We start from the raw sequence: 72,089 nt of genomic DNA, 5'->3' as shown, positions 1-72,089 counted from the left end.
CCACTACTCTCACTACCACTACTCTCACGACCACTACTCTCACAACCACTATTCTCACTACTACTACTCTCACTACGACTACTTTCACTACCACTACAACTACTCTCACTATCAATAATCTCACTACCACTACTCTCACTACCACTACTCTCACTACCACTACTCTCACTACCACTACTCTCACTACCACTGATCTCACTACCACTACTCTCACTACCACTACTGTCACTACCACTAATCTCACCAGCACTACTCTCCCTACAACTACTCTCACAACCACTACTCTCACTACCACTACTCTCACTACCACTACTCTCCCTACCACTACTCTCACTACCACTACTCTCACTACTACTACTCTCACTACCACCACTCTCACTACCACTACTCTCACTACCAATACTCTCACTACCAAAACTCTCACTACCACTACTCTCAGAACTACTACTCTCACTACCACTACACTCACTACCACTACTTTCACTATCACTGCTCTCACTACCACTACTCTCACTACCACTACTCTCACTACCACTACTTTCACTATCACTGCTCTCACTACCACTACTCTCACTACCACTACTCTCACTACTTCTACTCTCACTACCACTACTCTCACTACCACTACTCTCACGACCACTACTCTCACAACCACTACTCTCACTACTACTACTCTCACTACGACTACTTTCACTACCACTACAACTACTCTCCCTACCACTACTCTCACAACCACTACTCCCCCTACCACTACTCGCACTACTCTTACTACTACTACTCGCACTACCACTACTCTCCCTACCACTACTCTCACTACCACTAATCTCACTACCATTACTCTCACTACCACTACTCTCACTACTACTACTCTCACTATCACTACTCTCACTACCACTACTCTCACTACCACTACTCTCACTATCACTACTCTCACAACCACTACTCTCACTACCACTACTCTCACTACCATTTCTCTCACTACCACTACAACTACTCTCACTATCAATAATCTCACTACCACTACTCTCACTACCACTACTGTCACTACTACAACTCTCACTACCACTGCTCTCACAACAACTACTCTCACTACTACTACTCTCACTACCACTACTTTCACTACCACTGCTCTCAATACCACTACTCTCACTACCACTACTCTCACTACTTCTACTCTCACTACCACTACTCTGACTACCACTACTCTCACTACCACTACTCTCACAACCACTACTCTCACTACTACTACTCTCACTATCACTACTCTCACTATCACTACTCTCACTACCACTACTCTCACTACCATTTCTCTCACTACCACTACAACTACTCTCACTATCAATAATCTCACTACCACTACTACTACTCTCACGATCACTACTCTCACTACTACTACTCTCACTACCACTACTCTCACTACTACTACACTCACTACCACTACTCTCACAACCACTACTCTCACTACTACTACTCTCACTATCACTACTCTCACTACCACTACTCTCACTACCACTACTCTCACAACCACTACTCTCACTACTACTACTACTCTCACTATAACTACTCTCACTACCACTACTCTCACTACCACTACTCTCACTATCACTACTCTCACAACCACTACTCTCACTATCACTACTCTCACAACCACTACTCTCACTACCACTACTCTCACTATCACTACTCTCACTACCATTTCTCTCACTACCACTACAACTACTCTCACTATCAATAATCTCACTACCACTACTCTCACTACTACTACTCCTACTTTCACTACCACTACTCTCACTACCACTACTCTCACTACCACTACTCTCACTACCACTACTCTCACTACCACTAATCTCACCAGCACTACTCTCCCTACCACTACTCTCACTACCACTACTCTCACTACTACTACTCTCACTACCACTACTCTCCCTACCACCACTCTCACTACCATTACTCTCACTACCAATACTCTCACTACCATTACTCTCACAACCACTACTCTCACTACTACTACTACTCTCACTATAACTACTCTCACTACCACTACTCTCACTACCACTACTCTCACTATCACTACTCTCACAACCACTACTCTCACTATCACTACTCTCACAACCACTACTCTCACTACCACTACTCTCACTATCACTACTCTCACTACCATTTCTCTCACTACCACTACAACTACTCTCACTATCAATAATCTCACTACCACTACTCTCACTACTACTACCACTACTCTCACTACCACTACTCTCACTACCACTACTCTCACTACCACTACTCCCACTACCACTAATCTCACCAGCACTACTCTCCCTACAACTACTCTCACAACCACTACTCTCACTAACACTACTCTCACTACCACTACTCTCCCTACCACTACTCTCACTACCGTTACTCTCACTACCAATACTCTCACTACCATTACTCTCACTACCACTACTCTCACTACTACTACTCTCACTACCACTACTCTCACTACCACTACTTTCACTATCACTGCTCTCACTACCACTACTCTCACTAACTTCTACTCTCACTACCACTACTCTCACTACCACTACTCTCACGACCACTACTCTCACAACCACTATTCTCACTACTACTACTCTCACTACGACTACTTTCACTACCACTACAACTACTCTCACTATCAATAATCTCACTACCACTACTCTCACTACCACTACTCTCACTACCACTACTCTCACTACCACTACTCTCACTACCACTGATCTCACTACCACTACTCTCACTACCACTACTGTCACTACCACTAATCTCACCAGCACTACTCTCCCTACAACTACTCTCACAACCACTACTCTCACTACCACTACTCTCACTACCACTACTCTCCCTACCACTACTCTCACTACCACTACTCTCACTACTACTACTCTCACTACCACCACTCTCACTACCACTACTCTCACTACCAATACTCTCACTACCAAAACTCTCACTACCACTACTCTCAGAACTACTACTCTCACTACCACTACACTCACTACCACTACTTTCACTATCACTGCTCTCACTACCACTACTCTCACTACCACTACTCTCACTACCACTACTTTCACTATCACTGCTCTCACTACCACTACTCTCACTACCACTACTCTCACTACTTCTACTCTCACTACCACTACTCTCACTACCACTACTCTCACGACCACTACTCTCACAACCACTACTCTCACTACTACTACTCTCACTACGACTACTTTCACTACCACTACAACTACTCTCCCTACCACTACTCTCACAACCACTACTCCCCCTACCACTACTCGCACTACTCTTACTACTACTACTCGCACTACCACTACTCTCCCTACCACTACTCTCACTACCACTAATCTCACTACCATTACTCTCACTACCACTACTCTCACTACTACTACTCTCACTATCACTACTCTCACTACCACTACTCTCACTACCACTACTCTCACTATCACTACTCTCACAACCACTACTCTCACTACCACTACTCTCACTACCATTTCTCTCACTACCACTACAACTACTCTCACTATCAATAATCTCACTACGACTACTCTCACTACCACTACTGTCACTACTACAACTCTCACTACCACTGCTCTCACAACAACTACTCTCACTACTACTACTCTCACTACCACTACTTTCACTACCACTGCTCTCAATACCACTACTCTCACTACCACTACTCTCACTACTTCTACTCTCACTACCACTACTCTGACTACCACTACTCTCACTACCACTACTCTCACAACCACTACTCTCACTACTACTACTCTCACTATCACTACTCTCACTATCACTACTCTCACTACCACTACTCTCACTACCATTTCTCTCACTACCACTACAACTACTCTCACTATCAATAATCTCACTACCACTACTACTACTCTCACGATCACTACTCTCACTACTACTACTCTCACTACCACTACTCTCACTACTACTACACTCACTACCACTACTCTCACAACCACTACTCTCACTACTACTACTCTCACTATCACTACTCTCACTACCACTACTCTCACTACCACTACTCTCACAACCACTACTCTCACTACTACTACTACTCTCACTATAACTACTCTCACTACCACTACTCTCACTACCACTACTCTCACTATCACTACTCTCACAACCACTACTCTCACTATCACTACTCTCACAACCACTACTCTCACTACCACTACTCTCACTATCACTACTCTCACTACCATTTCTCTCACTACCACTACAACTACTCTCACTATCAATAATCTCACTACCACTACTCTCACTACTACTACTCCTACTTTCACTACCACTACTCTCACTACCACTACTCTCACTACCACTACTCTCACTACCACTACTCTCACTACCACTAATCTCACCAGCACTACTCTCCCTACCACTACTCTCACTACCACTACTCTCACTACTACTACTCTCACTACCACTACTCTCCCTACCACCACTCTCACTACCATTACTCTCACTACCAATACTCTCACTACCATTACTCTCACAACCACTACTCTCACTACTACTACTACTCTCACTATAACTACTCTCACTACCACTACTCTCACTACCACTACTCTCACTATCACTACTCTCACAACCACTACTCTCACTATCACTACTCTCACAACCACTACTCTCACTACCACTACTCTCACTATCACTACTCTCACTACCATTTCTCTCACTACCACTACAACTACTCTCACTATCAATAATCTCACTACCACTACTCTCACTACTACTACCACTACTCTCACTACCACTACTCTCACTACCACTACTCTCACTACCACTACTCCCACTACCACTAATCTCACCAGCACTACTCTCCCTACAACTACTCTCACAACCACTACTCTCACTAACACTACTCTCACTACCACTACTCTCCCTACCACTACTCTCACTACCATTACTCTCACTACTACTACTCTCACTACCACTACTCTCCCTACCACCACTCTCACTACCATTACTCTCACTACCATTACTCTCACTACCACTACTCTCACTACTACATCTCTCACTACCACTACTCTCACTACCACTACTTTCACTATCACTGCTCTCACTACCACTACTCTCACTACCACTACTCTCACTACTTCTACTCTCACTACCACTACTCTCACTACCACTACTCTCACGACCACTACTCTCACAACCACTACTCTCACTACTACTACTCTCACTACGACTACTTTCACTACCACTACAACTACTCTCACTATCAATAATCTCACTACCACTACTCTCACTACCACTACTCTCACTACCACTACTCTCACTACCACTACTCTCACTACTACTACTCTCCCTACCACCACTCTCACTACCACTACTCTCTCTACCACTACTCTCACTACCAATACTCTCACTACCATTACTCTCACTACCACTACTCTCAGAACTACTACTCTCACTACCACTACACTCACTACCACTACTTTCACTATCACTGCTCTCACTACCACTACTCTCACTACCACTACTCTCACTACCACTACTTTCACTATCACTGCTCTCACTACCACTACTCTCACTACCACTACTCTCACTACTTCTACTCTCACTACCACTACTCTCACTACCACTACTCTCACGACCACTACTCTCACAGCCACTACTCTCACTACTACTACTCTCACTACCACTACTCTCACTACTTCTACTCTCACTATCAATAATCTCACTTCCACTACTCTCACTACCACTACTCTCACTACCAATATTCTCACTATCACTACTCTCACTACTACTACTCTCACTAACACTACAATCACTACCACTACTCCCACTACCAATACTCTCACTACCACTACTCTCACTACCACTGATCTCACTACCATTATTCTCCCTACCACTGCTCTCACTACCACTACTCTCACTACCACTACTCTCACTAACACTACTCTCACTACCACTGCTTTCTCTACTACAACTCCTACTCTCACTACCACTACTCTCTCTACCACAGTTCTCACTACCACTACTCTCACTATCACTACTCTCACTACTACTACTCTCACTACCAATACTCTCACTACCACTACTGTCACTACTACTACTCTCACTACTACAATTCTCACTACCACTACTCTCACTATCGCTACTCTCACTACTACTTCTCTCACTACCACTACTCTCACTACCACTACTCTCACTACCACTACTCTCACTATCACTACTCTCACTACTACTACTCTCACTACCAATACTCTCACTACCACTACTGTCACTACTACTACTCTCACTACTACAATTCTCACTACCACTACTCTCACTCCCACTATTCTCACTATCACTAGTCTCACTACCCCTACTCTCACTACCACTACTCTCACTACCACTACTCTCACTACCACTACTCTCACTACCACTACTCTCACTATCACTACTCTCACTACTACTACTCTCACCACCACAACTCTCACTACCACTAAAATCACTACCACTACCCTCACTACCAATACTCTCACTACCACTACTCTCACTACCACTACTCTCACTACCAATATTCTCACTATCACTACTCTCACTACTACTACTCTCACTAACACTACAATCACTACCACTACTCTCACTACCAATACTCTCACTACTACAATTCTCACTACCACTACTCTCACTATCGCTACTCTCACTACTACTTCTCTCACTACCACTACTCTTACTACCACTGCTCTCACCACTCGTACTAACACTACTCTCACTACCACTACTATCACTATGACTACTCTCACTACTTCTACTCTCACCACCACTACTCTCACTACCACTACAATCACTACCACTACTCTCACTACCAATACTCTCACTACCACTACTCTCACTACCACTACTCTCACTACCACTACTCTCACTATCACTACTTTCACTACTACTACTCTCACCACCACTACTCTCACTACCACTACAATCACTACCACTACTCTCACTACCAAAACTCTCACTACCACTACTCTCACTTCCACTACTCTCACTACCACTACTCTCACTTCCACTACTCTCACTACTACTACTCCTAATCTCACTACCACTACTCTCACTACCACTACTCTCACTACCACTGATCTCACTACCATTACTCTCCCTACCACTGCTCTAACTAACACTACTCTCACTACCACTACTCTCACTACCACTACTCTCACTACCAATATTCTCACTATCACTACTCTCACTACTACTACTCTCACTAACACTACAATCACTACCACTACTCTCACTACCAATACTCTCACTACTACAATTCTCACTACCACTACTCTCACTATCGCTACTCTCACTACTACTTCTCTCACTACCACTACTCTTACTACCACTGCTCTCACCACTCGTACTAACACTACTCTCACTACCACTACTATCACTATGACTACTCTCACTACTTCTACTCTCACCACCACTACTCTCACTACCACTACAATCACTACCACTACTCTCACTACCAATACTCTCACTACCACTACTCTCACTACCACTACTCTCACTACCACTACTCTCACTATCACTACTTTCACTACTACTACTCTCACCACCACTACTCTCACTACCACTACAATCACTACCACTACTCTCACTACCAAAACTCTCACTACCACTACTCTCACTTCCACTACTCTCACTACCACTACTCTCACTTCCACTACTCTCACTACTACTACTCCTAATCTCACTACCACTACTCTCACTACCACTACTCTCACTACCACTGATCTCACTACCATTACTCTCCCTACCACTGCTCTAACTAACACTACTCTCACTACCACTACTCTCACTACCACTACTCTCACTACCACTACTCTCACTATCACTACTCTCACTACTACTACTCTCACTACCACTACTCTCACTACCACTACTGTCACTACTACTACTCTCACTACTACAATTCTCACTACCACTACTCTCACTACCACTACTCTCACTACTACTTCTCTCACTACCACTACTCTTACTACCACTGCTCTCACTACTACTACTCCTACTCTCACTACCACTACTCTAACTACCACCACTCTCACTAACACTACTCTCACTACCACTACTCTCACTAACACTACTCTCACTACCACTACTCTCACCACTCTCACTAACACTACTCTCACTATCACTACTCTCACTACCACTACTCTCACTACCACTACTCTCACTACCACTACTCTCACTACCACTACTCTCACTACCACTACTCTCACTACCACTACTCTCACGATCACTACTCTCACTACCACTGCTGCCAGGTCAGGGGTCACACCAGAGTCTTTTGGCATGTTAGATATGTCTATATTGACCCTGGATCATATTATATATGTGTTGATCCTGGATCATGCCCCATGAAATCAGGATGTGCCAACTCAGAGAGGCCAGGCAAAACAAATATAATTTTAGATGTTTACTTGTGTAAATGTCTTGTTACTACAGAGAGGGTGTAGAGGGTGTAGGAGAGGGTGTACGATTGAGAGAGGGTGTAGGATTGAGACTTGAGTGAGGTTTAGTCTGAAAACCTACCTCTTCATGAGTATCTTTATCAATGCCACAACCCCTCCCCCCCCCCCCATGTGTTAAATGACTAAAATGTTAAATGTGTAGCAGAGGTGAGTCAGACTCATGGTCTCCTGATGAGACCTGTTTGGGGTTGAGGGTTGTATTGAGGCTGAGGCCTAATGGAAGTTGTGCTCATGTAACCGGTGTTGGTTTTCCACTCAGGATACCACAGAGTCTCAATTCAGAGGTGGAGTTCTTGACCTGTGCATGGAAGACTAGTTTAGGGGTGAGGGTTGTACTGAGTCTGAGGCCTAATGGATGTTGTACTCACACAAACGACAATAGAGCTTTACTTAGGTTCACTTTGAATGTTTATGCTGTATTGGGGCCTTATTAGGGCCCTGGAGGAAAGCATTTGTGTGTCTCCAACACCTTTAATTGGTGGAATTCCTTAGAGTTTTGGACGTCACTCACAGAATAAAGATTGAGTTATGCTGATGTAATATGAAATCACAGTGTACTAGATGAATGTGTGTGTATGTGTGTGTGTGTGTAGTGCTAACAGGTCCCTCTGGAATCTGAGACAATAACAAACTATACAAACAATATGATTGGGTCAGAATACTGTGCAAGGTGATGTCCGGCAAACATTATGTATCCCAATGATGTAACTGTCTCCCTCAACTTGAATAATTATTTCATAATCCAGTTCAGATAGACATTTGTACAAGTCTATGGAATGTTCCTATGGTATGCCGTGAGCGCATACTGCATAAAGATATGCATCTTATCAACTGTCCGACAGTCAATTTTCTTATGCACTGGCAAAATGACATATGCTGTGATGTTTCCTGTAGTTTTACGAGGTCATCCTTCCGAATCTTATTTCATTGTCTTGGCTATTAGAAGTCTAAAGAAATTCAGTATGAGAGTTTGTGTTTGAGTGGCATCTAACAATCACCAATAGTTTCCTTTCTTATGATAGCTAGCTTGTTGTTGAACATTTTTCAGAAACAAAACCTCAGTTTGGAGCTCCATCGATGCAAAATAGTTGATTGGTTTGATAAGTGGCAACCTGTCACCAGTTCCCAGAAAATGTATAAAACCTTATGAAAGGGTTCTATATGGCACCATGAATGTTTCAATTAGAACCTTACGATCATGGTTCTTTATACCTTTAACTGTCTCTTCTTGAAAAACATGTTGAAAAAATTATTTAATCTTAAATTCCTATTACTAACAACTCAAATGGGAATTTCCAATAGTTTATTTTCAACTTTATGTTCATTTTGGAAATAACTGAACTCTACCAGGCAGTTCATTAATATCAAGATAGTCATACCAGCTGTGCCATATTACAATGTTCAGACTAGATTTGGAGTTAATATATGTGACAAGTTTCAGTAAACTAGGCATATGTCGCGGGTCACTATGTCGCGGGTCACAGGAGAGCCGTTTAAACGTAAACTTTTTCATGTGCCTACTTGGTTTAGCCACAGAAAAAGTCCACAACCTTCCTGCTCGCCATGATTGGCTGAGATAATGAGTGGGCTGGACATGCCGAGAGATGAGTTTGGATTGGTCTGCCATATAGCACACTACTGTCTATTTGAGCTGGTCTGTATGTCTAGTTAATATCCCTAAGGCAGCTTTTATTTTTTGTTATCGCGTAGTAAAACTGCATAAGCCAATTGTCAAGTTAAAGTGTACTGTTATCTAGCTAATGTTAGCTAATGTTAGCTGGTTGGCTGGCTCGCTAACGTTATGTGTAAGCTCTCCACTTTCTGGGGTCAGTGGAATTTGAGTATGATAGCTATTGAGATGGAGAAAACACCTGTCTCTGGATTACATCTTCAAACTAAGGGCAACAATGGCATCCGACAGGAGATGTGTCCATCAATGACGTATACGGGTCAGATAGTCCGGTTGCCATGGAAGCCAAGAAGGGGAGTGAAGTGTGTATGTGTGTGCGTGTGTGTGCGTGTGTGTGCGTGTGTGTGTGTGTGTGTGTGTGTGTGTGTGTGTGTGTGTGCGTGTGTGTGTGTGTGTGTGTGCTCAAACACACATGCATGTGGTGTTCTGGTTGAGGAAGTGTGTGCATGTGCCTGATCTCAATTGTATACACTAATTGTAGTCTCACCCACACACAGGTGTACAAAAGTTAAAGAAAACACCCAAAAATGTAACGAAATTCATCAACATATATTTTCTGTGTTCAGATGCCCTGTGTGGACAAAGTCATGGAGCCTTATGACAATCAGATTAAGTTAGCTAGCTAACATTATGTGGTAACGAACACTGACACGGAAGACAAACACCCAGAACTCAAAAGTGAAACCAGGCTACCTAAGTACGATTGCTGCCTCTGATTGAGAACCATACTAAGCCGAATACAGAAATCCCAAATTCTAGAAAAACGAACATAGACAACCCACTCAACTCACGCCCTGACCATACTAAAACAAAGATATAATAACAGAACTAAGGTCAGAACGTGACAGACAGGCCTTACTTGAATTTTGATTCATTAATCCGATGGGTCATGAAATGTGGTTGTCAACAATTCAAACATATTTTTCACCTACAATAATTATATTTAAATCAAATTAAATGCAATCTATTCTTAGTCCACCATATTTTGTACTGACATATCAACCACCTGGTTTTGACAAAATTCTTGTTTTTACATTTTACATTTTAACTATTTATTTTCATATTCCTCTGAGACATGATTGTGTCGAGGCACAGATCTGGGGAAAGGTACCAAAACATTTCTGCAGCATTGAAGGTCCCCAAGAACACATTGGCCTCTATCATTCTTAAAAGGAAGCACTTTGTAACCACCAAGACTCTTCCTACAGCTGGCCGCCCGGCCAAACTGATCAATCTGTGGAGAAGGGCCATGGCCAGGGATGGGAGAACCTTTCAGAAGGACAAACATCTCTGCAGCACTCCACCAATTAGGCCTTTATGGTAGAGTGGCCCGGCGGAAGCCACTACACAGTAAAAGGCACATGACAGCCCGCATGGAGTTTGCCAAAAAGCACCTAAATGACTCTCAGACCATGAGAATCAAGAATCTGCGGCCTGAAGAAACCAAGATTGAACTCTTTGGCCTGAATGTCAAGAGTCACATCTGGAGGAAACCTGGCACCATCCCTACGATGAAGCATGGTTGTGGCAGAATTGTGCTGTGGGGATGATTTTCAGCGGCAGGGACTGGGACAGGATCGAGGGGAAGATCATTTGGTCTTGATATCTGTTGACCGCTATGTTGCTGTGTGTGATCCCTTATTGTACCACTCTAAAATAACAATAACAAGAATGGTGTGTTGTATATCCATAACCTGATGTTGTTGTATAATATACCATGCTGCTATTATAAAAAACGTTGTTATTATATATTAAGGAAGTAGTTGTTTGAAATAGTTGTTTGAAATAAGGATTAACCTGGGGTAAAATAATTGACGTTGTAAGAACAATGGTTGTCCCGTGCTCTATTATTATAACACTTTATATGAAAATCTTTGTGGTGGCCAGATCACAGGCTAGAAAGGTGTTTTCAAAAGAGGCTGCCAATGTGTATGGTGTTAAAACTTGAAATGCAAATAAGTCTGAGAAAAAAGCAGCAAAAACTATATCTATTGTTGTTTTCAACTCTCTCATTTGTTGTATTCTATTTTCTACTCTTGTTCTTTTGTAGTTTTTAAGTGACAATTTCTCATTGGTTTTCTGCCACTAACTAATTATTTTATAAATTCGAACATTTATGTTTTCTTTTATGTATGGTTCAAAGTGACAGCTAAACATGTCTTAACTCTGATCTTAAGGCGTTCATTGTTCCTATGTTTATATTTCCCAGTTTGAGAAACAGATTTAATATAGTTTTGTAATACAATTGTTGTAATTGCTTCTTTCATGTAACAATACACTGACATGACTTATCTCAGTGTTTTTATCATAGGTAAAGATGGTGTTGATACGGAATGATTTGACTGGATTGGATTGGAATGATTTGGAGTAGGCAACAAAAGGAGTAAGTGTCACGTTCTGACCTTTAGTTCCTTTGTTTTGTATTTATTTAGTATGGTCAGGGCGTGAGTTGGGTGGGCAGTCTATGTTTGATTTTCTATGATTTGGGGTTTTCTATGTTTCGGCCTAGTATGGTTCTCAATCAGAGGCAGGTGTCATTAGTTGTCTCTGATTGAGAATCATACTTAGGTAGCCTGGGTGTCACTGTGTGTTTGTGGGTGATTGTCTATGTTGTAGCTTCACGGTTGTCATTTGTTTATTGTTTTGTATACAGTGTCAGTACTTGCTTTATTAAAGATTTACCATGGACACTTACGACGCTGCATTTTGGTCCGATCCTTCTCGCCTCTCCTCTTCAGATGAAGAGGAGGACGGCCGTGACAGTAAGCTTGTTTTTGTATATTCCAAATACAAAAGACTGTGGTTGTTCCATGTTATTTCATGATAAATAGTATGTAATTATTATAAAAGTACATTTTGAGGAAGTCATGTATCATTCTGTATGTTAAACATCACCCTCTAGTGGCTTAATTAGGACACAATGCCTTTAACAAGTGCAGTGAAGTTGAAATGCATGATATCAGATAACGTCCAGTTCTCACTAAATGGTGTATTGTAGTAGTTGAGGGTAAAATGTAAGAATATGCAATTAGGGGTAAAGCAGAGTAATAGCATTCAGTAATAAATAATTTGTAAGGCATTTACAGTTAACAATTTATTAATCATTACCCCCACAATTGTTAAATGTTATTCAGCTAGTTATTCTCACATTTAAAAATAACTACTCTATGCAATAATGATTAAAAAGAGCAGTGCAAGAGACCACAGCAGACAGTTCAACCTCAACATTCTGGTTATGAACACTAACACTGCTCTCACTACCACTACTCTCACTACCACTACTCTCACTACCACTACTCTCACTACCACTACTCTCACTACCACTACTCTCACTATCACTACTCTCACTACCACTACACTCACTACCACTACTCTCACTACCACTACTCTCACTACCACTACTCTCACTACCACTACTCTCACTACCACTACACTCACTACCACTACACTCACTACCACTGCTCTCACTACCATTACTCTCACTACCACTACTCTCACTATCACTACTCTCACTACCACTACTCTCACCAACACTACTCTCACTACCACTACTCTCACCAACACTACTCTCACTGCTACTACTCTCACTACCACTACTCTCACTACCACTACTCTCACTATCACTACACTCACTACCACTACTCTCACTACATCACTGCTGCTAGGTCAGGGGTCACACCAGAGCAGCTCTGTCAGATGCTGTTGAGTCTGAATGGATATAGAGATTAGTAAGACTTTATAATAAACCATTTATAATGGATTAGTAAATATTTTATTCATCGTTCATTTTACATTACTCCCAGATTTGTTTTAGTAAGCGACTTATTCAAACATTTATAAACAACTTTTATGGTATGTATTAATGTTTTCTAAGATCATTCATAAGATGTTTAATAAATGTCCTTATAAACCATGTACAAATCATTTGTAAAATATTTTTGCAGTCTTAAATCTAAAGTGAGGACTATTTATACTGTATAAGTGTTTTGAGTGACCAGTGTAATTTATCACAAAAAGATGGACATGTTGTGGTAGTGTGCTGAAGAAGTAACATGTTTTGTCTGAATATGCTAACATTCGTGTTTGCTGGCTTTGACTACCACAACCAAAACGTGGATAGTTGTCACTCATTAGAGCAGTTCACAGACTGCTTACAGGGTAATGGAACAACTATCTAAATACATAATTTAACTGAACATTACGTTTAAAGGGTTACTACCTTGAGAAATGACGTTCTAGTCCTGCCAGCCCATGTCCTTGAAGTCGATGTAGAGGCGGCGGGGCTTACACGCGTTTCTGGACAGTAGTGGAGAAGGTGGAAAGTTTTAAGTTCCTCGGCGTACACGTTAATCGATGGACTTTGTCATTGACCGTCCCCCCCCTCCAAGGGGAACACCACCGTTCTCATCATTGTGGACCAGTGTCCCAAAGCTTGTCGCCTCCTTCCTCTTCCTGAGCTCCTGTCGGCCATGCAAACCGCGGAGGCTCTTTTAACTCACGATCTTCTGGCACTACGGGATCCCAGAGGACATTGTGTCAGACCGTGCCCTCAGTTCACCTCATGCGTATGGAAGGGGTTCATGGAACGCCTGGGGGTCACGGTCAGTCTCACCTCCGGGTACCGTCCTCAAGCAAATGGGCAAAAGGTGGAGAGGGTCAATAAGGAAGAGGGCATGTTCCTGAGGTGTACTGTCAGGACCGGCTGGGGGAGTGGGCAGATTTTCTACCCTGGGCTGAGTACAAGCAGAATTCTTCTTCAGGTGCTTCTACACCTGCATTGCTTGCTGTTTGGGGTTTTAGGCTGGGTTTCTGTACAGCACTTTGAGATATCAGCTATATAAAGGGCTATATAAATAAATTTGATTTGATTTGAATTCCCTTCGCCACTCCTTCACTAAACTCACTCCTTTCAAGTGTGTGTTTGGATATCAGCCAGCCCAGGCACCTTGGCATCCGAGCCAGACCGAGGACCCAGCGTGGAAGAGTGGTTTTGGCATGCTGAGGAAATCTGGAACGCTGTGCACACTGGTCTCCAGCAGGCCGTGCGTCAGCACAAGGAACAGGCCAACCGCCACTGCAGTGAGGCGCCTGGTTTCTCTCCAGGACACCCGGTCTGGCTCTCCTGGTACTGCTGCTCATTCCATTCACCCGTTCAGGAGGTCTACATTCTCAAATGGATTATTACCACCAACCACAGATTGTTTTGTCTCATTACACACACCTGGTTCCCATTCCCCCTGATATGAATGTATAGATATGTGCCCTCTGTTCCCCATTGCCCTTGTTGATTATTGTTCCATGTCCGTTGGTCTTGTGAGAACCTGTGCTCTGTTGTATTGGCTTGCTTGTTACCGTGTTAGTTTGCACTTGTTATTACGGGTCTCGTCCCGTGTAGTTATTAGAGGTGTACACCTCACTCTTTGTTTGGGTTACAGCCCTGTGTTATAATTATATATGTATATGTTTGTTTTGGGCTTCATCCCCATCAAGTCCATGACGTACACTATTTTGGGTAGAGAAATAAAAACCCACCTATTTCGTATTCCTGCGCCTGTCTCCTATCATTATGCAACGTTACAACATTAGCTAAATATTTACAATATAACACTTCCTCACGTCTTTACAAATAGTTGACAAATAATAGTATTTGTGAATTAAATGTTAGATATATTTCCTTAATTATTGTGTAATTATTCTTTTAACACTGTCACGCCTACTCCCGCTAACCAACAGTCCTGGCAACCCACATTGCACACACCTGGCATAGTGGTAGTGAGAGTAGTGATAGTACCACCCGGGGCGTACCACCAGAGTCCAAGTGTATACGTTACAACCATTGATATGTTCTAGTCCATTATCACACCTTAAATCTCTTCTTATTGTGAGAAATTACACAGGTCACTCAAAACATTGATTAATTGTTTCAAAGTACAAATAGCTCTCACTTTAGATTAGGGACTGCAAACATATTTAATAAAGTAAATGGTTAGTAAATGGTTTACATATAAAACACTGTAAATGCCCTACAACTGGTTTATTACTGAACATTAAAATAATGTGTTAACAAATTAGGTCATAAATATTAATGCCCCACAAATGACATTCACACAATCAGAGGATTTTGTGCAAGGTATGTTTAGTGTTACAATACAGTAGTTCGACTTTATTATAGATAGTCCTTGTGCCCAGGGTCTGGGGGCTACCGGTGAAGCTGTCGATATCAGGTACGAAGGTAAGACCCAGATGCAGACGATGTCGAATTAACAATGGTTTAATAATCCAACAGGGGCAGACAATATACAGGTCAAGGCAGGCAGGGGTCAGTAAACCAGAGGTGGGCAAAGGCACAGGTCGGCAGGCAGGCAGAGAGGCAGGACAGGCAAAGGTCAAAACCAGGAGGGCGAGAAAAAGAGAGACTGGGAAAAGCAAGAGCTGAAGCAAAATATCTGGTTGACAAACAAGACGAACTGGCAACAGACAAACAGAGAACACAGGTATAAATACACAGGGGATATTGTAGAAGATGGGCGACACCTAAAGGGGGGTGGAGACAATCACAAAGACAGGTGAAACAGATCAGGGTCTGACAGTTGAGAAGATCTAACTTGATTAAATGGCTAATCGTGAATTATTCCTAAAGAGTTGTTATTTTTTGTGTGAAATGTTCTTTTAGAAGTGCGTTGGAGATAATTGATACAACCAAATGAAATGGAAATTACATTTAGTCTTTTGCTGTTTAAATCAGAGAAAACAACACACCAGAAAAGGAACACAACATTACTGGGTGATTGGGTCAGAATACAGTGTTGTTGTACTGATGTCTGATGTTCCAATGATCTAACTGAGACAAAGTTTCCCTCAACTTAAATAAGTATAGTTCATAATTCAGTTCAGATGGACATTTCTAAACGTCTATGGAATGTTCATATGTAATGCCACTATTCATTTGAATGCATGTGCTAAAGTGCATACCCCATAAGGCCCTACAAAGGCAAAAAGCAGTGACTACGTAATTTATTTTACCGCAAAATCTGACTTGTTTTCTGTCTATACAGTACTTTCTGATTCACCATTATATATTCGGATCAAATGGCTTGTTCCTGTGTCAGGAAACGAGTACCACATTAATCAGAATATATACCTGGCAGTTGAAACAGATCAAATTCATAGCGTTTTGCCTTTTAGGGCAGCATCAACTTCATAATTCAGTTCAGATCAACATTTTTATAGTCTATGGAACGTTCCTATGGAATGCCACTATTTTGATTTGCTATTAGCATGTACACCATAAACTTATGCTATCTCATCAACTTCCCTACTGTGAACTTTCCTACACACTGACCAGCTGACATGTGGTGGGCCATCATCTCTCCTGAGGTTGTGGAATATGGTCCAATCTGAGCACTGACATCACCTAAACCAGTTAGTCTGCACATGTATCATATTTCCATTGAAAAATAGCCTTTGAGTGACCAAAACATCACTCATAACATGTTTCCCCATTAAAATGCTAGGTTGAGTAAATGTTCCCTTTCTTTCATCTCTAACCATCAGTAAGGTTGAAGGACAGGCTAGGTGGGCACAGAAACATCCAATCCTGTCATACATTACATCATGCTTTCACAACTGATTTGTTTATCCAACCGTTTGTTCAATTCTGTGCTCACATGCGCACGCGCGCGTGTGTGTGTTTGTGTTTGCAGAGATAAGCTGGGGAGGGGAGTGTCTGTCAGTAAATCAGGGATAAATAGAGAGGCAGAGCTCAGAGTTTGTCAGAAGGTGGACCTGACAGGGTCACACACAGGACCAAGCAGGAGCAGGACCTCAGCATTTTTACTTTTTATTACAAATGGAGAAACATGAAGATGTTCAATACTGTTTTCAGGACAGAAACTCTTCTTGCAGAAAGGCTTTTCTATCGACATCTATCTACATAACACTGTACATCTTCTTCTCATTGATTTCAGCAGTTACAGTATTTTTGAACGTACTGGTGATCATCTCCATCTCTCACTTCAAGCAGCTCCACACTCCAACCAACCTGCTCATCCTCTCTCTGGCTGTGTCAGATCTCCTGGTGGGACTGATTGTGATACCAGTAGCAACTTTAACAATAATGGAACCATGCTGGGGTTTTGGGGAATATTTCTGTGTGTTTCAATTCTACATTACTTTTTTATGTACTACTTTATCGCTTGGCAATTTGGTCTTGATATCTATTGACCGCTATGTTGCTGTGTGTGATCCCTTATTGTACCACTCTAAAATAACAATAACAGGAACTATCTGTTGTATATCCGTTACCTGGTGTTGTTGTATCCTATACGATGCTGTTATTATACAAAACTTTGTAAATGTACAGACACCCAGTAGGTGTTTAACAGAATGTGTTATTGTTGAAGGAATAACATGGGTTAATATAATTTACATTGTTTTTATAATGGTTGTCCCGTGCTCTATTATTATAACACTTTATATGAAAATCTTTGTGGTGGCCAGATCACAGGCCAGAAAGGTATTTTCAAAAGAGGCTGCCAGTGAGTCTGGTGTTCAAACTGTACATGCAAATAAGTCTGAGAGAAAAGCAGCAAAAACTCTAGGTATTGTTGTTTTCACCTATCTCCTTTCTTGGATTCCATCTCTATTTATTTACTTTGTTTTTTCTGTTATAGGTGATCATTTAATATCATATTTCACCAGTTATCTGGCATTTGTTAATTCCTTAATTAATCCAATCATTTATGCTTTCTTTTATCCATGGTTCAAAGTGACAGCTAAACTTATATTAACTTTGAAGATAAGACATTTATAGTTCCTATAATATGATTCACTAGTTCGGCAAACATAGGTTTGATATAGTTTTGTTCAACATTTGTTGTAATTATTTCATGTTACAATACACCGACATGACTTATCTCAGTGTTGTCATGATTGATACATGTGGTGTTGATACTGAATGTTTTGTCTGGATTGGAATGGAATGCCTTGGAGAAGGCATATGAAGGAATAAGCTTGTTTTATAAAATACATTGTAGTCATTGTGGATTGTGTTCTCCAAATACCTAAGGCTGTGGTTGTTCCATGTTAATGATAAATAGTATGTAAGTGTTCTAATAGTACATTCTGAGGACGTCATGAGTCATTCTATATGTTGTTTAGTATCTCCCTCTAGTGGCTCAATTGTGACACAACGTCTTCATCAAGTAAAGTAAAGTTCAAATGAACAAGGAATTTCCAGTTTGCTCACCATTTAATATTAAGGCCACATTTACAAAATGTTATTCAGCTAGGTATTCTGACATTTATAAATAACTACTACAGTATATACATGAATTATTCAACACAACAGTGCAGGAGACCACAGCAGACACTTCAAACTCAACATACTGGGTATTGTCACAGACCGGCTCATAGCCTGTGGCACAAATGAGGGGACACGAACAGGTATAAGCCAATCAAAGAGGTTCTTTATTGTAAACAAAACGATTAACTTTAAACAAAGAAAAGGGAATGAGGTGTGGAAGTATCATAATGTGAGGTGTATGTAAAGTATCATAATGTAAGGTGTATGTAAAGTATCATAATGTAAGGTGTAGGTAAAGTGCAGGGATGCGTGAATCTGTGTGTGAATATGAGGGAGGGGGGGGGGGGCGCTTGGGAGTTCAATTCATTTTATCTCATTGTGCTTCTCTTGCAGTATACTCAGAATTATGTAGGACTCAGTCCAATGTTAAGTCCCTCAGTACTGACGCCCATAAGTCTTTTTCCGTTGAGGCGTCGGTTTGGTAGAGCTGTTTATACCACTCCTCCTCAGGTTTCACATAGGTTGGTTCTTGTTTTAATTCCAGTTCTTTCAGAGGCTGTTCGTTTGGCTCCCCCTGCTGGTCACTTTCCGTTGTGGCAGTTTCTTCCTGCACTCCCCAGTCAATAGTTAGTCCTAGAGCCCATAGATGTGGCTCTGGATCTGGGCCGGTTACTGGGGGAGGGGTCCGATCTCTTTTGGTTTTTGCCAGAGACTCCAATCACTAAGGACCCTCTGCCTGCAGGAGGAACCGCCCCTGCACTGCAGAGGAGGAGCCGTGACAGTATGAACAATACCTCTACTCTCACTACATCACTGCTGCCAAGTCAGGGCTCACACCAGAGCAGCTCTCTCAGATGCGGTTTACTCTGAATGAATATAAAGAGTGGGTGTCACAAAAAATAATGTATAATGGATCAGTAAATTGTTTATTCATAATTTATGTAATTAATCTGATATTTAAGTAAACTGGTAATTCACATAATTATAAACAACGTTTATAGTACACAATGATTCATAAGATCATTCCAAAGATGTGAAATAAATATTTTAACCATTTAATACTCAGTAAAGTAGTTTTTCCCTAAAGTGAAGACTATTCTTTATAAATGTTTTGAACAGTGACCAGTGTAATTTATCACAAAAAGATGAACATGCTATTGGTAGATATTCTAGCAGTTCCTGATGCTCCTTAAAGTTTCAAAATGACCTAGAACATATCAATGGTTAAACAATAAGCACACAACACAGAGGATGATAAAGGAAATATATTGAACATTTTATTCCAAAAACACACTGTCCTAATAGTGTGCTGAAGGAAGTAACGTGTTTGTCTGAAATTATAACATTCTTGTTTCTTGGCAGTGACTGATTGCAGTCACTCAGTAGAAATAAAAATGTTACTTGTCAAAAACTTTTGTTTATTCGATGTTATTGCAGATGTAGTGAGAGGTTTATGCACCTAAGTTCTGACAGTGAAGTAATATCTAACAATTTAACAAATACCTAATACACACAAATCTAAGTAAAGGACTGGAATTAAGAATATAAGGATGAGCAATGTCAGAGTGACACAGACTAAGAGCAGTTCAGAGACTGTTTACAGGGTAATGGAACCAATATCTAAATACATCATTTAACTGAACATTACATTTAAAGGGTTACTACCTTTAATACACTACCAAATCAAAATCATATTTTATTGGCCACATAAACATATTCAGCTGATGTTATTGCGGGTGTAGTGCAGCTGATGTTAGTGAAATCCTTTTGTTCCAACAGTTCAGTAGTATCTAACAATTCACAATACACACACATAAAAGTAAATTAATTTAATTAAAAAATATATTTTGATAAGCAATGACTGAGTGGTATTGACAAAATACATATGAGATGAGTAAAGCAGTATGTAAACATGAAATTGACTAGTGGTCCATTATTAAAGTGACCAGTGATTCCTTGTCTATGTACATAGGGCAGCATACTCTAAGGGTTGAATAACTGGGTGGTAGTCTGCTTGTGCTGGCTATTTAACAGTCTGAGGGCCTTGAGTGCCAGCTTTGATGCACCTGTCCTGACCTTGCCTTCTGGATGACAGCGGGGTGAACAGCGGGGTGAACAGGGCGTGGCTCGGGTGGTTGATGTCCTTGATGATCATTGGGCAGACCACACAACTCTCTGGAGAGTCATAAGAATTCAGATCCTTTACTCAGTACCTTGTTGAAGCACATTTGCCAGTGATTCCAGGGTATGACGCTACAAGCTTGGCACACCTATATTTGGGGAGTTTGGCCCATTCTTCTCTGCAGATCCTCTCAAGCTCTGTCAGGTTGGCTGGGGAGCGTCGCTGCACAGCTATTTTCAGGTCTCTCCAGAAATCTTCGATCGGGTTTAAATCCGAGCCACAAAAACATTGAGACTTGTCCCGAAGCCAATCCTGCGTTGTCTTGGCTGTGTGTTAGGGTCGTTGTTCTGTTGGAAGGTGAAATTTAGACCCAGTCTGAGAACCTGCGCCAGAGGTATCAGGACTAATTAAGGGGTAATAAGGCTGGTGGAACTGTACATAGAGGGTTCTAGGATGAACCCTCCAAAGATTATAAGCTGAGACACGGAATTGTTTTAAGATGGTCAGACTATGGATCATTTAGCCATTTAAAAAAAATCCATTTTAGAATAAAGCTGTAATGTAACAAAATGTGAAAAGCTAAAGGGGTCTGAATAGTTTCCCAACGCACTGTATACATGGTAAAAACAGATACTTCCCTTTGATTTATTTTTGGACTCTATTTGTTGGCACTAAATTATTTCCATACTTCCCTTCATTTTAAAAAACTGGTACGAGGTTACCTTGAGTGTTGAGGGCATCATACAAAACAACCAACATATAGGAGTTTGTGAGAGTCGACGGTGTGGTCATATTAGTTTGTAGTCCAAACCGTTCGGATGCTACAGACAGAAGTTCCCATCGGAGGTACCAACTTCAGACAAGGCCCGTGAAGCTTGTGGGCATAGAAGAGACGCTACAGACATTGTCGTGAAAATACAGATTTTCGGAATGTCTCTTGGTCTGACTCAAACCGCTGTAGCTCTGCCACCTTCCACTGCAGATGCAACATCAGTGGATTGAAATGCAGCCAAAAAACATACATCTCCGGCTTAACGATGGATTTTGACAAAACCCACTGAGTCGATGATGACTCCGAAATACTTTTGGAGTTGGTCTGGGGATTTTTCCATGTGAACATTAAAGTCACCAAAAATTAGAATATTATCTGCCATGACTACAAGGTCCGATAGGAATTCAGGGAACTCAGCGAGGAACGCTATATATGTAAACAGTAGCTATAAAAAGTGATTGAGTAGGCTGCATAGAGTTCATGACTAGAAGATCAAAAGACGAAAACGTATTTTTTTTTTGTAAATTGAAATTTACCATCATAAATGTTAGCAACACCTCCACTCTTGCGGGATGCGCGGGGGATATAGTCACTAGTGTAACCAGGAGGTGAGGCCTCATTTAACACAGTAAATTCGTCAGGCTTAAGCCATGTTTCAGTCAGGCCAATCACATCAATATTATGATCAGTGATTCATTGACTATATCTGCCTTGGAAGTGAGGGATCTAACATTACACTATTTTGAGATGTGAGGTATCACAATCTCTTTCAATAATGGCAGGAATGGAGGAGGTCTTTATTCCAGAGAGATTGTTAAGGCGAACACCGCCATGTTTAGTTTTGCCCAACCTATGTCGAGGCACAGACACGGTCTCAATGGGGATAGCTGAGCTGACTACACTGACTGTGCTAGTGGCAGACTCCACTAAGCTGGCAGGCTGGCTAACAGCCTGCTGCCTGGCCTGCACCCTATCTCATTGTGGAGCTACGGGAGTAAGAGCCCAGTCTCTGTTCGTAGATAAGATGAGAGCACCCCTCCAGCTAGGATGGAGTCCATCACTCCTCAACAGGCCAGGCTTGTTCCTGTTTGTGGATGAGTCCCAGAAAGAGGGCCAATTATCTTCAAATTCTATCTTTTGGGAGGGGCAGAAAACTGTTTTCAACCAGCGATTGAGTTGTGAGAGTCTGCTGTAGATGTTACGATCTTCTTCATCTGAGGAACAGGAATATGAAAGATCGAACCAAAGTGCAGTGCGGTACGTGTCCATGTTAAATTTATTACAACTGAACACTGAATCCAAAAAAACAAAAGTGAAACAACGTAAATCGAAACAGTCTTTTCAGTTGACATAACACAAAACAGGAAACAACTACCCACAAACACAGTTGGGAACAGGCTACCTAAGTATGGTTCTCAATCAGAGACAACGATAGACAGCTGCCTCTGATTGGGAACCATACCAGGCCAAACACAGGAATACAAAACACAGAACAAAACACAGAACAAAACATAGAATGCCCACCCCAACTCACGCCCTGACCAAATCAAAATAGAGGACTAAAAAAGGAACTAAGGTCAGGACGTGACAGTAGAGTTCACTCCCCCTAACTGGGAGGGGGCCAGAGACAATTACACGATGCCGACATATCTTTCTAGCTGATTTACACGCTGAAGCTATGTTGCGCTTGGTGACCTCTGACTGTTTCATCCTAACATCGTTGGTGCCGATAACAATATCCCTATACTCTCTACACTCGCCAGATTTAGCTTTAGCCAGCACCATCTTCAGATTAGCCTTAACGTCGTTAGCTCTGCCCCCTGGTAAACAGTGTATGATTGCTGGATGATTCGTTTTAAGTATAATACTACGGGTAATGGAGTTGCCAATGACTAGGGTTTTCAATTTGTCAGAGCTAATGGTCGGAGGCTTCGGCGTCTCAGACCCTGTAACAGGAGGAGGAGAGCCCAGAGAAAGCTCGGCCTCTGACTCCGACTCGCTGCTTAATGTGGAGAACTGGTTGAAAGAATCTGTCGGCTGAATGAGCGACACCGGTTGAACATTCCTACAGCATTTCCCTCCAGAAGACATGAGAAAGTTGTCTGGCTGCGGGGACTGTGTGAGGGATTTATACTACTATCTGTACTTACTGGTGTTTCATCCTTTCCTACACTGACATTACCCTTGACCAATCACCATCCTATGGCAACAGCACATACTGAAAGCAATCCCTGCCCACTGGGCACAGACATGTATTCAATGTCAACAATATGTTGGGAAAAAAAACAACAATGTTGATTCAAGCAGTGTTGGCCCAGTGGGTGTAAAACTCTGCAGTAAAACTGTTTTTCAACTGGCCTCTTCACTCCAGCTTTTTGTAAATTAATTGTATATGAAACCTTCACTTGTAGTGTATTAAAAGTTGTAACCCTTTAAACGTAATGTTCAGTTAACTTATGTATTTAGATATTGGTTCTATTACCCTGTAAACAGTCTATGAACTGCTCTTAGTCTGTGTCACTCTGACATTGCTCATCCATATATTCATATATTCTTAATTCCAGTCCTTTACTTAGATTTGTGTGTATTAGTTATTTGTTGGAATAAAATGTTCAATATATTTCCTTTAACATCCTCTGTGTTGTGTGCTTATTATTCAACCATTGATATGTTCCAGGTCATTTTGAGAACTTAAGGAGCATCAGGAACTGCTGGAATATCTACCAATAGCATGGCCAACTTTATGTGATAAATTACACTGGTCACTATTCAGAACATTTCTAAAGTATTATAAGGTATGAATAGTCTTCACTTTAGATTAGGGACTGAAATCTACTTTACTAATGATCAGTAAATGGTTTATAAGTTCATTTATTAAACATCTGATGAGAGATCATATAAATCATTATTACATACTATAAAAGTTGTTTATCAATGTGTGAATAACCAGCTTATTAAAACTAATGTGGGAGTAATGAGACATTAATGATGTGGAGTCATTATACATTCATTATTACAAAGTGTTACCAATCTCTATATTCATTCTGACTCCACAGCATCTGAGAGAGCTGTTCTGGTGTGACCCCCAACCTGTCAGCAGAGATGTAGTGAGAGTTGTGGTAGTGAGTGTAGTGGTACTGTTCATACCCAGTATGTTGATGTTGAAGTGTCTGCTGTGGTCTCCTGTACTGTTGTGCGTAATCATTAATGCATATACTAATGATTAGTAAATAGTTTATAAGTTCATTAAACGATAAGCACACAACACAGAGGATGTTATCTCATTAAACATCTTATGAATGATCTTATGTATCATTATTATAGACTATAAAAGTTGTTAATAAATGTGTGAATAACCAGCTAACTAAAACAAATGTGGGAGTAATGATACATGAATGATTAATAAACTATTTACTAATCCATTATGCATTCTTTATTACAAAGTGTTATTGTAAAGTGTTACCAATCTCTACATTAATTCTGACTCCACAGCATCTGAAAGAGCTGCTCTGGTGTGACCCCTGACCTGGCAGCAGTGATGGAGTGGGTGTGAGATTAGTGGTAGTGTTCATACCCATTATGTTGATGTTCAAGTGTCTGCTGTGGTCTCCTGCACTGTTGTGCTTAATCATTAATGCATATACTAGTAATTTACACCTGTGAGAATAACTTCCTGACTAACATTTAACACATTTGGGAGTAATGATTGATAAATGGTGAACAAACTATACATTCCTTACTCATGATTATTAAATGGTTGATAAGGATATTCATTAATAAACATCTCATGAATGATCTTCTCAATCATTATTACAGACTATAAAAGTTGTTAATAAATGTGTGAATAACCAGCTAACTAAAACAAATATGGGAGTAATGATACATGAATGATGAATAAACTATTTACTAATGCATTAGAAACTATTTAGTGTGTTTCCCAATCTCTATATTCATTCAGAGTAAACAGCTTCTGAGAGAGCTGTTCTGGTGTGACCCCTGACCTGACAGTAGTGATGTAGTGAGAGTGGTGGTACAGTTCATACCCAGTGTGCTGAGGTTCAAGTGTCTGCTGTGGTCTTCTGCACTGTTATGTTGAATAATTAATGTATATACTGTAGTAGTTATTTATAAATATGTGAAAACCTAGCTGAGTAACATTTCACAAATGTGGCCTTAATATCAAATGGTGAGCAAACTGGAAATGCCTTACAAATGGTTTAATACTGAATGTTATTATAAAGTGTTACCCATAATTGCATATTCTTATATTTTACCATCAACTACTTACACAATACAGAAGTTATTTAGACCTGGACGCTATCTGATATCATGCAGTATTGTACATTTCAACTTTACTACACTTGATGAAGACGTTGTGTCCCAATTGAGCCACTAGAGGGAGATGCTAAACAACATCTAGAATGACTCATGGATGTACTAATAGAATACTTACATACTATTCATCATTAACATGAAACAGCCACAGCCTTAGGTATTTGGAGAACACAATCCACAATGACTACAATATATTTTATAAAACAAGCTTATTCCTTCTTATGCCTTCTCCAAGTCATTCCATTCCAATCCAGACAAATCATTCACTATCAACACCACTTGTATCTATGACGACAACACTGAGATAAGTAATGTCAGTGCATTGCTATCTGAAAAAAATAAATACAACAATTGTAGATCAAAACTATATCAAACCTATGTTTGCCAACCTAGGGAATGCAATTATAGGAGCTATGAAAGTCATATCTTCAAATGTAATAACAGTTTAGCTGTCACTTTGAACCATGGATAAAAGAAAGCATAAATTATTGGATTAATTAAGGAATTAACAAGTGGCAGAAAAATAAGGAAATATGATAAGAACATTAATTAAAAAAGAGGGAAAAAAGTAAATAAATAGAGATGGAATCCAACAAATGAGATAGTTGAAAACAACAATAGACAGAGTTTTTGCTGCTTTTCTCTCAGACTTATTTGCCTGTACAGTTTTAACACCAGACACACTGGCAGCCTCTTTTGAAAATACCTTTCTGGCCTGTGATCTGGCCACCACAAAGATTTTCATGTAAAGTGTTATAATAATAGAGCACGGGACAACCATTGTAATTACAATGTAAATTATATTAACCGAGATTATTCCTTCAACAATAAAACATTCTTTCAAACACCTACTTGGTACCTGTACATTTACAAAATATTGTATATTAGCAGCACGGTATATGAAACAACAACACCAGGTAATGGATATACAGCACTGTCACGCCTTGGTCTTAGTATTTTGTGTTTTCTTTAATTATTTGTTCAGGCCAGGGTGTGACATGGGTTTATTGTGTTGTCGTTTTGGGTTTTTTGTAGGCATTGGGATTGTGGCTGAGTAGGGGTGTCTAGCATAGTCAATGGCTGCCTGAGGTTCTCAATCAGAGTCAGGTGATTCTCGTTGTCTCTGATTGGGAACCATATTTAGGTAGCCTGGGTTTCACTGTGTGTTTGTGGGTGATTGTTCCTGTCTCTGTGTTAGTTAACACCAGACAGGCTGTATAGGTTTTCACGTTTCGTTTGTTGTTTTGTAATTTAAGTTATTTCATGTATCATATGTATTTTCATTAAAGATCATGAGTAACCACCACGCCGCATTTTGGTCCGCTCCTCCTTCGACAGACGAATGCAGTTACAGAATCACCCACCACACACGGACCAAGCAGCGTGGTAACAGGCAGCGACAGCAGGAAAAGCGAAAGGAGGAATGGACATGGGAAGACGTGTTGGATGGCAAAGGTTGTTACACTTGGGAGGAGATACTGGCCGGAAGAGATCGCCTCCCATGGGAACAGGTGGAGGCACTTAGGAGAGCAGAGGCAGCCGGAGATAAGAGCCGACGATACGAGGGAACACGGTTGGCAAGGAAGCCCGAAAAGCAGCCCCAAAAATGTATTGGGGGGCGGCTCAGGGAGAGAGTGGCAGAGTCAGGAGTCAGACCTGAGCCAACTCTCCCTGTTAATCCCTGTTAAACGCTGGCTGCGCCTGTTCAGCGCAGCCAGCGTTTTCCTCCTCTCCTGCGCTGTCAGAGTCTCCCGCCTGTTCAGCGCTTCCAGAGCCTTCCTCCTCTACAGCGCTGCCGGAGCCTCCTGCCTGTTCAACGCAGCCAGAGCTGCCAGTCTGCATGGAGCAGCCTGAGCTGTCAATCTGCATAGAGCTGCCAGACTGCATGGAGCAGCCTGAGCTGTCAGTCTGCATGGAGCAGCCTGAGCTGTCAATCTGCATAGAGCTGCCAGACTGCATGGAGCAGCCTGAGCTGTCAGTCTGCATGGAGCAGCCTGAGCTGTCAGTCTGCATGGAGCAGCCTGAGCTGTCAATCTGCATAGAGCTGCCAGTCTGCATGGAGCAGCCAAAGCTGCCAGTCTGCATGGAGCAACCAGAGCTGCCAGTTTGCATGGAGCAGCCTGAGCTCTCAGTCTGCATAGAGCTGCCAGTCTGCATGGAGCAACCAGAGCAGCTAGATCCGCCAGTCAGCCATGATCTTCCAGATCTGCCAGTCAACCAGATTCTTCCAGATCTGCCAGTCAACCAGACTCTTCCAGATCTGCCAGTCAACCATGATCTTCCAGATCTGCCAGTCAGCCATGATCTTCCAGATCTGCCAGTCAACCAGATTCTTCCAGATCTGCCAGTCAACCAGACTCTTCCAGATCCGCCAGCCAGGATCTGCAGGAGCCAACTACCTGCCTGAGCTTCATCTCAGTACTGGGCTTCCTCTCAGTACTGGGCTTCCCCTCAGTCCCGGGCTTCCCCTCAGTCCCGGGCTTCCCCTCAGTCCCGGGCTTCCCCTCAGTCCCGGGCTTCCCCTCAGTCCCGGGCTTCCCCTCAGTCCCGAGCTGCCCCTCAGTCCCGAGCTGCCCCTCAGTCACGAGCTGCCCCTCAGTCCAGTGGGGTTCTGGGTGAGGACTATTAGGCCATGGTCGGCGGCGAGGGTGGATTATCCCAGGACGCGAAGGGGAGGAACTATGACATTAATGGAGTGGGGTCCACGTCCCGAGCCGGAGCCGCCACCATGGACAGACGCCCACCCGGACCCTCCCTATGGTTTTGTGGTGCGTCCGGGAGTCCGCACCTTAGGGGGGGGGGTTCTGTCACGCCTTGGTCATAGTATTTTGTGTTTTCGTTATATATTTGGTCAGGCCAGGGTGTGACATGGGTTTATTTTGTTGTGTTTCGTATTGGGGTTTTGTAGGCATTGGGATTGCGGCTGAGTAGGGGTGTAGCATAGGTTTGGCTGCCTGAGGCGGTTCTCAATCAGAGTCAGGTGATTCTTGTTGTCTCTGATTGGGAACCATATTTAGGTAGCCGGGGTTTCACTGTGTGTTTGTGGGTGATTGTTCCTGTCTCTGTGTTAGTTAGCACCAGACAGGCTGTATAGGTTTTCGCGTTTTGTTTGTTGTTTTGTAATTTAAGTTATTTCATGTATCATACGTATTTTCATTAAAGATCATGAGTAACCACCACGCCGCATTTTGGTCCGCTCCTCCTTCGACAGACGAACGCCGTTACAAAACGCTTGTATTGCTTTGGCTGTAAAGCATAATTTCAAAATCTGAGACGACAGAGTTATTATTAACAAAAGACTAAACTGTGTTTCGCTATATTTCACGTGTCAGAGTGTCTTCTTTCCAAAGCTGTCAATTATATGCATAGTCGAGCATCTTTTCGTGACAAAATATCTTGTTTAAAACGTTTTTCATCCAAAAATTAAAATAGCGCCCCCTAAATCCAATTGGTTAAAGGAGCAGATTTCTGGTCGCGGAAGAATAGATTCAAGGTATAATGTACAGACAAGGGTATGGTAGGATGTGAATAGAGTGTAGGTAAACCTAGGCATTGAGTGACGATGAGAGAGGTTTTGTCTCTTACTATCATTAAATTGAAGACTTAGTTTTTATCAAAGATTCTCTGTAAATAGTATTACGCAATCAAACTGATTAATCATGTAACTGTAATTAACTAGGATGTCGGGGCACCAAGGAAAATATTCAGATTACAAAGTTAGAATTTCCCAATATAACCTTTTATATATTTTTATATCTGATCAATAGTCTTCTGAATAATTAATTATTTACTTTACCTCCCGTTAGTCTCATTCCAAACATTGTAAATTGTTGGTTATCTGCACAAACCCAGTCTTCACTATGAGTCATCCATACATCAATTGTCTTAAATAATTTATTTATAACTAACTAAGCAATTCACAGAAATGCATAAACAAAGTAAATATGGTTACAAGAAATGATAAACCGGCATGGCAGCTTGTTAGACAAAAGGAAAGTTGGGTCGACTAAGTCACTACAGAGTTAATAATTATAACAATTGAAATGCTAATCCTTTACACATGAACGCTCACTCATTCGGGAACAATTGCAATCAATATATATATTTACGCTCAGTGTGTCGTCTTGATCACTGTTGAAAACTTTGTTTCTTTTGTAGAATTGTCCGTCTCTCTCTCTCTCTGTCGTGGTTATAGTGGATAGTTCAGAGTGACATTCATTCATGTTGTTGTAGAATGGGTGTTACGGCGGTTGTCATTCTTCGCGTTCAATGATACCGAATTCCTAGCTGCAGACGAGTAATTCATATCAAAGACTTGTTCTTATTCTGTCAGTATCGATAGTCTAAGAGTTTAACCACGTGGTATGGTTAAAAGATTCAGCAATGGTCTGCAACCTTTGTCCTCCCGTGATTGAGAGAAACATGGTCTACTGAGAATTTCTGAAAGTTGAGTTTTATTCGGAATTGCAGAAAAGGGGCTGTCCCAGGATGTACAACCCTAACTGGGCTCATGGGTGGTCCTCTGATTTAGTTAAACTCAAAAGGGAATTGGAGTTTCCTTCAATAACCTGTCAGGGATACTGGGACGCTAGCGTCCCACACTTGGCCAAAATTAAAGGTTAAATAAAGGTGAAATAAATAAAAAAACACTTGGCCAAAATCTTCACAATGCAGTGCGGCCAATAAAAAAACGTACAAAAAAAAAACTTTCATGAAACACACATCGAAGATACCAAATTAATGGTTCATTTCTTGTGAATCCAGCCAACATGTCAGATAAAAAAAAAAGCTTTTCGGCAAAAGCAAACAAAGCATTTATCTGAGGCACCCCAATAAAACAAGCACAGCTAAGCATACTTCATATTTCATCCTGCCAGCTGCGACACAAAACTCAGAAATAAAATATAAATCATGCCTTACCTTTGAAGATTTTCTTGTGTTGGCACTCCAATATGTCCCATAAACATCATAAATGGTCCTTTTGTTAAATTCTTTCCGTCGTTATATATCCAATATGTCCATTTATTTGGTGCGTTTGATCTTGAAAAACACTGGATCCAACACGCTAAACATGACTACAAAATGTCTCATAAGTTACCGGTAAACTTGTTCCAAACATTCCAAACAACTTTCCTAATACAACTTTAGGTATTATTTCAAGTAAATAATCGATAAAATTAAAAACGGGACCAACAGCGTTCAATACCGGATGAAAACAAAGTGAAGAGAGCATGTCTGCTCACGCGCAACTCTGTAAGAGGACACTGACGTTTCCCTCGTTCTGAACGGCCTTACAGTACTTCCTCATTACACAAAGGAATAACCTCAGTGAAAATCTCAAGACTGCTGACATCCAGTGGAAGCGATGCGAACTGCACGTTATTTCCTTCTAATTCTAGATCCCCCATTAAAATTCATTGAAGAGAGAGTGACCTCAGAAGAAGAACATTTTGTCCTCAGGATTTCGCCTGCCAAATAAGTTATGTTATACTCACAGACATCATTCAAACTTCAAAGTGTTTTCTATCCAAATCTACAAAAAATATGCATATCCTGGTTTCTGAGCCAGAGTAGCAGGCCGTTTAAAATGGGCATGCTCCTCATCCAAAAGTGAAAATGCAGGTTCTTCATCCTACCCCCCACTTTTTCGAACATTCTGTTAAAAATCGCGCAACATTTCAGCGCCCTGCTACTCATGCCAGGAATATAGTATATGCACGTGATTAGTATGTGCGGATAGAAAACACTCAGACGTTTATAAAACTGGTTAAATCACGGCTGTATATATATCCATGCGCCACTTGAACCCATTGTTAAACGTGAACCACATTAAATGGAGCCGAGGTTGCAGTACCTACAGCTTCCACACGATGTCAACAGTCTTGTCATTTGCCTACGAATAGTTTCTTGGTCAAACGGACACGAGGCAGCACATTTCTTCCGGTCTCCGACCGAATATTTTGGTGGAGATTTACCCGGACATTATTTCCAGAGGTACAGCTATAGAATATACATCGCCTTGTGATCAATTTGATCGCTTATTAACGTTTACTAATACCTAAAGTTGCATTACAAAGGTATTTCGAAGTGGTTTGTGAAAGTTTATCGTCGACTTTTTTAATTTAAAAAAATGAGGTTACGTTATAAAACGCTATTTTTTCCTTGATCACACAGTCTTCATAGATCGATATCTAGGCTATATATGGACCGATTTAATCGGAAAAAAGACCCAATAGTGAGTGTCAACAAAGTGCCAACAAAGAAGATGGTCAAAGGTAATGAATGTTTTATATTTTATTTGTGCGTTTTGTGTAGCGCCGACTATGCTAATTATTTTGTTTACGTCCCCTGTGGGTCTTTTGGGGTGTTACATGCTATCAGATAATTAAACAGTCCAAAATCACATTACACAATTTTAAAAACAGTATCATCATCACTCATTCATCTTATACAACAATTAGATGTAAACCTCATATCTGAGGCTATTATATAAACAGCGTTATGGTAATGTGGCAGGACCGTCTCCCATGAGCTTCCCCAAGTTGTAACAAACAGACCAGTTCGTAGCTGGATTCTTCACCGATCTTTTATACCTTCTCCGGAAATGTAAACGTTGTTCAGACCTCAAGTTCTGTGAGGTAGAAGAAATTCCTTTGTTCTCTATGAAACTTCACTCTATCTCTATACTGTGGGGCCATGAGGAGATCCTCTCCTCAGGAATTTACGACCTCTCTCTGACCACAGCAACCTAGTTGAAGGAGGCAAGGGGGAGGCAGGGAGGGGGGACTGGGGCTTGCTGTACCCAAAGAAGGCAACGTCATGACAGTCATATTGAGCAGGGCTGGAGGCTCTACAGTGAAATAAGACAATAATCACTAACCAAAAGAGCAGTAGACAAGCAATATTGACATTAGGGAGAGGCATGTGTATCCGAGTGATCATAAGGTCCAGTGAGTAGCTAGGCGAGCTGGAAACATGGTGATTCAGACAGCTAGCAGGCCAGGGCAAGCAGGCTAGCAGATGGGCCTCTAAGGGACATTGCAATGGAAGAGCCTTTAGAAACCCCCTTGGACAGTTACATGGGCAGACCAGTCATGAAGGATTGGCGTGGCTCCGTGTCGGCAGTAAAGGGGTCCCGGCCATTTGGCAAAATAGGTAGGGTAGCCCAGGAATTGGCTGATGGATCTATGCGGCTAGCCGGGAGATTGGCCTAGCTCCAGGCTAACTGTTGCATGCTTCGGGACAGAGACGTTATCCAGGAGTAGCCACTCGGATAGCAGCTAGCTAGCTACGATGGTCCCGTGCAAAGGTTCAGAACTTGCGGTAGGAATCCGGAGATGTGGTAAAGAAAAAGCAGTCTGATATGCTCTGGGTTGATATCGCGCTGTGCAGACAGAGCACGAGTTGACCGGGCTGAGGATGGCTGATGTCCGAGTTAACGGTGATAACCGCTAGCAGTGGCTAAATGACTACTAGCTAGTAGCTAGTTAGCTGGCTAGCTTCTGATGGGTGTGCCGGTTCTAAAGTATAAAAAATAGCAGATCCATACCACATTGGATGAGGCGGGTTGCAGGAGAGTATGTTCAGTCCGTAGACGGAAATTGAGATGAAAAATATTAAAAATAGTGACGAAATATATACGAAGAAAGCGATATATATCACTTTCTTCGTATATATTTCGTCACTATTTAAGTGACGTCCGACTGCTACGGCATCTTGGAATATGGCCCAAGCACACCAAGACAGTTGTGAAGAGGGCACGACAAAACCTATTCCCCCTCAGGAGACTGAAAAGATTTGGCATGGGTCCCCAGATCCTCAAAAGGTTCTACAGCTGCACCATCGAGAGCATGGTTACATCACTGTCTGGTATGGCAACTGCTCGTCCTCCGACCACAATGCACTACAGAGGGTACTGTGAACGGCCCAGTACATCACTGGGGCCAAGCTTCCAAGCCATAAGACTCATCAACATCTAATCAAATGGTTACCCAGACTATCCGCATTGCCCCCCCTCCCCCTCTTACCTACATGTAGATATTACCTCAACTAACCGGTGACGTTGACTCTGTGCCGGTACCCCCTGTATATAGTCTCGCTATTGTTATTTTACTGCTGCTCTTTAATTACTCGTTACTTGTATTCCTTATTCTTATGTGTATTTTTTTCAACTGCATTGTTGGTTAGGGGCTTGTAATTAAGCATTTCACTTCATGCATGTCACATGCGTATTTGGCGCATGTGACTAATAAAATGTAATTTGGTTTGACATTATAAATATTGTAAATTGAAACTTAGGTATGAACCTAATGTCTTGTTTTGCCTGTCCCCTGAAGGTAAACTGGTGTCAGGCTGGAGCGGCAGCTGCCACGGCTGTGTAGAGAAACATCTGTTCTTCAACATTTCCGTCCTGCAGCCAGTGGAGCAGCTTTCTCTGGCGCAGACCAGTTCCTCCTGGTCAAATAGGCCCTCAGCATGTCCCTGTTCAAGGTGCCACGAGGCCAACTGCAGGCCGGTGCTGTCCCAGTAGCTGCAACCGGAACCACACTGTAAAAAAGTTCCTGTAAAATATACAGTAACTTATTGGAAGTAATTGGCCAGTAAGTTACTGTAATTTATTTTACAGTATATTACAGGAATTACCCATGCAGCTACATATTACCCAGTGTTCTTTGTAAGTTTTCATTTTTAAATTTTGGTCATTTAGCGGGTGCTCTTGTCCTTAGTAACGTACAGTCACTGCATTCAACCAAGGTTGATAAAAAAGAATGTATATCACAGTCATAGCAAGTAAAACATTTCTGTAACCATTGTTGAATGGACAGAAATACCGTGACGAGATCCTGAGGCCCATTGTAGTGTCATTCATCCGCCACCATCACCTCATGTTTCAACATGATTATTTACGCATGTCAGTCTTCAACATCAGTACACAGGCATCACCGGCCAAACCCGGGTGACGCTGGGCCAATTTCGCGCTGCCCTATGGGACTCCCGGTTGGGAAACATCCAAAGTCTAGAATGTCATTGTATGCTATAGTGTTAAGGTTTCCCTTCAATGGAACTAAGGGGCCTAGCTCAACCCATTAAAAAACATCCCCAGACCGTTATTGTGCATCCAAACTTTACAGTTGGCAGAATGCATTGGGGCAGGTAGTGTTCTCCAGGAATCCGCCAAACCCAGATTCGTCCGTCGGACTGCCAGATGGTAAAGCGTGATTCATCACTCCAGAGAAGCTTTGCACCACTCTAGCCGACACTTGGCATTGTGCATGGTGATCTTAGGCTTTTGTTTGGCTGCTCGGCCATGGAAACCCATTTCATGAAGTTCCCGATGAACAGTTCTTGTGTTGACGTTGCTTCCAGAGGCAGTTTGGAACTCAGTTTATTGAGATGTGCAACCGAGGACAGAGGATTTTTACTCGTTATGCGCAGCAGCACTCGGCCTTCCCTTTCGGTTGTGCGACCTACCACTTAGCGGATGAGTCATTGTTGCTCCTAGATGTTTCAATTTCACAACAACAGCCCTTATAGTTGACCGGGACAGCTCTAGCAGGGCAGACATTTGACGAACTGACTTGTTGGAAAGGTGGCATCCTATGAATGTGCCACGTTGAAAGTCACTTAGCTCTTCAGTAAGACCATTCTGCTGCCAATGTGTGTCTATGGAGATTGCATGGTGGTATGCTCGATTTTATACACCTGTCAGCAACGGGTGTGGCAAAAATAGCCAGTTCCACTAATTTGAAGGGGTGTCCCCATACTTTTGAATATATAGTGTATCTGTGACCAACAGATACATATCTGTATTCCCAATCATGTGAAATCCATAGATTAGGGCCTGACACACTTATTTCAATTGACTGATTTCCTTATATGACTGTAACTCAGTAAAATTTTGCATTAAATATATTTGTTCAGTATAGAATAAGTAATTGTATCCCCCTGTCACAGATTATGAGTTATACTGCCTTCCTCTGGCTACTGCAAATACTGAAAGTAATCCCAGTCCTATATTTCTCTCTGCAGTGTCCATATCCAAAGTGATTTACACCAGCACTTTGGATATGAGATTTTATTTAATATGAGGTGACCTTGTAAAATGTCAGCTTTTATTTGAGGCTATTGTCATACATACAGTGCATTCGGGAAGTATTCAGATCCCCTGGCGAGATCAGTACAGGTGCATCAAAGCTGAGAAAAAGAGACCGGCAAACAGATTCTATCTCAAAGCCATCAGACTGTTAAATACCCATCACTAGCCGACTACCACCCAGTTACTCAACCCTGCACCTTAGAGGAGGCTGCCCTATGTACCTATACATAGAATCACTGGTCACTTTAATAATGAAACACTAGTCACTTTAATAATGTTTACATTCTGCTTTACTCATCTCATATGTAAATACTGTATTCTACTGTATTATTGGTCAAAACCACTTGTTACTTGTCCAAGTATTTATATATTTCTCATTTCCATTATTTAACTTTCATATGTGTGTGTGTTGTTGTGAATTGTTAGATACTTCAGCACTGTTGGAGCTAGGAACAAAAGCATTTCACTACACCCACAATAACATCTGCTAAATATGTTAATAAGGAGCATCAGGTACTGCTGGAATGTCTACCAATAGCATGTCCATCTTTATGTGATAAATTACACTGGTCCCTGTTCAGAACATTTATAAAGTATTAAGAAAGTATGAATAGTCTTCACTTTAGATTAGAGACTGAAAACTACTTTACTAATGATCAGTAAATGGTTTATAAGGATATTTATTAAACATCTGATGAATTATCTTCTGAATCATTATTACAGACTATACATGTTGGTAATAAATGTGTGAATAACTAGATGATTAAAAGGAATGTGGGAGTAATGATACATGAATGATGAATAAACTATTTACTAATCCATTATACATTTATTATTAAAAAGTGTTATTATAAAGTGTTACCAATCTCTATATTAATTCAGACTCCACAGCATCTGAGAGAGCTGCTCTGGTGTGACCCCTGACCTGGCAGCAGTGATGTAGTGAGAGTGGTGGTAGTGAGAGTAGTGGTACTGTTCATTCCCAGTATGCTGAGGTTGAAGTATCTGAGTAATGATTAATAAATGGTAAGCAAACTGTAAATTCCTTACAAATGGTTTATTTCTGAAGTGTTACTCATAATTGCACATTCTTACATTTGACCATACTCTACTTTCACAATGCACAATTGAGTTATACTTGGACGTTATCTGATTTCCTATTGTACATTTTAATTTTACTGCACTTGTTGAAGGCATGTGTCACTATTGAGTCACTAGAGGATGATGTAAAACATACATAATGACTCATGACATCCTAAAAAAGAACTTTTAGAATACTTACATACTATTTATCATTAAATCACATGGAACAACCACAGACTTTGGTATTTGGAATATACAAACCAAAATGTCTACAGATATTTTAATTATTCTGCATCAACACCACATATATGACAACAACACTGTGATTAGTCATGTCAGTGTATTATTACATGAATGAAGCAATTACAACAATTGTATAACAAAACTATATTAAACGTATGTTTGTCAAACATAGTTTCAGAGTTAAAATATGTTTAGCTGTCACTTTGAACCATGGATAAAAGAAAGCATAAATGATTGGATTGATAAAAGAATTAACAAGAGGCAGAAGACCGATGATGAATGATACATTATCACTTAAAAAAGACATGAGAAAGAAAGAAGAAAACAGAAATGGAATCCAACAAATTAGATAGTTGAAAACAACAATAGATAGAGTTTTTGCTGCTTTTCTCTCAGACTTATTTGCCTGTATAGTTTTAACACCAGACACTCTGGGAGCCTCTTTTGAAAATACCTTTCTGGCCTGTGATCTGGCCACCACAAAGATTTTCATATAAAGTGTTATAATAATAGAGCACGGGACAACCATTGTAATTACAATGTCAGTGATATTAACCCAGGTTATTTCAACAGTAAAACATTCTTTCAAACACCTACTTCGTACTTGTACATTTACAAACATTTTTATAATAGCAGCACGGTATATGATACAACAACACCAGGTAATGGATATACAACACATCATTCTTGTTATTGTTATTTTAGAGTGGTACAATAAGGGATCATACACAGCAACATAGCGGTCAATAGATATCAAGACCAAATTACCCAGAGATAAAGAAGTACATAAAAAGGAGATGTAGGCATGAAACGCACAGAAATATTCCCCAAAACCCCAGCATGGTTCCATTATTGCTACAGTCATTACTGGTATCACAATCAATCCCACCAGGAGATCTGATGCAGCCAGAGAGAGGATGAGCAGGTTGGTTGAAGTGTGGAGCTGCTTGAAGTGAGAGATGGAGATGATCACCAGTATGTTCAAAAATACTGTAACCGCTGAAAACAATGAGAAGAAGACATACAGTGTTATATAGATAGATGTCGATAGAAAAGCCTTTCTGCAAGAAGAGTTTCTGTCCTGAAAACAGTATTGGACATCTTCATGTTTCTCCATTTGTAATAAAAGGTCAAAATGCTGAGGTTCCTGCTCCTGCTTGGTCCTGTGTGTGACCCTGTCAGGTCCGTCTTCTGACAAACTCTGAGCTCTGCCTCTCTACTTATCCCTGAGTTAGTGACAGAAACTCCCTTCCCCAGCGTCTTTGATCCACACACACACACATACACACACACGCGTGCGTGCGTACATGCGTGAGCACACATATAAACAAACGGTTAAATAAACAAAGAATTAATGAAAGCATGATGTAATAGGGGATTGGATGTTGCTGTGCCCAGCTAGCCTGTCATTCAGTCTTCGTGATCATTAGAGATGAGATTGTTTTCACCGATTTAATCAAATCACAATGTATTTGTCACATGCTCTGAATAAAACAATTGTAGACCTTACTTGCAAGCCCTTAACCAACATTGCAGTTCAAGAAGAGTTAAGAAAATATATACCAATCAATCTAAAGTAAAAAATAACACAATGACATAACAATAACGAGGCTATGTACAGGAGGTACCGGTACTGAGTCAGTGTGTGTGTGTGTGGGGGGGGGGGGGGGGGGGGGTACAGGTTTATTAAGGTAATTTGTAAATGTATTTAGTGGTGAAGTGACTATGCTTAGATAATAAACACTGAGTAGCAGAGGAGTACAAAACAAATGGAGGGGGGGATCAATGTAATTGTCTGGTGGCATTTTGATTAATTGTTCAGCAGTCTTATGGCTTGGGGGTAGAAGCTGTTTAAGGAGCCTTTTGATCCTAGACGTGGTGCTCCGGTACCGCTTGCTGTGCTGTAGCAGAGAAAACAGTCTATGACTTGGGTAACTGGAGTCTCTGACAATTTTATGGGCTTTCCTCTGACACCGCCTATTATATAGGTCCTGGATGGCAGGAAGCTTGGCCCCACTGATGTACTGGGACGTATGCACTACCCTCTGTAGCACCTTACGGTCAGATGTTGGACAGTTGCCATACTAGGCAGTGATGCAACCGGTCAAGATGCTCTAGATGGAGCAGCTGTAGAACTTTTTGAGGTTCTGGGGAACCACGCCAAGTCTTTTCAGTCTCCTGAGGGGGAAAAGGTTTTGTTGTGCCCTCTTCACGACTGTCTTGGTGTGTTTGGACCATGGCAGTTGTGAAACTTTGCTTGTTTGATGGTTCGTCTGAGGGCATAGCGGGATTTGTTATAAGGGTCCGGATTAGTGCCCCGCTCCTTGAAAGCGGCAGCTGTAGCTTTTAGCACGATGCTGATGTAGCCTGTAATCCATGGCTTCTGGTTGGGATATGTACATACGGTCACTGTGGGGACTACTTCATCAATGCACTTATTGATGAAGATGATGACTGAGGTGGTAAACTCCTCAGTGCCATTGGATGAATCAAAACAGTGCTGTAGCGTAGCATCAACATCATCTGACCACTTCCGCATTGAGCGAGTCACTTGTACTTCCTGCATTAGTTTTGTCTTGTAAGCAGGAATCTGGAGGATAGAATAATGGTCAGATTTGCCGAATGGAGGGCGGGGGAGAGCTTTGTATGTATCTCTGTGACGTGCTGGTAAAAATGTGGTAAAAAGGATTTAAGTTTACCTGCATTAAAGTCCCAGGCCAGTAGGAGCGCCTCTTCTGGATGAGCATGTTCTTGTTTGCTTATGGCCTTATAGCATTGGTTGAGTGTGTTCTTAGTGCCAGCATTGGTCTGTGGTGGTAAATAGATGGATACAAATAATATAGATGAGAACTCTCTTGGATGATAGTGTGGTCTACAGGTTATCATCAGATACTCTACCTCAGGCGAGCAATACCACAAGAGACGTGTAGATAACAGTTGACCGGGGTAGGGGTAGCCAGGTGGAAAGCATGGCCAGCTGTAGAGAAATAATTATTGAAATTCTCAATTATAGTGGATTTATCGGTTGTGACAGTGTTTCCTAGCCTCAGAGCAGTGGGCAGCTGGGAGGAGGTGCTCTTATTCTCCATGGACTGTACAGTGTCCCATAACTTTTTTTTTTGAGTTAGTACTACAGGATGCAAATTTCTGTTTGAAAAAGATAGCCTTAGCTTTCCTAACTGCCTGTGTATATTTGTTCCTAACTTCCCTGAAAAGTTGCATATCACGGGGGCAATTCGATGCTAATGAATGGGGCATGCTTATTTAAGATGGTGAGGAAGGCACATTTAAAGAAAAGCCAGGCATCATCTACTGACGGGATGAGGTCAATGTCATTCCAGGATACCCCGGCCAGGTCGATTAGAAAGGCCTGCTCACAGAAGTGCTTTAGGGAGCGTTTGACAGTGATGAGGGGTGGTCGTTTGGTCGCAGACCTATTACGGATGCAGGCAATGAGGCAGTGATCGCTGAGATCTTGATTGAAAACAGCAGAGTTGTATTTGGAGGGCAAGTTAGTTAGGATGACATCTATGAGGGTGCCAGTGTTTACGGATTTGGAGTTTTACCTGGTAGGTTCATTGATAATTTGTGTGAGATTGAGGGCATCAAGCTTAGATTGTAGGCTGGCCGGGGTGTTAAGCATGTCCCAGTTTAGGTCACCTAGTAGCACGAGCTCAGATGATAGATGGGGGGCAATCAATTCACATATGGTAAGTACAGTACACAATACAGAATGTTTAAGGAAATATATCTAACATTTAATTCACAAACAAAAATGTGTAAAGACGTAAGGAAGTGTTGTATTGCAAATATTTGGCTAATGTTGTCAACCTCACAACCACAAACTAATCATAAAACAGGGAAATATTTCCAGTGCTTCAATCTTTTAACTATTTTCAAACTTCGCTTTGTTTGGCTGCACTCTTACTGGGTCTTTAAAGTTACTGATCTTTTAACTGTAAAATTTCAGTAAGGTATGTATTTACATATTGGTTTCCTTAGCAGTCTATGAACTGCTACAAGTCACTCCAAACCAACGTAAATGTTTGCATTTTTGGATTTTGTCTGAAGTTACACATCACACTATTACAACAGTGTGGCTGTTTTGGGAAAAAATATTTGAAATATTTATTTTAATGTCCTCTGTGTTTTGTGTTTATTTTTTATCCATTGATGTTATCTAGATCCTTTTGAGACCTTAAAGAGCAGTTCTCCTTGGTTGATTAGTGAGGGTTAACTTTGGTAGGCTGAGCAGCCGAACTAACGTGACTTAAGGGAAACTGAAGGGACTGTGAGGGGAAGTTAGGTAGAGAGGAGTGGAGCAAGACAGCTTTTTTTACAGCAGCCCTCAAATTTCATATGGAAATATTAACATCCACAAAATGGCCTCTAACCTAAATGGCACAGTCTCTAATGGTGGCACAATTATTTAAAAGGCCAAAGTCTCTGAAAAGCCTGTTCTTAAAATATCTAATTCTACTGTCGTGGCGTTGTATCGGTTAATGTGACGACTGCTGCTCATGGAATGATTAACGGTTTATAATTGCGTGATTAAATGAATCAGGCAATTATTAACTCATTAACCTGGGGCACCATGGAAAAATGTGTTTTATTGAGTTTCTATTTCCAAAATTAACTCAAAGAATATCAGAATATCGATTTTACAACAGTCGCTAATTAATCAATTTCCTCTACAGTCTCATTCGGAATGTCGTATAATCCGGGAATCTGCACAAACCCGAGTCGCACCAATGAGTTTGTACCACACCAATTTTGGATGATTATTAGCTAAAATGATAATAAAAGATACACATACACAAAAACACAGTCTAGTCTATTGATTAGAACTTAGTATAAAGGGACAACACACTATGACGCGTGTTACCCAAAATGGGGATTTCAAAGAGAGAGAAAAAGAGAAAGTACACAAGAGAAACATACATTTGGGTGCATTTGTCAGCTATGCTTATTTTAAACCTAACCTTTCCCCGAACTGCCGCTCTTATGGGTCAGAATATAATGTTGTAATTACGTGGGCCGTTTAGGCTTCTCAATGGCGCACTTCTCTGGTGCAACTCTCTGGTTGTCCTCACGATGTCAGTGTCCTTTTAGCTTAGTGGTCTGATTCCTGGCCCTTGTTCTGAAAGGGGTCTTCTGAGGACAGCCAGCCCTATAGCTCAGGGCTCACAGCTTAGGAATGAAAACAGTGTAGATACACGCTTCGATTGGGAGTGGAGACCAGGTGGTCCAGCTTCAATTCACCCGCTTAGATGTAGCTACTCATCCGTAGCATGGGTAGAAAAGGGTTCCTTTGTCTTCAACCTCATGTTGCGTTTTGGGTTCGTTGACTACTCACACCTTGGCTGCAGCTCGGGTCACTTAGTCTGATATGTTAATTCTTAACTCACATGTCTTATACCCTTGTGTCGGAAGTTGGCGTCTTCCGCCTTTGGGGCAATTCTTGGGTGTACCTAGTTATGAGGCAAGGTCTACATTTTACTCAAATCCAATTTTAGACTAACTAACTTCACATTTCATCTTTACCAAAACATTCTCTTTGATTTGGACATTTTCCACACAACGTACAATGTATAAACATCAAGCACATATTAGGAAAACTCTTAAAGTTACAACGTTTTTGTTATAACGGCGTCCTTTGGCTTTTAATAACATAACAAAAATGACATTAATTTTCCTATTCTATCTATCATCTTTGTGGCTGACGAAACCCCTTGTCCCAAAGTAAATTTATTGCATGATAATGTTCTCCATTGTTCTCCATGGTGAGTGGACAAAGGAATTTGGTCTCCTGCCTTAGATTTACAATGAGGTGTCATAAATCCCCCCCATCTTCCTATCCCTTGAGATCCCTTCTCCTCTGGTGGGGGTGAGATCTCTCTGCAGGATTGTGGGCATTGCTAACCTGAGCCAAGCAGGACAGTCATGACACGACCCTGCCAAAAAGGCATGGCTTAGGGGCCGCCCCACGAGGGAGGTACATAGAAACTCGGAGACAGTCCATTGTCGCTTCATGGAATGCAATTCGGGTGGGGGAGGGCCCTCTAACTCAGCTGGTGCAGGGCAGCTGGTCCCCATCCTTAGATGGGGACAATCCTGAGTGTAATGCCAGAGGTTGGCTGAAGCTGAAGCTGGTGGCTCTCCTACTGTGGCGGATGAATTGGCATGCTGGCCAAAACTGTTATTGGCAGCTCACTGGCTGCGGCTGAGGCTGGTGACTCTTTCACCACTGCTGAAAGTGATGACTCCCATGGTGGAGCATGTGGGGACCCCTGGGCGAGGATCGTCAGGGATCTGGAGGCAGCTAGAGACATCAGGCCCCCCAGGTCAGGAAATGGTCATTCCCCATGTCGGGGAGCTGACAGCCTAGCAGGGCAGGGGACTTGGAACCCACTACTAAATCTGAGGACTGCAAGCCAGGTATAGTGGGAGGCCGCAAAACTAGCCAAGCAGGGAACTACTATAGGCTAGTGCTAATATATGTGACTGGGTGCAGGCTGAGGGCTGTGAACTCTAACTGCACACCTAGAGGAGCAGATAACTCTGGGTAGAGCGAGACGGGAGACCCAAGGCCTAGAACTAGGGCAGGTGGTTTGGCATGTAGCAATGAGGGAGCTGACTGCTTGAACCTATAGCATGGCAGAGCAGTGGACTGAGGGCAGACTACAGCTGGAGACAGTGAGAACGACTCTGAATCTGCCAGGGGAAATTACTCTGAACTTGACAGGGAGAACGACACTAGACCTGCCAGGAAGAATGACTCTGAACCTGACAGGGAGAATGACTCTGGAGACCAATGACCTAGTGTAGCTGGAGACCAATGACCTAGTGCAGCTGGAGACCAATGACCTAGTGCAGCTGGAGACTAAGGACTTAGTGTAGCTGGAAACCAATGACCTGGTGCAGCTTGAGACCAATGACCTAGTGCAGCTGGAGACTAAGGACATAGTGTAGCTGGAGGACAATGACCTACTGCAGCTGTAGACCAATGACCTAGTGTAGCTGGAGTCCAATGACCTAGTGCAGCTGGAGACCAATGACCTAGTGCAGGTGGAAACCAATGACTTAGTGCTAGGTACTGAGGGCTAACGAGTGTGGAGAACTGAGAACCATTCCTAGGGCAGGATGCCCTAAGGATGATGGGATGACTATTTCTGCAGACTGTGAGTCTAATAGGATGCACTTGGGGCCTAGCAAGACAGGAGGCTTTAACCCTGGTGGGGTAGGCAACTGCCTAACAACTAAGGTAGGGGTCTGCAATTTGTGCAGGGCAAGAGAGACTTGCAGACCTGCAGACGGAGAAGCTAACTAATGGCCTAGCATGGAAGGGGGCTCAATGCCTGGTGGGATAGGGAACTGTCGAACAACTCATGTAAGGGGTTGCAATCTGAGCTGGGCAGGATACTGCAGACCTGCAGACGGGGCAGCTAACTTATGGCCTAGCATGGTAGGATACACTAGAAATACTTGACGGTCAGAACATACTTGGCCTACTGGGAAGGTAGGGGACTATTAACCTGACCCTAACAGGAAGGAAGGGAACCGGGAAAGAGGGAAACTCTCACCCTACAAGGAAGGAAGGGAACTCTGGCCTTACCAGGAAGGAGGGGAACTCTGGCCTTACCAGGAAGGAGGGGAACTCTGGCCTTACCAGGAAGGAAGGGAAGTCTGACCTTACCAGGAAGGAGGGGAACTCTGGCCTTACCAGGAAGGAGGGGAACTCTGGCCTTACCAGGAAGGAGGGGAACTCTGACCTTACCAGGAAGGAAGGGAACTCTAACCCTACAGGGAAGGATGTGATCTCTGACCCTACCATGGAGGCAGGATACACTGGACCTACTTGAGGGGCAGGACACTCAGAGCCTGGTCCCTTTACACCTGCCAGGCAGCCCCGAAACATCTCTAACCCTACCGGGTGAGACAGGAACTCTAACCCTACCGGGTGAGACAGAAACTCTAACCCTGCCGGGTGAGACAGAAAGTCTAACCCTACCGGGTGAGACAGAAACTCTAACCCTACCGGGTGAGACAGAAACTCTAACCCTACCGGGTGAGACAGAAACTCTAACCCTACCGGTTGAGACAGAAACTCTAACCCTACCGGGTGAGACAGAAACTCTAACCCTACCGGGTGAGACATAAACTCTAACCCTACCGGAAAGGAAATGAGCTGGACAACTAGGTCAGGGGAAACATCAGGGGTGACTTTTGTTGGTACACCTCAAGGGAATTGGCGCTCCCGACATTCTGGCAGACGCAACGTAGACTGAAGGATCTGGAGAAGGTCTGTATGGAGGAGTGGACCAAAAACCCTGCTGCAGTGTGTGCAAACCTGGTCAAGAACTACAGGAAACGTATGATCTCTGTAATTGCAAACAAAGATTTCTGTACCAAATATTAAGTTTTGCTTTTCTGATGTATCAAATACTTATTTCATGCCATAAAATGCTAATTAATTACTTAAAAATCATACAATGTGATTTTCTGGATTTTTGATTCTGTCCCTCGCAGTTGTAGTTTACCTATGATAAAAATTACAGACCTCTACATGCTTTGTAAGTAGGAAAACCTGCAAAATCGGAATTGTAACAAATACTTGTTCTCCCCGCTGTACTTATAACAGATTGGTCTGGTTCTGTCCTCTATAGTGCTGTCCTGTTACAACATGATGTTGAGGCCCATCACTATACTCTTGATAGTCACCACCACACACACACAGACACAGTTGTTTCCATTTGAGGATGTTTGTATGGTTTTGGTAATCCGAAAGACTTAGAATCTTTTTGATCAGGTTCTATAAAGCAAAAATGTACACGCATGTAAACAGTATTATTTCAATCAAATATGTTGAATACTGTCAAATACCTACGAGCCCTTAACCAACAATGTGGTTCAAGAAATAGTTCAGATATTTTTTCAAAATAAACAAAAGTAAAAATCTTTAATAAGTAACACAATGAAATTACATAAGACTAACGAGGCTACATACAGGGGTTACCGTTACTGAGTCAATGTGCTGGGGTACAGGTCAGTTGAGGTAAATTGACTCTGACAGAGCTTGAGTGGATCTGCAGAGAAGAATAGAAGAAACTCCCCAAATACAGGGGCGCCAAACTTGGAGCGTCATACCCTGTAATCGCTGGCATAGATGCTTCAACGAGGTACAGAGGGTGGTGCGGTCTGTCCAACGCATCACCGGGGGCACCCTGCCTGCCCTCCAGGACACCTACAGTACCCGATGTCACAGGAAGGCCAAAAAGTTAATCAAGGACATCAACCACCTGAGCCATGGCCTGTTCACTTCGCTATCATCCGTATGGCTAGGTCAGTACAGGTGCATCAAAGCTGGGACCGAGAGACCGAAAAACAGCTTCTATCTCAAGGCCCTCAGACTATTAAATACCCATCACTAGCCGACTACCACCCGGTTACTCAACCCTGCACCTTATAGGATGCTGCCCTGTGTACATAGACATGGAATCACTGGTCACTTTAATAATGTTTACATTCTGCTTTACTCATCTCATATGTATATACCTTATTCAACTGTATTTGTTGTCAGTACCATTCAGACATTGCTTGTCCTAAAATATATATATTTTTACTTTTATATTTGCGTGTAATTGTTAGATACTACTGCACTGTTGGAGGAACAAAAGTGTTTCACTACACCCACAATAACGTCTGCTAAATATGTTTATGTGACCAATAAAATGTGATTTTGATTTGATTTGGTAGTGTATTAAAGGTAATAACCCTTGAAACATAATGTTCAGCTAATTTATGGATTAGGATATTGGTTCCCTTACCCTGTAAGCAGTCTATAAACTGCTCTTAGTCTGTGTGACTCTGACATTGTTCACCCAAATATTCTTAATTCCAATTCTTTACTTAGATTTCTGTGTCTTAGGTATTTGTTGTTAATTGTTAGATTACTTGTTAGATATTGCTGCACTGTCAGAACTAGATGCACAAGCATTTCGCTACACCCACAATAACATCTGCTAAACACCTGTATGTGACCAATACCATTTGATTTGATCTGATTCCTAATGAGTGACTGCAATCCACACTTTGGTTTTCATTGCCAACAAACACAAATATTAGCATTTTCAGACAAACACATTACTTCCTTCAGCACACTACCATAACAGTATGGTTCTTAGAGAGCATATTACATCAGCAAAATTCAACCTGTGCTCTGTGAATGAGGTCTAAAACTCTAAGGAATTCCACCAATTAAAGGTGTTACTCCAGGGACCTAATAAGGCCCTAAAACAGCATAAACATGCAAAGTGAACCTAAGTACAGCTATATTGTCATTTGTGTGAGTACAACTTCCATTAGGCCTCAGACTCAGTACAACCCTCACCCCTGAACTTGTCTTCCCTACACAGGTCAAGAATCTCACCTCAGAATCATGACTCTGTCACAGGAGGGATCTGAACCGTGGTGACCTTGGACCCAAGGTGGCACTGATTTAGAAGTACCAGGCAGAGCTACCTCATGACGAGAGCATGAGTCTGACTCTCCTCTGGTACACATTATCTATTTTAGTCATATTGCAGATAAGGGGGGGGGGGGGGGGTGTTGTGGCATTAATCAAGATACTCATGAAGAGGTAGGTTTTCAGCCTAAACCTCCCCTAAACTCACTCAAGTCTCAATCCTATACCCTCTCTATAGTGTTTCTGACAAATAACAAAGACAATTTCACAAGTACAGAACTGAAATTACATTTTTTATATAGCCTCTCTAAGTTGGCACATCTTCATTTCATGGGTCATGTGCTTTTTGGACGCCTTTGTCTGCATGTTGAACGAGTTGATTGCTGAAATCGATGGTGCCAACTAAACAGACTATTTCGGATATAAAGAAGGATTTTATCTAACAAAACGTCCATTCATGTTGTAGCTGGGACACTTGGGATTGCAAACAGAGAGAGATCTTCAAAAGTAAGTGATTTATTTAATCGCTATTTGTGCTTTTGTGAAGCCTGTGCTGGATGAAAAATATGTTGATGTGGGGCGCCGTCCTCAGACAATCCCATGGTATGCTTTCGCCGTAAAGCCTATTGTAAATCGGACAACGCATTTAGATTAACAAGAATTTAAGCTTTTAAATTATATAAGATACTTGTATGTTCATGAATGTTTAATGTTATGATTATTTATTTGATTTGCGCTCTCTCCAATTTCACCGGAAGTTGTCGGCTGGTGTCCCGCTAGAACCAGGCTCATCAAGGAGGTATTAGTACAACTATGCTGGGAATCCCCACGCAACCCCTCTCCATTCCCATGGACGTCAAAGCGTTGGATGGGTGCTCTATTGGCAGAGTCACCCAGACCACGTATCCCTTTAACCTGAGATTGTCGGGTAATCACAGTGTGTATATGTAGTTCCTGCCTGCCGAATCCCCTCATGCACCCATAGTTTTGGGGTTTTCCCTAGAACCAGTTTATGTAGTTTATGCAGTTCCTGCCCATCAAATCCCCTCATGCACCTGTGGTTTTGGGGTTTTCCAGGCTCCAGAGGTACAATCTATTACATTATTACATTACATTACATTAATACATAATATACCATCTGCTCCAAGTTGGACCTCCGGAATGCCTACCATCTGGTACCGACCTGGGAAGGGGATGAGTTGAAGACCGCATTTAACACAGCTAGCGGGCACTGCAAATACCTGGTGATGCCATCTGGACTGACCAACGCTCCTGCTGTGTTCCAGGCCCTGGTAAACTACGTTCTCCAGGACATGTTGAACTGGTTCGTATTCGTCTACCTTGATGACATCCCCATGTTTTCCCACTCGGCTCAAGAACATGATCTCCATATCAGATAAGTCCTCCAGCTGTATATCAAAGCAGAAAAATGTGAATTCCATCGCTCCACCATCTCCTTCCTGGGGTACATATTAGCTGCAGGAAACATCAGGATGGATACTGAAAAGGTGAGAGCGGTGGTGGATTGGTTGCAACCCAACTCCAAAGTGTAGCTGCAACGCTTCCAATGGCTCGCCAAATGTCTTCCTCCTGTAAATCTGGGGCTACAGCACCCAGGCTTCCCCCCTGTCAGCACTCACCTCTCCCAATTTCCTGTGTATGTGGTCTCCAGATGCAGACCAGGCGTTGTTGGAACTCAAACACCAATTAACTTCCTCCCCCATCCTAATCCATCCAGATCTGTATTGGCAGTTCGTGGGGGAGGACAACGCTTCAGACGTCGGAGTGGGGGCTGTCCTGTCCCAGTGTTCGGCCCAAGACCAAAAGCTGCATCCTTGCGCTTTCCTCCCCCATCGTATCAAACTCACACAAAGTCAAAAATCTCATGGCTGTAGTGTTAAGATTTCCCTTCACTGAAAATAAGGGTTCTAGCTGAAACCATTAAAAACTGCCCCAGACCATTATTCCACCCACACCAAACTTTACAGTTGGCACTGTGCATTGGGGCAGGTGGCGTTTTCATGTAATCTGCCAAATCCAGATTCGTGTAGTGTGATTCATCACTCCAGAGACGCTTTTTTCACTGCTCCAGAGCCCAATGGCGGCGTGCTTTACACCACTCGATCCGGCACTTGGCATTGCGCATGGTGATCTTAGGCTTGTGTGTAGCTGTACAGCCATGGAAACCCATTTAATGAAGCTCCTGATGAACAGTTCTTGTGCTGACGTTGCTTCCAGAGGCAGTTTGGAACTCGGTAGTGAGTGTTGCAACTGAGGACAGAGGAATTTTAATCGCTTCGTTCTGCAGCACTCGGCCTTCCCGTTCTGTGAGCTTGTGTGGCCTACCACTTCGCGGCTGAGACATTGTTGCTCCTAAATGTAGCCATTCAAAAATAACAGCACTTACAGTTGAACGGGGCAGCTCTAGCAGGGCAGAAATTTGACGAACTGACTTATTGGAAAGGTGGCATCCTATGACGATGCCACACTGAAAGTCACCGAGCTCTTCAGTCAGCCAATTCTACTGCCAGTGTTTGTCTATGGAAATTGCATGGCTGTGTGCTCCATTTTATACAACTGTCAGCTACGTGTGTGGCTGAAATAGCCAAATCCACTATTTGAAGGGGTGTCCCCATACTTTTGTAGATATAGTGTATCTTTCCCCAACAGACCTTTATTTGTATTCCCAATCAGGTGAAATCCATAGATTAAGGCCTAATGAATTAATTTCAATAGACTGATTTCCTTATGACTGTAACTCAGTAAAATCTTGTTCAGTAAAGAATAAGTCAAGTTATCCCTCTGTCACAGATGGTTAATTATACTGCATTCCTCTGGCCAGTGTACATACTGAAAGTAATCCCTATCCTCTGAATCACTCTGCAGGAAAACCTTTTTTTTTAATCTAGCTCTTTACTTCATCACTTTGGTTATATAAGATCAAATGTTTAATATGAGGCAACATTATAGAATGTCACCTTTTTATTGAGGTTATTTTCATACATACAGTGCATTTGGAAAGTATTCATACCCCACATTTTGTTATGTTACAGCCGGATTCAAACATGTATTCAATTATTTTTATTTGTCATTAATCTGCACACAATACCCTATAAACAGTTTTTTAAAACATTTTTGCAAATGTATTTAAAATAAAGACAGAATTACCTTTTATACATAAGTATTCAGAACCTTTGCTATGAGACTCAAAATTGAGCTAAGGTGCATCCTGTTGCCATTGATCATCCTTGATGTTTCTATAACTTGATTGGTGTCCACCTGTGGTAGATTCATTTGATTGGACATGATTTGGAAGGCACACACCTGTCTATATAAGGTCCCACAGTTGACAACCCGTGTCAGAGCAGTAACCAAACCATGAGGTCGAAGGAATTGTCCTTAGAGCTTTTAGACAGGATTGTGTCGAGGCACCGACCTGGGGAAGGGTAGAAAAAAGTGTCTGCAACATTGACTGGGAGACTAGTCAGGATCGAGGCGAAGATGATTGGAGCAAAGAACAGGGAGATCCTTGATGATATCCTGCTCCAGAGCGCTCAGGACCTCAGATTGGAATCAATGTTCACCTTCCATTCCACCTTGACCCGAAGCACACAACCAAGACAATGCAGGAGCGGCTTCTGGGCAAGTCTCTGAATGTCCTTAAGTGGCCCAGCCAGAGCCCGGACTTGAACCGGATCGAACGTCTTTGGAGAGACCTGAAAATAGCTGTGCAGCGACGCTCCATGTCCAACCTTTTAGGTGTGCCAAGATTGTAGCATCATACCCTGTAATCGCTGATAAAGGTGCATCAACAAGGTACTGAGTAAAGAGTCTGAATATCTATATGAATGTAACTTTGAAATGTTTTATACATTTGCAAAAGAATACCTGTTTTTATTATTATTATATTAGTAGTAACACAGACCCCAAAAATAGGTTTATAAAAAGATAAATCATAGATGTTATTTTATTTCACCTTTATTTAACCAGGATGGCCAGTTGTGAGCAACTTCTTGTTTACAGCTGCGACCTGGCCAAGATAAAGCATGCTAAGAGATAGTTGATCATTCTCCCCTGTCCTCAGCGATTCTCTCCACAGAACAAAGAGACAGGATAGAGTTATAACCCAACCCTAGCCCCCGGTTGACCAATTCAAATTACTTCCAATTAAACTGGGCCAATGGCCAAATAACAAGTATCGTGTTTCAGGATCAATGTCTAGACTAATTCCTCTCATGTCTCTGACCCAATGATCATTATTTCCCTGTTACAGAAAAACACTATTTCCATTGACCGTTAATTCCCTCTTGACCGTTAGTCCTCTGCGTTGTGTATTATCTTAAAACATTCTTAAAGTTGTAATGAACACAAAGGGAGACAGAGAGCTGGTTTCAAGTGTGGGGCGCAGTAGGTGTTTATTGTAAAGGACCACTTTTAGGTGGAGCGGCACAGGGGAACCCAAGAGCGGACTCAGAAGAGGAAACTGGATAAAGAAAACAAAGTATTTATTGCCAAACAGGGAGAGATGGAGTGCAGGCCAGAGGAAGCTCGGGTGGGTTGTAAGAAACCAGATGTGGAGGCTGTAGTTGGAGTGAGCTGGTTTGCAAACAGGTCCGGAGGGAAATCCAAGGGAGTGATGGTGAGCTGAATCCAGAACAGGGTTGCAGGAACAGGAGACAGAGAGGCAAAACTGCAGTGGAGATGATAAATAGCGTCAGGCAGGGAAACATACACAGAAGGGTAACAGGATTTGGACTAACAATAAATAGCTAAAAGCAGGACTGAGCAGAGATTAGGATCTGGCAGAGTGGAAGTGGCAGGACTGAGTATTTGTAGAGGTCCTGATTATGGAACGGGTTGCAGCTGGTGGGGATCTGCTCTGACTCCAGCACACCTGTCTCCAACCACACAGAGAGAGAGAGACAGAGAGAGAGAGAGAGAGAGAACTGGGGAAGTGGCTGCAGGTCAAGGCAACACCAGATGAACACAAGAGGGCGTAGCAGGAGCAGATGTGACAACCACAGGAGGCGGCATGTAGCTGGGTCCAGGGGGAGGCAGAAGGTCATACACAGGGCGTCCAAAAAGGCATCAGTACAGGCAGGGAAAAGGCTAGTAACGTCGTCCGGGAGATTAGGCAATAGTTTGATAACAGGAAACCCGAAAGTACAGGCAGGGAATATGCAAAAGGCGTCGTTAGTGAGGCAGGCAAAAAACTATCATACACGGGAGGAGAAAATTACAGGAAAACCAGAGCGTTGAAAAGACGTGTGTCACAAAACAAACAATACCTCACAATAATGGGGTGCAAAGAACTGAACTAAATAGGTGTGATTATGACATACAGGGGTGTGAATAGGTGATCAGAATTCAGGTGATTGGGATCTGGAGAGTGAGCTGCATTCAGGGCAGTGTTTGAGAGTGTGAGTTGGAAGCAGACATTACAGCAGCCATTATGGTGTATTGTGCGTAGATTTATTAAGGGGGGGAAACAATGCAACACAATTTAGAATAGGGCTGTAACTTAAGAAAAGTTTTGAAAAGTCAAGGGGTGTGAATAATTTCTGAATGCACTTTCTGTTTGCCGTTTAGAAATGAAGACCCCTTATGTATCTAGTGCCCCCATTTGAAGAATTCGAACAACTTCGGCAATCTTTCCTCTCCGTGGCGTTGAGGTGGTGGGAGAAGAAGGTACAGGGATGCAGCTTAAGGTCCCGGGCAGAACGTTGGGACAGAACCCCCACTCCTACATCCGAAGCATTGGCCTCCACCACGAACTGACGGGAAGGGTCCGGATGATCCAGGATCGGAGCCGTGGTGAAGCTGTGTTTAAGGTCCGAGCACACCCGGTCAGTGGCCATGGATAATGTGAACGGTAACTTGGTAGAGGTGAGGGCAGAGAGGAGGAGGCCAGGGTGCTGTTACCCCGGATAAAGAGGAGATAAAAGTTGGCGACTTCAGGATGCGTTGCAGCTTCACCCTGTACGTAGGCTGAGGCCAATCCACCACTGCTTTCACCTTCTCTGGGTTCATCTGGACACTCCCAACAGAGATGATGTAGCCCAGTAAAGGAATGGTGGAGCAATGGAACTTTTCTCTCTTTGACAAACAACTAGCTCTCCAGAAGGCACTGGAGAACCTGTAAGACACGGAGCACGTGTCCCTCAGGAGAGCGGGAGAAGATGAGGATGTCATCAATGTAGATGAAGATGAAGAGGTTCAGCATGTCACGGAAAACATCGTTCACCAGAGCCTGGAATACGGCGAGACCAAATGGCATGACAAGATATGCGTAGTGGTGCTGGCTGTGTTGAAGGCGGTCTTCACTCATCCCCCTCGTATCCGCAGCAGGGTCTTGTCCTTGATGATAAAACGATGGCGCGGACAGAGAAGGTCGTCTCGCTTCAGGTCCTGAGAAAACTATGCAGTTATTTCATTTTTAATGTGTTATTTCTTATGTTAGCCCAGAAAATCTCAAGTGTTATTACATACAGCCGAGAAGAACTATTGGATATAAAGGCGATGTCAACTTACCATCATTGTGACCAGGAATACGTCTTTTCGAAACAGATCCTTTGTTCGGACCTCCACTCATGCGATCTTATCTCAGATGCCGACCCAAAACAATGTGGTCACTGCAAATTTGGCTAGTCAACTAAAACACTCACACTTTACAGATGCACAATCGTGAGCATCCTGTTGGGCTGTATCACCGCCTGCTACGGCAACTGCACTGCCCTCAACTGCAAGGCTCTCCAGAGGGTAGTGCGGTCTGCACAACGCATCACCAGGGGCAAACTACCTGCCATCTAGGAAACCTACAGCACCCGATGTAACAGGAAGGCCAAAAAAATTAAGGACAACAACCAGGTGCATCAAAGCTGGAACAGAGAGACTGAAAAACAGCTTCCATCTCTCGGCCATCAGATTGTTAAACAGCCATCACTAACAAAGGTATCACTAGTCACTTTAAATAACTGCACATCAAAAATGTTAACATATACCTATGAGATGAGTTACGTAGGATATACAGCATTCTATACCATCTACTGCATCTTGCCTATGCCACACGGCCATCGCTCATCCATAAATGTACATGTACATACTATTATTCATCCCATTATATTTGTATGTATCAGGTAGTTGTTGTGAATTTGTTAGATTACTTTTTATATATATTACTGCATAGTCAGAACTAGAAGCACAAGCATTTCGCTACACTTTCATAAACATCTGCTAAGCATGTGTATGTAACCAATAGATTTGATTTGGTAGGCGTTTCATAGATCCAGCTTGGAGAAGACAGTTGCCCCTGGAGCAGCTCGAAGGCTGAAGAAATTAGTGTTAGCGGATAACGATTCTTCAGTGATATCACTGAGTCCCCAGTAGTCAATGCACTGCTGCAGGTTCTTGTCCTTCTTCTACAAAAAGAAGAACCCTGCACCAATGGGAGAAGAGGAGGTCCTCAATTGCCTTGGTCTCTGGTTCCGACAGCGAGTACAGACTTCCCCGGGGCGGCGTGATGCCAGGGAGAAGGTCAATACTGCAGTCATAGGGACGGTGTGGCGGAAGGGAAGTGGCATGGGCCTTGCTGAACACCTCCCGGAAGATCCTGGTTCGCCGTGGGAATGAATGGAGGAGAGGTCCGGAGCCACCTCCGAGGGCCCCGGAAGACGTCCGGGGCCCTCAGGTTGCGCGGACTTCAGGCAATGGGCATAGCAGAACAGACTCCAGCCCATGATAGCACACGTAGAACAGTTGATGAGTGGAATGTGTCACTCGAGTTACTGGAGGACAGTGGGTATGCCACCGTGGCAGGCTGCCCCCCAGACAACCGGCAGAATAGTTCTGTAGCATGTCCAACGCCCGGTCATGGCGCTCAGCCAACATTTGAACCCCCTCCCATCAGCACACGAGGAAATTCCTCATGCCTACCAATGGAGGCTCCTTGGGAGGAGATGTCGTTTCCCAGCTGGTCCAGGTCTGCTATGTCAGTCAGGGCCAATTCCTACTATCAGATATGAAGGTAAGACCCAGATTCAGACCACGTTGGATAACCAATAGTTTAAATATCCCAAAGTGGCAGGCTGACAGACAGGTATAGGCAGGCAGAGTCCAGCGAATTGGTAGAAAAGTACAGGACGGAAGGCAGGTAAAGGGTCAGGGGCAGACAGAGTCGTCAGGCAAGCAGGCTCAAAGACAGGGCAGGCAAGGGTCAAAACCAGGAGGGAGAGAAAAAGAGAGACTGGGGAAAAGCAGGAGCTGAGACAAACCGCTGGTTGGCTTGAACAAACAAGACAAACTGGCACAGACAGAGATAAAACACAGGTATAAATACACAGGGGATAATGAGGAAGAAGGGCGACACCTGGAGGGGGTGGACACAATCACAAAGACAGGTGAAACAGATCAGGGTGTGACAGAAACAGGCACAATGTCAGTAGAGAGACAAAATGGAGTCTTAATTCAGCGGCTCAGACACGGGATTTATTAATAATTCAGTTCAGATCGACATTTTTATGGTCTACAGAACGTTCCTATGGAATGCCACGATTTTGATTGCATTTGCTACTAGCATGTACACCCTAAACTTATGTTATCACATCAACTTCCCTACTGTCAACTTTCCAACACACTGACCAGCTGAAATGTGGCATGCCATCATGTGTCCTGAGGTTGTGGATTATGGTCCAAACTGAGCTCTGACATCGGCCAAAACATTTAGTCTTACACAGATTCCAATGTAAAATAGCATTTGAGTGACGAAAACATCACCCATACTATATTTTCCTCATTAAAATTATCAATTAAGTAAATGTACCTTTTCTCTAATCTCTAACGATCAGTAAGGCTGAATGACAGGCTAGGTGGGCACAGAAACATCCAATCCTGTCATACATTACATCATGCTTTGACAAATGATTTGTTTATCCAACCTTTTTTTTTTCTGTGTTCACTTATGTATGTTTTGTTGGTGTGTGTGTGTGTGTGTGTGTGTGTGTGTGTGTGTGTGCAGAGAGACTCCGGGGAGGGGAGTTTCTGTCAGTAACTCAGGGATAAATAGAGAGGCAGAGCTCAGAGTTTGTCAGAAGGTGGACCTGACAGGGTCACACACAGGACCAAGCAGGAGCAGGACCTCAGCATTTTGACCTTTTATTACAAATGGAGAAACATGAAGATGTTCAATACTGTTTTCAGGACAGAAACTCTTCTTGCAGAAAGGCTTTGCTATCGACATCTATCTACATAACACTGTACATCTTCTTCTCATTGATTTCAGCAGTTACAGTATTGTTGAACGTACTGGTGATCATCTCTATCTCTCACTTCAAACAGCTCCACACTACAACCAACCTGCTCATCCTCTCTCTGGCTGCATCAGATCTACTGGTGGGACTGATTGTGATACCAGTAATGACTGTAGCAATAATGGAATCATGCTGGGGTTTTGGGGGAATATTTCTGTGTGTTTTTTGGCTACATTGCTTCTTTGTGTACTTCTTTATCTCTGGGCAATTTGGTCTTGATATCTATTGACCGCTATGTTGCTGTGTGTGATCCCTTATTGTACCACTCTAAAATAACAAAAACAAGAATCAGGTGTTGTATATCCATTACCTGGTGTTGTTGTATCATATACCGTGCTGCTAATATACAGTTTTTTGTAAGAATACAGGTACCAAGTAGGTGTTTGAAAGAATGTACTACTGTTGAAGGGTCAGTCTGGGTTAATATCACTGACATTGTAATTACAATGGTTGTCCCGTGCTCTGTTATTATAACACTTTATGTGAAAATCTTTGTGGTGGCCAGATCACAGGCTAGAAAGGTATTTTCAAAAGAGGCTCCCAGTGTGTCTGGTGTTAAAACTGTACAAGCAAATAAGTCTGAGAGAAAAACAGCAAAAACTCTGTCTATTGTTGTTTTCAACTATTTCATTTGTTGGATTCCATTTCTATTCGTTTTCGTATTTTCTTCTATTTTAAGCAATGAATTTATATCATATTTCATCCATTTTATGGGACTTGTTAATTCCTTAATTAATCCAATCATTTATGCTTTCCTTTATCCATGGTTCAAAGTGACAGCAAAATGTATTTTATCTCTCAATTTAAAGCATTCATAGTTCATTTTTTTATTCCCTAGTTTGACAAACATAAGTTTGATATAGTTTTGTTATACAATTGTTGCAAGTATTTATTTCATGTAGCAATACACTGACATGACTTGTCTCAGTGTTTTCATCATAGTGACATGTGGTGTTGATACAGAATAATTTGGCTGGATTGGATTGGAATGACTTGGAGTCGGCATAAGAAGGAATAAGCTTATTTAATGAAATACATTGTAGTGATTTAGGGTTGTATATTCCAAATACCAAAGTCTGTGGTTGTTCCATGTGATTTAATGATAAATAGTTTGTAAATATTCTAATAGTACATTCTGAGGACGTCATGAGTCTTTCTATATGTTGTTCAACATCTCCCTCTAGTGGCTCAATTGTGGCACAACGCCTTCAACAAGTGTAGTAATAAATAAATAAGTAAATGTACAATATGCATGATGTCAGATAACATCCAAGTCTATCTCAATGGTGTATTGTGTAAGTAGTTGATGGTAAAATCTAAGAATATGCCATTATGGATAAAACTTTATAATAACATTCAGTAATAAAACATGTGTAAGGAATTTACAGTTTGTTCACCATTTATTAATCATTACTCTCAAATGTGTTAAATGTTAGTCAGGTAGGTATTCTATTCTCAAATGTATAAAATACTAGTATATGCATTAATGATTATGCACAACAGTGCAGGAGACCACAGCAGACACTTCAACATCAACGTACTGGTTATGAACAATACCACTATTCTCACTACATCTCTGCTGCCAGGTCAGGGGTCACACCAGAGCAACTCTCTCAGATGCTGTGGAGTCTGAATTAATATAGAGAATGGCAACACTTTATAATAACACTATGTTATAAATAATTTATAATGTTTATTCTGACTCCACATCATTAATGTCTCAATACTCATTAATGAGGCCTAATGAGGCCTAAAAGGCCTAGTTTTAGTAAGCTAGTTATTCACACATTGATAAACAACTTTTATGGTATGTAAAAATGTTTTATAAGATCATTCAAAAGATGTTTAATGAACAAACGTATAAACCATTAACTGATCATTAGTAAAGTAATTTTGCAGAATCTAAAGTGAGGACTATTCACCCTTTCTTACTACTTTATAAATGTTTTGAACAGTGACCAGTTTAATTTATCACAAAAAGATGGACATGCTATTGATAGATATTCCAATACTACCTGATTCTACTTAAGGTCTCAAAATAATCTAGAACAAACCAATGGTAAACGATAAGCACACAACACAGAGGATGTTAACTCATTAAACATCTTATGAATGATCTTATGTATCATTATTACAGACTATAAAAGTTGTTAATAAATGTGTGAATAACCAGCTTACTAAAACAAATGTGGGAGTAATGATACATGAATGATGAATAAACTATTGACTTAGCAAGTGTTATTGCAAAATGTTACCAATCTCTATATTCATTCAGACTCCACAAGATCTGAGAGAGCTGCTCTTGAGTGACCCCTGACCTGGCAGCAGTGATGTAGTGAGAGTAGTGGTAGTGAGAGTAGTTATTGTGTTCATAACCAGTGTGATGATGTTCAAGTGTCTTCTGCGGTCTCCTGTGCTGTTGTGTTGAATCATTAATGGATATAGTAGCATTTACACATTTGAGAATACCTAGTTTATTAACTTTTAATTAAAGAATAGTAATGATTAATACATGGTGAGCAAACTGGAAATGACTTAAAAATGGTTTATTACTGAAATTATAAAGTGTTACTCATAATTGGATGTTCTTACATTTTACCCTTAACTACACCATTATACCATTGAGATAGACTTGTACGTTATCTGATATCATGCAACATTGTACATTTCAACTGTACTACACTTGATAAAGACGTCTTGCCTCAATTGAGCCACTAGAGGGAGATGTTAAACAACATATAGCGTGAGTCATGACGTCCTCAGAATGAAATATTAGAACACTAGATACTATTTATCATTAAGTAACATGGGACAACCACAGCCTAAGGTATTTGGAGTACACAATCCACAATGACTAGAATGTATTTTATAAAACAAGCTTATGCCTTCTCCAAGTCATTCCATTCCAATCCAGCCAAATCATTCAGTAGCAACACCACATGTATCTATGGCGACAACACTGAGATAAGTAATGTCAGTGTATTGTGAGAATACCTAGCTGAGTAACATTTCACAAATATGGGCTTAATGGTGAACAAACTGTAAATTCCTTGCAAATGGTTTATTACTGAATGTTATTATAAAGTGTTACCCATAATTGCGTATTCTTACATTCAACCATCAACTACTTACACAATACACAGTTTAGTTAGATCTGGACGTTATCTGATATCATGCAGTATAACTTTACTACACTTGATGAAGGCGTTATGCCACAATTGAGCCACTAGAGGGAGATGTTAAACAACATGTAGAACGACTCATGAAGTCCTCAGATTGTACAATTAGAATACGTACTATATATCATGGAATAACACTTAACATCCACTGGAGCATGCGTTCTCCAATTCAAGAGTTTTCCTTTTCCGATGTGTTGTTTTCTCTGATTTAAACCAAAAAGAATAAGATTTCCATTTCATTTAGTTGAATCAATCTCCTCCAAAGCACTTATAAAATAATTTCCCACACAACAATGACAACTCGTTCAGAATAAATCATGATTAGCAATTTAATCAAGTTAGCCCTCCTCAACAGCTTCAGCTGTAGCCCCCAGACCCTGGGCACAAGGACCATCTATAATACAAGTCTAACTACTGTATTGTAACAGTAAACATACCTTGAACAAAATCCTGTGATTGTGTGAATTTGGTAACACTTTATAATAATGTTCAGTAATAAGCCACTTGTCTACAGTCATTTACAGACGGCATCAGTCAGGGGACCAGGAACCACCGGCCAGAGAAGGGAAACATGAAAGGAGGGTGAGATCCGATAGTTGGTGGGGAGTTCTAAACCTCATTGACCCTCCGGAGGACTTTGAAGGGCCCCACAAACTAGGGGCTCAGCTTCTGGTAGAGCAGGCGGAGCGGGAGGTTCCAGATGAGATCACCAGGATGGAACACAGGAGCCTCACTGCGATTGCAGTCCGCATGATCCTTCTGAAGGCGAAGGGCGCGCGGCGTTCCACACCTCCTCTGCCCGCCAGAACCACTTGTCTACTGAAGCCCTCAGTCTGGCTCGGAGTCCACGGAGACATGGCCGGCTGATATCCCAGGACGCACTTGGAGGGAGTAAGCCCAGTGGAGGAATGACGATTCAAATTCTGTTCGAAACATTTATGAAGTATTAAGAAAGTTTGAACAGTCTTCACTTTAGATTAGGGACTTCAAAACTACTTGACTAATGATTAGTAAATGGTTTATAGAGATAGTTACTAAATATCTGATGAATGATCTTCTGAATCATTATTACATACTATAAAAGTTGTTTATAAATGTGTGAATAACTAGCTTACAAAAAACATGGGAGTAAATGAAAAATAAATCATGAATAAACTATTTACTAATCCATTAGAAACAATTTAGTGTGTTTCCCAATCTCTATATTCATTCGGAGTAAACAGCTTCTGAGAGAGCTGCTCTTGTGTGACCCTTGACCTGGAAGCAGTGACGTAGTGAGAGTAGAGGAAGTGTTCATGCCCAGTGTGTTGAGGTTGAATGTCTGCTGTGGTCTCATGCTCTGCTGTGTTGAATAATTCATGTATATACTGTAGTAGTTATTTATAAATGTGAGAAAACCTAGCTGAGTAACAGTTCACAAATGAGAGCTTAATATTAAATGGTGAGCAAACAGGTGTTACCCATAATTGGATATTCTTACATTTTACCATCAACTACTTACACAAAACAGCATTTATTTAGACTTGGATGTTATCTGATATCATGCAGTATTGTACATTTCAACTTAACAACACAGGATGAAGACGTTGTGTCACAATTGAGCCACTAGAGGGAGATGCTAAACAATATATAGAATGACTGATGTCATCCTCAGAATGTGCTATTAGAATACTGACTATTTATTTACCTGTGATCTGGCCACCACAAAGATTTTCATATAAAGTGTTATAGTAATAGAGTTTGGAACAACAATTGTAATTGCAATTTCAATTATATTAACCCATGTTATTCCTTCAACGATAAAACATTATTTCAAACACCTACTGGGTACCTGCACATTTACAAAGTTTTTTATAATAAAAGCATAAGTTATTATATATGATACATACACGTACGTATAGGATACAATAACACCAGGTAATGGAGATACAACAGATAGTTCCTGTTATTGTTATTTTAGAGTGGTACAATAAGGGATCACACACAGTAACATAGCGGTCAATAGATATCAAGACCAAATTGCCCAGAGATAAAGAAGTACATAAACAAGAGATGTAGAAATGAAACACACAGAAATATTCCTGTAGGAATGCTCAACCGGTGTCGCTCATTCAGCCGACAGAAAGTTCAACCAGTTCTCATTAAGTAGCGAGTCGGAGTCAGAGGCCGAGCCTTCTCTGGTCTCTCCTCCTCCCGTTACGGGGTCTGAGACGCCGAAGCCTCCCACCATTTAGCTCTGGCAAATTGAAAACCCTAATCATTGGCGACTCCATTACCCATAGTATTAGACTTAAAACGAATCATCCATACACTGTTTACCAGGGGGCAGGGCTACCGAAGTTAAGGCTAATCTGAAAATGGTGCTGGCTAAAGCTAAAACTGGCAAGTGTATAGAGTATAGGGATATTTTATCCACGTCGGCACCAACGATGTTAGGATGAAACAGTCAGAGGTCACCAAGCGCAACATAGATTCAGCGTGTAAATCATCTAGAAAATGTGTCAGCATCGAGTAATTGTCTCTGGCCCCCTCCTAGTTAGGGGGAGTGATGAGCTTTACAGCAGAGTCTCACATCTCAATCGCTGGTTGAAAACTGTTTTCTGCCCCTCTCAAAAGATAGAATTTGTAGCTATTTGGCCCTCTTTCTGGGACTCACCCACAAACAGGACCAAGCATGGCCTGTTGAGGAGTGACGGACTCCATCCTAGCTGGAGGGGTGCTCTCATCTTAATTACGGACATAGACAGAGCTCTAACTCCCCTAGCTTCACAATGAGATAGGGTGCAGGCCAGGCAGCAGGCTGTTAGCCAGCCTGCCAGCTTAGTGGGGTCTGCCACTAGCACAGTCAGTGTAGTCAGCTCAGCTATCCCCATTGAGACCATGTCTGTGCCTCGACCTAGGTTGGGCAAAACTAAACATGGCGGTGTTCTCCTTAACAATCTCTCTGGAATAAAGACCTCCTCCATTCCTGCCATTATTGAAAGAGATTGTGATACCTCACATCTCAAAATAGGGCGACTTAATGTTAGATCGCTCACTTCCAAGGCAGTTATGGTCAATGAACTTATCACTGATCATAATCTTGTGATTGTGATTGGCCTGACTGAAACATGACTTAAGCCTGATTAATTTACTGTGTTAAATGAGGCCTCACCTCCTGATTACACTAGTGACCATATCCCGCAAGAGCGGAGGTGTTGCTAACATTTATGATAGCATATTTCAATTTACAAAAAAAAGCGTCTTTTGAGCTTCTAGTCATGAACTCTTTGCAGCCTACTCAATCACTTTTTATAGCTACGGTTTACATATATAGTGTTCCTCGCTGAGTTCCCTGAATTCCTATCGGACCTTGTAGTCATGGCAGATAATATTCACATTTTGGTGACTTTAATGTTCACATGGAAAAATCCACAGACCCACTCCAAAAGGCATTTGGAGCCATCATCGACTCAGTGGGTTTTGTCCAACATGTCTCCGGACCTACTCACTGCCACAGTCATACTCTGGACCGAGTTTTGTCCCGTTGAATAAATGTTAATGATCTTAATTTAGACTGAAAATCAGTGCTGAGCACCTATGAATGGCAGGTCTTACCATTCGTAACGACGTGTAGTCCCTGCTGTGCCCTCTATGCCCTCCAGAAACATTCTCAGCACCACCATGATGGCAACACGGATGTTAAGGAGTCAGTTGAGCACACCTATGTTGACAATGGTCTCCAAAGTCTACCCATGGGGACCGAAGCAATGTCCCTGGTGGACAGGCTGCAAAGCTGCCTCTTGGCCGGGGGGTTCAATGGGCCAGTAACATTACCTCTGTGGAACACCTTCCTCCAGAAGGGAGGTCAAAGAGCAGTGAGCTATGGCTCTCCCAGACCACCATCCACAAGAACCAACTCTGGGCCTGAGCTGTTAGCCAGACACCCTCGGCTACAAACATCGAACTGTCCATAGAGAAGAGGAACCAACCTTGAGGGTCATTTACAGAGTTTACAAGCCAACTCCACCTTATCCTCCAGTGACGGGGGTCAGATTCTCATAGTGTTACGACAGATGGCAAAACTCACCTCCTTCCTTCAACTGCCCTTGGTGCTCCATGTGGCAGAAGTACCAGTCCCCTTCATCATCCTCCTGCCTGACCAGACTCAGTCACTCCCAACTTGCTCCTCATGGAGATAAGTGACTGCTCTCTGCCCCAAACTATCTATGCTGACAGTGATGTCAGTGGTCGACAGTGCTGGTGCCATAGCCAAATCCTGGCTGATCACTTCTGGGCCAACATCAAACCCTACCTCAAACTGGTGGCCGATCTGATTTTCTTGTCTGATGTCAAGGATGACCCAGAATAAACCAGGCGAGAGCATTTGTGGAGCAAGAGCATAGTCTTTTAATTTGTCACGATTGTCATGGTATTGAAACACCTGAAGTCGGTATGCTTTGTTTATTGGTTGTGGGGTGCATTGGCAGAGAAACCTGTTGGTGGAAAATGTTGTAAATCTGATATCCTCCTAGCTGATCATTGTCTGTAGCCAACTCTGACCGTAGTGTAGGCCTCATGATACAGACAGGGAGAGTGAGCTGGTTCTTAGTGGTCGGGCGAACCCTCAACCTTCTGGCCCGTAGCCCTGCGTGGTGTCGTATGCACCACAAAAGCATCCTGAAGTGGCAAAGTCTATACCCACAGTTATTGTTGGTTGTGGTCGTACACATTATGTTGGAGAATTGTGATTGAGAAATTATTCAGAGTAAATTGTGAACTGTCCCTAATTACTTGAGGTGCTTTTGAGATCATTGATTGATACAACTGAACTCGAAATCACATTTCTCAGTCACATTTTCTTCTGAGAAAACAACACCTCAGAAATACAAAACAACATCAAGGGATAATTGGGTCAGATTACAGTGTGGTTGTTCTGATGTCTGACAAAAGGGATTTGTCCCCATGATGTAACTGAGACAAAGTCTCCTCTAATGAGTGACTGCAATCCACACTTTGGTTTTGGTAGTCACTGCCAACAATCAAGAATGTTATCATTTTCAGACAAAACACATTACTTCCTTCAGCGCACTACTACAACAGTGTGACTGTTTTGGAATAAAATGTTCAATATATTTCCTTTAACATCCTCTGTGTTGTGTGCTTATCATTTACCATTGGTTTGTTCTAGATCATTTTGAGGCCTTAAGTAGAATCAGGTAGTATTGGAATGTCTACCAATGGCATGTCCATATATTTGTGATAAATTAAACTGGTCACTGTTCAAAACATTTATAGAGTATTAAGAAAGTGTGAATAGTCCTCCCTTTAGATTAGGGACTGCAAAACAACTTTACTAATGATTAGTTAATGGTTTATAAGTTCACTCATTAAACATCTTATGAATTATCTTATGAATCATTACTACAGACTATAAAAGTTAAATGTGTGAATAACTAAAACAAATGTGGGAGTAATGATACATGAATGATGAATAAACTATTTAATTATCCATTATGAATCCTTTATTACAAAGTGTTATTGCAAAATGTTACCAATCTCTATATTCATTCTGACTCAACAGCATCTGAGATAGCTGCTATTGTGTGACCCCTGACCTGGCAGCAGTGATGTAGTGAGAGTAGTGGTAGTGAGAGTAGTTATTGTGTTCATAACCAGTATGATGAGGTTCAAGTTTCTTCTGCGGTCTTCTTCGCTGTTGTGTTAAATCGTTAATGGATATAGTAGTGTTTATACATTTGAGAATACCTAGTTTATTAACATTTAATTAAAGGTGGAGTAATGTATTACATGTAGTAACCCTTTAAACGTAATGTTCAGTTGAATTATATATTTAGATATTGGTTCCCTTTCCCTGTAAATAGTCTATGAACTGCTCTTAGTCTGTGTCACTCTGACAATGGTCATCCATATATTCATATATTCTTAATTCCAGTCCTTTACTTAGATGTGTGTGTATTAGGTATTTGTTGTGAGATTGTTAGATATTGCTGAACTGTCGGAACTAGGTCCATAAACATTTCGTAACACCCGCAATAACATCGAATAAACACATGTTTTTGACCAATAACATTTGATTTTATTTCTACTGAGTGACTGAAACAAGGATGCTGTCATTTTCAGACAAACACATTACTTCCTTCAGCACACTACTACTAATAAAATGTTCAATATATTTCCTTTAACATCCTCTGTGTTGTGTGCTTATTGTTTAACCATTGATATGTTCTAGGTCATTTTGAGAACTTAAGGAGCATCAGGTACTGCTGGAAAATCTACCAATAGCATGTCCATCTTTTTGTGATAAATTACACTGGTCACTGTTCAAAACATTTATAAAGAATAGTCTTCACTTTAGATTAGGGGAAAAACTACTTTACTAATGAGTATTAAATGGTCAAAATACATTTATTAAACATCTTTGGAATGATCTATTGAATCATATACTATAAAAGTTGTTTATAATTACGTGAATTACCAGTTAACGAAAATAAATATTGGATTAATGACAAATGAATAAACAATTTACGAATCAAATATAAATTATTTAGTGTGATACCCACTCTCTCTATTCCTTCAGAGTAAAAAGCATCTGAGAGAGCTTCTCTGGTGTAACCCCTGACCTGACAGTAGTGATGTAGTGAGAGTAGTGGTACTGTTCATACACCATTATGTTGACATTGAAGTGTCTGCTGTGGTCTCCTGCACTATTGTGCTGAATAATTCATGTGTAACTGTAGTAGTTATTTATAAATGTGAGAATACCTAGATTAATAACATTACACAAAATGGGGCACAATATTAAAAAGTGAGCAGAATGTAAATTCCTAACAAATGGTTTATTACTGAATGTTATTATAAAGTGTTACCCATAATTGCATATTCTTACATTTTACCATCAACTACTTACACAATACAGAAGTTATTTAGACCTGGACGTTATCTGATATCATGCAGTATTGTACATTTCAACTTTATTACACTTGATGAAGACTTTGGGTCACAATTGAGCCACTAGAGGGAGATGTTAAACAACATATAGCGTGAGTCATGACATCCTCAGAATGTAATATTAGAACACTTACATACTATTTATCATTAACATGGAACAACCACAGCCTTAGGTATTTGGAGAACACAATCCACAATGACTACAATGTTTTTTATAAAACAAGCTTATGCCTTCTTATGCCTTCTTATGCCTTCTCCAAGTCATTCTCCAAGTCATTCTCCAAGTCATTCTCCAAGTCATTCTCCAAGTCATTCTCCAAGTCATTCCAATCCATTCCAGACAAATCATGCTGTATTTGATTTATTTTTATTTTTTATTTCACCTTTATTTAACCAGGTAGGCTAGTTGAGAACACCTTTATTTAACCAGGTAGGCTAGTTGAGAACACCTTTATTTAACCAGGTAGGCTAGTTGAGAACACCTTTATTTAACCAGGTAGGCTAGTTGAGAACACCTTTATTTAACCAGGTAGGCTAGTTGAGAACACCTTTATTTAACCAGGTAGGCTAGTTGAGAACACCTTTATTTAACCAGGTAGGCTAGTTGAGAACACCTTTATTTAACCAGGTAGGCTAGTTGAGAACACCTTTATTTAACCAGGTAGGCTAGTTGAGAACACCTTTATTTAACCAGGTAGGCTAGTTGAGAACACCTTTATTTAACCAGGTAGGCTAGTTGAGAACACCTTTATTTAACCAGGTAGGCTAGTTGAGAACACCTTTATTTAACCAGGTAGGCTAGTTGAGAACACCTTTATTTAACCAGGTAGGCTAGTTGAGAACACCTTTATTTAACCAGGTAGGCCAGTTGAGAACACCTTTATTTAACCAGGTAGGCTAGTTGAGAACACCTTTATTTAACCAGGTAGGCTAGTTGAGAACACCTTTATTTAACCAGGTAGGCTAGTTGAGAACACCTTTATTTAACCAGGTAGGCTAGTTGAGAACACCTTTATTTAACCAGGTAGGCTAGTTGAGAACACCTTTATTTAACCAGGTAGGCTAGTTGAGAACACCTTTATTTAACCAGGTAGGCTAGTTGAGAACACCTTTATTTAACCAGGTAGGCTAGTTGAGAACACCTTTATTTAACCAGGTAGGCCAGTTGAGAACACCTTTATTTAACCAGGTAGGCTAGTTGAGAACACCTTTATTTAACCAGGTAGGCTAGTTGAGAACACCTTTATTTAACCAGGTAGGCTAGTTGAGAACACCTTTATTTAACCAGGTAGGCTAGTTGAGAACACCTTTATTTAACCAGGTAGGCTAGTTGAGAACACCTTTATTTAACCAGGTAGGCTAGTTGAGAACACCTTTATTTAACCAGGTAGGCTAGTTGAGAACACCTTTATTTAACCAGGTAGGCTAGTTGAGAACACCTTTATTTAACCAGGTAGGCTAGTTGAGAACACCTTTATTTAACCAGGTAGGCTAGTTGAGAACACCTTTATTTAACCAGGTAGGCTAGTTGAGAACACCTTTATTTAACCAGGTAGGCTAGTTGAGAACACCTTTATTTAACCAGGTAGGCTAGTTGAGAACACCTTTATTTAACCAGGTAGGCTAGTTGAGAACACCTTTATTTAACCAGGTAGGCTAGTTGAGAACACCTTTATTTAACCAGGTAGGCTAGTTGAGAACACCTTTATTTAACCAGGTAGGCTAGTTGAGAACACCTTTATTTAACCAGGTAGGCTAGTTGAGAACACCTTTATTTAACCAGGTAGGCTAGTTGAGAACACCTTTATTTAACCAGGTAGGCTAGTTGAGAACACCTTTATTTAACCAGGTAGGCTAGTTGAGAACACCTTTATTTAACCAGGTAGGCTAGTTGAGAACACCTTTATTTAACCAGGTAGGCTAGTTGAGAACACCTTTATTTAACCAGGTAGGCTAGTTGAGAACACCTTTATTTAACCAGGTAGGCTAGTTGAGAACACCTTTATTTAACCAGGTAGGCTAGTTGAGAACACCTTTATTTAACCAGGTAGGCCAGTTGAGAACACCTTTATTTAACCAGGTAGGCTAGTTGAGAACACCTTTATTTAACCAGGTAGGCTAGTTGAGAACACCTTTATTTAACCAGGTAGGCTAGTTGAGAACACCTTTATTTAACCAGGTAGGCTAGTTGAGAACACCTTTATTTAACCAGGTAGGCTAGTTGAGAACACCTTTATTTAACCAGGTAGGCTAGTTGAGAACACCTTTATTTAACCAGGTAGGCCAGTTGAGAACACCTTTATTTAACCAGGTAGGCTAGTTGAGAACACCTTTGTTTAACCAGGTAGGCTAGTTGAGAACACCTTTATTTAACCAGGTAGGCCAGTTGAGAACACCTTTATTTAACCAGGTAGGCTAGTTGAGAACACCTTTATTTAACCAGGTAGGCTAGTTGAGAACACCTTTATTTAACCAGGTAGGTTAGTTGAGAACACCTTTATTTAACCAGGTAGGCTAGTTGAGAACACCTTTATTTAACCAGGTAGGCTAGTTGAGAACACCTTTATTTAACCAGGTAGGCTAGTTGAGAACACCTTTATTTAACCAGGTAGGCTAGTTGAGAACACCTTTATTTAACCAGGTAGGCTAGTTGAGAACACCTTTATTTAACCAGGTAGGCTAGTTGAGAACACCTTTATTTAACCAGGTAGGCTAGTTGAGAACACCTTTATTTAACCAGGTAGGCTAGTTGAGAACACCTTTATTTAACCAGGTAGGCTAGTTGAGAACACCTTTATTTAACCAGGTAGGCTAGTTGAGAACACCTTTATTTAACCAGGTAGGCTAGTTGAGAACACCTTTATTTAACCAGGTAGGCTAGTTGAGAACACCTTTATTTAACCAGGTAGGCTAGTTGAGAACACCTTTATTTAACCAGGTAGGCTAGTTGAGAACACCTTTATTTAACCAGGTAGGCTAGTTGAGAACACCTTTATTTAACCAGGTAGGTTAGTTGAGAACACCTTTATTTAACCAGGTAGGCTAGTTGAGAACACCTTTATTTAACCAGGTAGGCTAGTTGAGAACACCTTATATTAACCAGGTAGGCTAGTTGAGAACACCTTTATTTAACCAGGTAGGCTAGTTGAGAACACCTTTATTTAACCAGGTAGGTTAGTTGAGAACACCTTTATTTAACCAGGTAGGCTAGTTGAGAACACCTTTATTTAACCAGGTAGGCTAGTTGAGAACACCTTTATTTAACCAGGTAGGCTAGTTGAGAACACCTTTATTTAACCAGGTAGGCTAGTTGAGAACACCTTTATTTAACCAGGTAGGCTAGTTGAGAACACCTTTATTTAACCAGGTAGGCTAGTTGAGAACACCTTTATTTAACCAGGTAGGCTAGTTGAGAACACCTTTATTTAACCAGGTAGGTTAGTTGAGAACACCTTTATTTAACCAGGTAGGCTAGTTGAGAACACCTTTATTTAACCAGGTAGGCTAGTTGAGAACACCTTATATTAACCAGGTAGGCTAGTTGAGAACACCTTTATTTAACCAGGTAGGCTAGTTGAGAACACCTTTATTTAACCAGGTAGGTTAGTTGAGAACACCTTTATTTAACCAGGTAGGCTAGTTGAGAACACCTTTATTTAACCAGGTAGGCTAGTTGAGAACACCTTTATTTAACCAGGTAGGCTAGTTGAGAACACCTTTATTTAACCAGGTAGGCTAGTTGAGAACACCTTTATTTAACCAGGTAGGCTAGTTGAGAACACCTTTATTTAACCAGGTAGGCTAGTTGAGAACACCTTTATTTAACCAGGTAGGCTAGTTGAGAACACCTTTATTTAACCAGGTAGGCTAGTTGAGAACACCTTTATTTAACCAGGTAGGCTAGTTGAGAACACCTTTATTTAACCAGGTAGGCTAGTTGAGAACACCTTTATTTAACCAGGTAGGCTAGTTGAGAACACCTTTATTTAACCAGGTAGGCTAGTTGAGAACACCTTTATTTAACCAGGTAGGCTAGTTGAGAACACCTTTATTTAACC

The 72,089-nt window shown here is 41.6% G+C and overlaps 2 protein-coding genes across 2 annotated transcripts; one reads left to right on the top strand and one right to left on the bottom strand.

Moving 5' to 3' along the window:
- Nucleotides 1–17,967: 17,967 nt before the first annotated feature.
- Nucleotides 17,968–20,533, top strand: LOC109884396 (trace amine-associated receptor 8c-like). Its single transcript, XM_020476371.2, has one exon. It carries the CDS (start codon nucleotides 18,026–18,028, stop codon nucleotides 18,986–18,988), a length of 963 nt encoding a protein of 320 aa, XP_020331960.2. The 5' UTR covers nucleotides 17,968–18,025; the 3' UTR covers nucleotides 18,989–20,533.
- Nucleotides 20,534–37,853: 17,320 nt separating this feature from the next.
- On the bottom strand, nucleotides 37,854–39,328 carry LOC116357752 (trace amine-associated receptor 13c-like). Its single transcript, XM_031806319.1, has one exon. The coding sequence runs from the start codon at nucleotides 39,246–39,248 to the stop codon at nucleotides 38,274–38,276; it is 975 nt and encodes a 324-aa protein (XP_031662179.1). The 5' UTR covers nucleotides 39,249–39,328; the 3' UTR covers nucleotides 37,854–38,273.
- Between the last annotated feature and the right edge of the window lie 32,761 nt (nucleotides 39,329–72,089).

The sequence above is a fragment of the Oncorhynchus kisutch genome, linkage group LG26 (genome assembly GCF_002021735.2).
Source record: "Oncorhynchus kisutch isolate 150728-3 linkage group LG26, Okis_V2, whole genome shotgun sequence".
Classification (NCBI taxonomy): Eukaryota; Metazoa; Chordata; class Actinopteri; order Salmoniformes; family Salmonidae; genus Oncorhynchus; species Oncorhynchus kisutch.
The sequence above is the reverse complement of the archived record's forward strand: the minus strand, read 5'-3'. Positions and strand labels throughout refer to the sequence as shown.

Bases quoted from the DNA above. Each gene is read 5' to 3' on its own strand.
- LOC109884396 (XM_020476371.2), top strand. From the start codon at position 18,026: ATGGAGAAACATGAAGATGTTCAATACTGTTTTCAGGACAGAAACTCT.
- LOC116357752 (XM_031806319.1), bottom strand. From the start codon at position 39,248: ATGGAGAAACATGAAGATGTCCAATACTGTTTTCAGGACAGAAACTCT.